Source organism: Apus apus, chromosome 3 (assembly GCF_020740795.1).
Source record: "Apus apus isolate bApuApu2 chromosome 3, bApuApu2.pri.cur, whole genome shotgun sequence".
In the NCBI taxonomy this organism is placed as follows: Eukaryota; Metazoa; Chordata; class Aves; order Apodiformes; family Apodidae; genus Apus; species Apus apus.
In genome coordinates this window covers 102,151,033-102,222,583 of record NC_067284.1, presented here as the reverse complement: position 1 = coordinate 102,222,583, position 71,551 = coordinate 102,151,033, and the positions used below count along the sequence as shown (strand labels likewise).

The 71,551-nt window shown below is 43.2% G+C and overlaps 2 protein-coding genes across 2 annotated transcripts; both read right to left on the bottom strand.

Moving 5' to 3' along the window:
• Positions 1–13,673: 13,673 nt before the first annotated feature.
• TXLNB (taxilin beta) lies at positions 13,674–42,387 on the bottom strand. The gene is made up of 10 exons (XM_051616148.1): positions 42,253–42,387; positions 39,276–39,692; positions 37,240–37,331; positions 33,314–33,484; positions 28,333–28,527; positions 26,548–26,667; positions 22,029–22,103; positions 17,496–17,588; positions 15,652–15,747; positions 13,674–14,574 (listed from the first exon to the last, which is right to left on the bottom strand). Exons 2-10 carry the CDS (start codon positions 39,676–39,678, stop codon positions 13,750–13,752), a joined length of 2,070 nt encoding a protein of 689 aa, XP_051472108.1. The 5' UTR covers positions 39,679–39,692; positions 42,253–42,387; the 3' UTR covers positions 13,674–13,749.
• Positions 42,388–57,372: 14,985 nt separating this feature from the next.
• Positions 57,373–60,366, bottom strand: CITED2 (Cbp/p300 interacting transactivator with Glu/Asp rich carboxy-terminal domain 2). Its single transcript, XM_051615534.1, has 2 exons — positions 60,063–60,366; positions 57,373–59,441 (listed from the first exon to the last, which is right to left on the bottom strand). The coding sequence occupies exon 2, from the start codon at positions 59,432–59,434 to the stop codon at positions 58,712–58,714; it is 723 nt and encodes a 240-aa protein (XP_051471494.1). The 5' UTR covers positions 59,435–59,441; positions 60,063–60,366; the 3' UTR covers positions 57,373–58,711.
• Positions 60,367–71,551: the final 11,185 nt, after the last annotated feature.

The window sequence follows — 71,551 nt, the reverse complement described above, 5'->3', positions numbered from 1 at the left end:
TGCTGGACCGTATTGAGCTTCTTATCAACCAACATCAATAAACATATTCATATGTTTAGGAAGTATTATTCTGTTGGCACAAGACACAAATAGTAGTTGAGGATACTCGGCAGCTCTGAATCGAACTCTTCCTTTCCCTTGTCTTCTATAAGATCTGGAGGAAGGTAGCACCTCAGAGATCTGTGACAAGAGGAACATCAAGAAACTGAGTCAGAATCAAAGATCAACATCTTAGTAACAAAGGAGTATTTTCTTTAAAGCTTCATTTAAATGATTGCTATGGTTACAAGCTCTGTAACCAGGATACTCCAGTTTCACAAATAGTAGTTGAGTTCAGCCTGCTTTTTAATCTCAATTTTCTGCCAAAAAATATATTGAACTGTGTGGGAGTCTTTCATCACCATGGGTCAGCCTTTCTGTTTGGTGCAGGCAGCACTAGATTTGCTGACTGGGCTGACAGTGGAGAGGGAACAGGCTGTGGACATTGGCATACAGCTGAGGAGGACATGGAAACCCAATGGTCAGTAGTAAAATACTGTGTAAGCTGTAGGTCACTGCTGAAGGTGGTGTGGGAGCCAGGTTGTTTGAAGTCAAGTGCAGAGTAAGGGGCGTTTCCTATCAAAAGATTTATGGTGGTTTTTCCTAATGTTTTGATAAGTAGTCCTCACTTAAAAATGGGCAGTGTACCTTGTTGAATTTAACTTCTTGCAGCTCTGGCTGGAAGAGTCCTTGTTCCCCTTCACCTCCTCTCCCACCCATGCTGGGGCTGAAGGGATGCTCAAAGCTGGGTGTTGTGGACTTGGTGGGGTCACAGTGTTACTGCCATGGTGTGACTGTGACTGCCTAGGGCAAGGCATCACACCTGTGGAGGTGGAGCACCTGTGTGGCAGGTGAAGCAGAATTACCCAGCCATCTTTCTGCTCTTTGGGAAGATCCCAATAAAGTAGCTTTCAGAAGCTGCCTGTCTGTGGCTGAAACACATGAGAAAGGAGTAGCTTGCAGCAGACCTGGGAGGCCAAGCCAGGATTTTGGCAACATAGCTGCCCTCTGTCTCCTGGTGCTCATGGAAGTGGTGGTGTGCCTGTTTATGCCTGGAGAGGATTCATAGTAGTGCTTCAGTTTGTTAATTGCTGGGCATCAGAAATTCAGAGTACAAGTATTGCCAGGAATAAGCACTGTATGAATTAGTTTAGTCATGTGTTTAGCGGATCTGTCATTAACAAAGAATTATTAATAAGAATTATAATATTCTTATTACTGAGGAATTACCCTCTAAATCCCTTTCACAGGAAGAAAATAATCAGAAATCTGACTCAAGGTAAGGACATTTGGCTGAAGACATGAAGGAGATAATGGGAGAATTAACATTTAACTTCCCTTCTGGAGAATGTACAGCATAGCACATTTGGAGGGAGGAGTGTCCTGACACAACAGGAAGGTGGAGTTGCATCTTGGTGAAGACAGGGAGAGCTTCGATCAAGGTGTTTGATGACTAGTTTAGTTTGTTTGCAATATAAAATTTGTCTTGACAGAAACTGTTGTCAAGTACAAAGGACTTACTTTGGTCTCTTTTTCTTGTCATTACCACTGATAGAGCCAATAGGAGTTAATACCTGTAGCAGTGGGCAGGGCCCAGTGCAAGAACACCTTGAGAGGGGAGTCTGTGGGTTGCACTTGGCTTTGCTGAGGATCACATCTACGTGCTGGTGCTCCCCTCCACGGAGCTGGCAGTGGTGTTGTGGCTTCACTGGCAGTTTGCTATTTGTGTGGATTTTGGCATGGTCCAAGTCTGACCTTCACTGATGAAAATGTTCTGGCAGAAGAGGAGTGGAGAGCTGAGCCCTGTTCAGCTCCTGAGCTGAGAGCATGGCTGCCCTGTTGTCCCTTCGCTGCTCAGCTGCCACCTCTGTGCTGACACAGACCTGCACCTAAAGCAGCTGGACTTGCCAGGGCAGAGTATTATTGAATCTTACCTCCCCCCTGTGCTCAGCTGCTGATTATCAGAAACAAATTTTGAAAGCTAAGGCAGAGAGAGTGGGCCAAATTGTAAAGTGGGTGTGTATAACCTCCAGAAAAAATATTGTGTAACTGTGAACTTTCATTTTGTTCTGATCGTTTTGATGGAGGTCGAGGAATGATAAATGTGCATGCAAGAACTTGGCTGGCTTAACTGCATCAATGTGAAAATCGACAGGCATGAACAGGATCCAGACATGTCTGTATTGTACTTTTGAAAACCTGTAGGACCCCAAAGAGGCCTGACTTTCATCCATAGTACCGTTGCTCCCTCTGACTGCCATGCATACTCACTGCATCAGCACAGCAGAAGGTGATTCAGAAGGGCTTCTTACTCCTGGAGTTGATAGTGCAAGGGCATAAACCATGTGAACTTCATCACTGTGCCTGAACCTTGCCCCTGGCTTTTGGGTTATAGTAGTAGACAACTCAAAAGCCTTAGTAGTTAGGTAGCTGATCATCAGCTGTGACTGTGACTCTTAGCTAAATTGTTTGAGGAGAAGATTTTAAAACAAAAATACACATCCAACCCACTTCAAAATGGTCATTGAACATTTGTCGTTCAGACTTTGATCATTGTAATACCCCTGTAATACCATGTAGAGTAGGCTTCTTAGAGCAGCTTCAGGGTGGTAGGCTGATATGACAAGACAAAATGTCTTTATAAGACTGACTTAAGCTTCTTACCCTTTAAGGATTAGAAAACACTTTTGCTTGTTTTGTTTTCTCTGGCTGAATGTAACATGCATGGGTGTGCTTAACCAGGTTCTCTTGGTGCTGCATTTTTCTTCTTACTAATCCTTGTGACATTTTGCCTGGCAAGTTGAAACAGAAAGTTCATGCACCTGTGTAAATGTTGTTGTTAACAATTACTGCTCTGCTGAGGACTTGGAAAGATTTGCCAAAGCCTCAGGAAAAGAACTTTATCAAGTGTAGAAACCTGAGCTTATGGGAGGTAGGGCCTAACTGGCTGATGCTGTGTTGATCCTATTGGAGCTGCAGTTGCAGGGAGTTAGGATTTTTGCCTTCCCAGCAGACTTGGACAAACCCACCCATTTGCCAGTGGTTGCTCTTCTGCTCTGCTGGCACAGCTGCCTATGGAGTCATTCCCTGAGCAAAGACTGTTCAAAATTATTTTCCTAACTAAGTCTAAAGCCACCTGATGCATTTTCACCTGACAGGGTTATTAAATATTCACAAAAGCTCACACGTTGGCAAAATTGGTGAAGAGTTAAGCTGTAGTGGAGTTCATGATGAGATATGGGTAAGACTGTGTGTTTGTAGTGTTTTTTTGCCGGGTTTGTTGGTTTTTTTTGGTGTGTTGTTTGTTTGTTTTTTTATGGTTGGATGTGGTGATCTCAGAGGTCCTTTCCCACCATACTATTCTGTGATTCTGTGAAGTGGTGGCTGCTTCACTTGGTTGACAGCAGCTAGAGCAGAAGATGAAAACTCATTTCTATAGTTAAGCATATTCATGGGTTCTTTTGTCATGACATAAGAGCATCCCCATGTCTTCTCAACAGAAGTATTGTTCAGCCTGGAGAAGGCTTGGGGGAAATGAACCACTGTTGTCAGCTAATGGTGATAAGTGATGGAGAAGACAGCGGTGCACAGTGACAAGATGAAAGGCCAAGGGTACAGGTTGCTCCAAGGAGGATCACATAGAAGGAATAATATTGCACTGTGAAGGTATTTGAACATGGGAACAAGTACCCAGAGATGTGCAATCTCTATTGTTGGAAATACTCAAAACTGACAGGACCTGAGCAACCTGATGTAACATCAGAATTGGTCTTGCTTTCCTTAAGGAAGGGGAGGTCACCTCTAGAGGTCTCCACCAACATAAAATATTCTATTCTTATATTTTGTATGATAAGTTAGGTTAGATGGAAGTAATTAATTTTACCACAAATTAAATGTTTATATGCAAGTTTGCACTCTGCTTGCAACAAAGTTCACTACCACAATTTTACATTCAGGAAACTGAGGCAGAAAGATCATTCATTTTCCTGAGACAGTGGATTCCAAGAGCAGGGATTATAATGCAAAGATTGCAGAGGTTTCAAATGTACAACTTGGTGTCTGCTTTGTATCTCTCCTTCTACCATCTTCCAGTGCTGATGGGATTCTCCTGGGTGCAGTGAAGATCCCAGCTCCTTACTGGTGGAGAAGGGCACCAAGTGGAGCAGAGATGTTGCAGTGTGTCCCTGAAGCTGTGGTGTTACAAAGCTTACACCATTCAAATGTCTTCCTACAGCTCTACAGGCCTATGTGCTTTATAGTTATAATAGAACATGCTATGTCATATGATATATTACATTAATAAATGATAAAGATGTTAATGTGGTATGTGCTAATTCACCAGTAACTGTGGGTGAAGCTGTGTTCCATCAAGAACTCAGTGATCTTAAAGGTCTATTCCAACCAAAACAATTCTGTGATTCTGTTCTAAGAATCTCTATTGCTATGTATATCACAGAAACATAGAAATAGGTAATAGCAGACATCATAAACTGAAGATGTGAAAAACCTGGGAGGGTTAATAACAGCCACTGTTCTGCACACATAAAGTAAATGTGATCTTTTATATCAGGACAAATTCATTCTCCTGGCTGGGGAGCCAGCTGTACAATCATGCTGTTGTGTACCACCCTTGTAAATTGCCTTAATTTTAATCTGTATTTTATAGTGGTGTGAGTGTTATTTAATGATGCAGAAAATGACCGGTGAAGAGAAGTGGGTTGACCGAGGCAGGTGCAGAGAACTGGGGCTAAGACATCTCTTGTGGTGGCAAGTCCATCTCTTCCTGACCGTATGTCAAGCTGCTATTTCTGTTACCAAGACTTTTCTGAACAGACTTTCTAGCTGCATAGAATAGCACCAGTGGAATGTGGTTTTGTACAATGTTCTGGCAGTCTAGAAATGGTCTAGAAGCACAAACTTTAAACCAAAACTGTCTTCAGCTGATGTAATTCAGATGTGACCCTGAATTTCAGGAGGTAACACTGCGTTACCAACCCACAAAAAAGGGCTACTTCTTGCAAAAATTATATGGATCATGCTGTTTTTTTTTTCCTTTATTCAAAACAAATGCCTCATTTCCTTTACATTACAGTCAGCTTTGGGTGAAACAGAAAGATGAGTCTTTTGTGTTCTGGGATGCTGATGTCTACAGATACTGATTTAATAACATTTTGTAGTACAATAAGCAAAGCAAGAAGGAAACTCAGTACATTCGTATTTATGTGGGAATTTGCCAGTTAGGATCTACCAGAATGACTAGGAGCACAGAAATGGTCCTTGCAGTGTGAACAAACCCCTTACTGCTGGCACTTGACCTGTCCTTGTGTGTGAGAACCCAAGGTGTCCACACAGAAGTGGGAGAACCTTCGTTTTCTTTGTGAGCTGAAGATGTAATGCATAGTTCCAAGCCCTGGAGCTGGTCATCATCGTCATGGGTTGGATATTGTGTCTTCCCTGTCTTTTGTGTAGAGGGCCAGATTGAGATTTAAAATACAATTTTTCAAATTCTCTTTTCAGTCCAGGGGATGTCTGCTAGTTTAGCAATGGAAAGGCTACCGTTAACTCTGAGAACAGTATTATTCTCCAGAGTTGAATTCCAAATAAAATGAATGGCTTCTCATCCACCAGCTGCGTGTATTTGTCTGTCTGCTGTATGGATTTCTTACTGAGCAAAGGATGAGTGAAGTTCAATTAGCAGTTATTGTGACCAGAATTCAGGTCATAGTTTCATGAGATACTGTCACAAAAAACCACAACTGGATCACTGCAATGATCTGAGCTAAAATTAGCTCGTCTTGGTGGTGGTGCTGGGGAATATTTTTAATCTGGATTGTTTGAGTGACCCAGTTCAAGTGCAGCAGCACACAGGTGAGGGCAATGGGTGCAGTGTGTGGGTGGGAGCAATGCCTCGAGCAAGAGAACAAGGAAAGAAGCTCCAAGTTCTGTTACTGCTAGAGCCAGCATTTTATTTTTAATTCTCTAGAGACTGGTGGAAACACCCAGGGAGAAACAGGTGCGTAACATGATGACTAGGACAACCTGACTCTCCCTTTGGGACTTGCTTAAGGTTTTTTTCTGTGTACAGTTGCTGTGACACTGGAGATGTTCAGCTTGAGACTTTGTTTTTCAGAAAATGAACCAGGTGGCAGTTTGTAGGCTGAAGCTTTTGGGTGTTAGCTGTAGGGCCCTTGGATCACCTAAACTGAGAAAACAGAAATTCCAGAAAACTGACGAACCTCACAAAGGCTGAATTTTTAAAAGCCATTGCTTTTGATGTTACTTGTAATACTGTCCAGAGGGGTGGATTCAAAAGGGGACTGAGCATCCCAGTGCCCAACTTTAACACTGCTGACACCTGGCAAACCATGAAACAATAAAGCTTGGAGGGACCTTGAAAGATTCTCTGTCTGGATGAAGTCTGCCATGGTCTGTGTGCCCAGGTCTCTCCAGACTGCTCTTCCAGCCCTGTTATCACTTTGGTAAGGTGCCCAGCCCTGTGTCCACAGCACACCTGGCTCTGCTGGCGTGTGCTGTTGGGATCTTAAAGGCCCCTCCAGGCTCACAGTGCCTAGACCATAAACCTTTCTTTAAAGGGTCCATGGTGGTGTGTAGAACACCTTTTCCCTCTGGGCTACAAAGGCAGATGCTGCCACAGCCTGCCATTTGAGGTAGATTTTTGGCCTATAAAACTGCCCAGCTTTGCAAAGTGGAAGTGCTGTGAAATAAGAGTAATTTGCCAGATGCACTCTTCATGGACTTAGTGTTACTGATGTGTGGGGGCACATGGATGCTCAAAACCCCTTGGTTCCTCTCAGCATTGCCTGAGTGAAGCATTTTCACCCCAAACCCATAGTAAGCCAGTTGAGGGTGGCTACAGCACTAAAAGAAATTGGTTTTCTGCCAGGTTAAACCCCAAACTAGCCCACAGCCAGGTCAGAGGGGTGCCAGCCCCCAAATAAGAGTAGGCTGTGGTACCCAGCAGAGTGAGGGGAGGAGGCCTCCTTCGGCTTATCTTTAAGAACTTTAAAAATATCTGCTGCTAACACCAGTCGTCCATCTGGTCCTGTATTCTGTCTCCAGCTGTGGCAGTAGGAAGATCCCACTTTAGGTAGTCTTGTGATTAAGTGGGCAGGATTTCAGTTCACCTGAGCTGACCTAGTAACTTGTTGCTGCCAGAAGGACTATTCCCACTTTATCAGTGCTCTAACATGCTGTAAAAGAATCCATTTTCCCTTAGTTGGATTAATTTTCTGTGTGTTATATCAGTTCCTCAGAGAGCCTGACCAGTGACAGCGGGGGTCAGAGGAGGGTCTGCAGAGCCCTAAGCTGGTGAGATGAGCAGGATGTCCTTTGTGGAGACAGATAGCTGTTGCAGCAGCTCAAATAGAATCGTCAGCCCTGACCTAAATCTTGTGTGAAATGAAACCTGAATCTAATAATATTTTGCTCTATTTTTAACAAGGTCTATCTAGCAAGCTGCAGCAAGCAGAATAGGTTTAGACCTGTCATGGGGTGGGAGAAGCGTGGGAAAGAGTGAAGAGCTACAGAAGTGGGTGAAGTGGTTGAAGAAATTGTGCTCTGTCTTTCATCTTTCTGAGGAGAGGATGTGAGCTGGAGCACTGCAGCACTTTGTGTTTGGATGAGCTGCAAAGCAGAGGCTGTGACCACTTGTGATCAACAAAGACTTTTTTTGGCACTTTTCCTTAAAGTAGCTTCATTAAATGCAATGTGTTGGCCAAATTCTAATTGAGTAAATTCATTTTGTTCTCTCTCAGGGCCCATGAAGTATCAGTTGGGTAAAATGTTTGCTTCATAGGAGCAGAGGGCTTGTGAATGGCACAGCAGTTCAGCCCCTTGGACAGGATTCTCACTGGATTTCAATTGTTCAACTGGCTCCAAAGGAGCTTCTCTGATTTACAACTACAAAGATCTGGACCTTTATTTTCTGCTGAGGGCAGGGCCAGAATTATTAGGACAAGGTGAAAAAACCAGACAATTAGGGAAAAAATGACTATATGAATATAAATAATAACAATAGCTAATAATAATAATATATTAGTAATAATGAAAAATAATATTCTATTCTGAAGATCTATACCTAGTGAGAGCCTCTGCCCTAACTTTCTGTGTTTCTGCAGTGTATTGCTCCAGTGTTACAACCCAGACGAGGTGTCCCTCAGCCCAAAGTGAAGTAATTCCTTAACATTTTTAACTTGAAAAGCATTTTGGGATCCTCTGAAGGCACCCTTTATTGTGTATTTTGGTAACTGGTGTATCAAACGATTGATGCAGTTTTGGTCTGGTGTTTCACTTGCACTTCAAAGCTGGATCCTACTGACTTTGGCAGAGATAGTCCTGTACTTAAGCCTCTCCCTTTTTTTTCTTTTAAGCATAGAAGTATTTTCAATGGGATAAACAGACAAAGTAACCTCAAATCAGAGGTGTATGAAGAAGAAAAAAGGAAAAGCTAGGATCCAAACACAAGGAAATGGAAAGATTTTTCCCAGTCTTGCAGTCAGGGCCACATGCAGGTATTACAGGGAGGGAGGATGATATGGCTATTCTCTCCTTACTTGACATCCTTATGGGACACAGAGCACATGCCTCATTAGGCAGCATGAATGGGTGTATGTGAATGCCTTCATTGCATCCGCAGAGTAAATCTGGAGCTGCCCTAGTCAGGATGCATGACTTCAGTTGCTGTGTCTGGGCATGCTTACATTATGTGTTTCCCTAGAGTGGGGGCAAAGAGCATTCCCTTTTGACCCTTGACAAAACACGTGTGATGTAAATATTGTAAAATACCCTATTTTGGGCTTATTTCTGAACCATTGCCTCTTTTGGTTCTTCACATGCCCTTTCTTTCAGATCATCTCTCAATATAAGGAGTGTGGAAGCTACTTTGCTGATGTAGAACATTGCTCACAAATGGCATACACCCTGGCATCTTTCTCTGCCACCCCTCTCCCATGGTTGAGGCCAGATCCTCCACCAGTCCTCACTGTGCCTGTGAAGGGGGAGCTGGCCCATGGTTTGTTCAGCCATCTGTTGGCCACAAGCAATTACCACTTAACAGGCTTTCATAGATCAAGTGTGATGAGGGGTTGAGGCTGCAGAGCAACCTGAGCTGTCAGCCATGGGAAGCTGTGAGCCAGTGGGGACTGTGGATGTTGATGTTTCTGGGTTTCCCTGGGTTTGCACGCTGCCTCAACACTGTTCTGCCACAGCCACATCCATCATCTCCTGCATCTTTGAAAGGGATGTGCTAAATCTTTTCTAAGTAGACAAAAATCAGCATTGTACAGTGGTGAGCCACATTAGTGCAAAAAATTCAGAGGACAGGGAGCCCACCAGTGCAACAAACACTCATTTTCTGTGTCTGCCCTTCTCTGTCCTCCTGACTCCCTCATCCTGTGTTGCAATGCCTCAGCCTGGCAGGGTTATCTCCATTCCTTGTGCTTGCCCCTTGGCTAAGCAAAGATCCTGGTTGAAAGTTAGTATGACTGGCAATGGTATAGTGTGTGGACACAGGAGAGGAATGAGTCGTGCTGCCATTTCCTAATGAAGTAAAAAGAAAAGTTTCAATTCAATATGGATGAGTGCAATGACGTTTATTGCAAGGAGAGAGGGGTGGTGAGAATCCAGCGACTGCTGTGTGTGTGGTTGATTGCAGTCTGATTGACAAAGTGAATTTAAAGATGACATGAGTAGCGAAGCTTATATAAAAGCTGCACTGTATTTTATGTCCCTGTTTTGGGTCGCTTGCACAATTGCTGGAGCTCTGTCATCTGGATTGTATATTCCATGCCTGCGTCTACGTGTGTTCAGCTTTGTGGGAAAAGTTAAGCTGAAACAGGTCGGCTGTTTCTTACTAATCTCTCATCAACAAGATTTATCATTACTGTGGTCTGCCAGAAATCAGAAATTAGGTGAAAGGGTCATGTTAGCATCACGTGGTGTGTTTTTGGCTGTCATCATGAAAATCTCCTCACATTTGGATAAACTCTGGGTTATTGAAAAATGCTGATTTACATGTTCAGCAGAGGAGCTGTTAAGTTTTTGAGGTGACAAAGGTCAGAAGCAGAAAAGGGAAATATTTTTGTGTTTCCTTGCAACTTTTGCAAATTAAGGCTGTTTTTTATTTGGAAACAGTGCAGCAATGGGTTGTAGCAAGGAGGATACAGCTACTGCTACTGCCTTTCCTGCCCCCAGATCCATACCTGGTGGTATGGGAATAACTGTGAAATAAAAGCAAGACTGAAGGAGGCAACCACAGTACACACCAGGATTGGTAAAACTGGCAGTGTCAGTAAGAGAATGATGATAAGCATGAACAGCAGGGAAGACACGTCTCACTGCTACTTACTGCCTCTGAACGATCACAGGAGTGTGCTGGGTTTCTGTGTCTTGAGTGTGGAGGTACCTGAGGGAAGTGCAGCAGAGCTGACGTACAGACTGCAATCCCAAAGGCTTTTCATGAGGACACTGCTGCTGTGCAGAGGCAGCTCTTGTTCTGGGTACCAGTGCAAGAAGAGAGCAAGAAGAGGCCGAAAATTAATTTTGAAGAAGAATGAGAGAGAGTAGGTTACCACACAGAAATCTGTGAAGGTGATGGTGGTTTAAACTGCCAGTCTAGTGCAGTGGATGATTAAGAGGTTCATGGTTAAATTTTATAGATTTTTCTGCCTCTACTGGGAGTGCTCCAGGCTCCCACAGCTCTACAGACCATGAGATTACACATAAACCATCTCCACACTGTGACTATAAATGCTCTATCCAGCCAGGATTTTCCGTACAGTTTTTTCTCCCATGTCTTGCAAACGCATGAGGCCAAATCCTGGAACTAAAAGCAGGGAGGGTCACTCTCCTGTGCTTTCAATGTTAAATGTATGCACTGAGAATGAAGAGGAAACTGCTGGGATAAAATGCAGTTGGTAGATAGTATGAAAGACAGGAAGCAACAGGTATGTTGGTAGAAACTCACAGAGTAATAGGAGTTGCAAGTATGTGAGTGCAGTTTTAGATATAAGAACTAAAAGGGTGAAAATGAGGAAGGCGGAATAGAGTGGGAGTGATTTTCCCAGAAGGCTGTGTAATTATTCATGTGGAATGCTGCTGTAAAAATCAATCATGACTATGTAGGAAGTTTTTATCTGTAGGATTCTTGTCTCCTTGCTTGCTGAAATTGGGAGGTATGGGGAAACAGTTATATAATTAAGGATGCGACCATAATGATTATGCAAAATGGAACCAAGTAAAAGTTACAAGGCCATGTTGATCATTATTATTATGTAATTGAATATTTGAATGTATAAGAAAACTTCAACAATTAAAGGCATTCTAAGGGCCTACTTGAAGAAAAAGAAGTTGGTTACATGCAGGCAATTACTAAAATGGCAACAGAATTAAGCAAGACCAAGAAAGGAAAAAAAAATACCAAGTGGGTAAATAAATTATGTTAATTTTATGTCACCCTAACAACAAACAGAACTTGTAATGGAAAATAGATTTCTACAGACTCAAGTAAATGGAAACTAAAAAAAGTAAAGCAGGTGAGTTTAACTTTTTATCATAGGATAAGGATTTGTTATGTTAACATTTTCACAGGCACATAAATGGCTTGCTTTCAGAGATGACCATTTGTTTAGGGCTTTGAATCTAAATGTTTGATGGGATTTGTCTTGTCTAATTTAGCTACCCAATAACAGACGTTAAATTTAAGCTGGTTCTAGAATCAGTGAAGAGAAACAGTATCTTCAGAGAAAAAGTAATTTCTTCTGCCTTGGATGCCAGTCTTACCATGAGATGACTTGTCCTTGAAATATGCCGTTTCTTCTCCACTGGTTATTAAAGAAGCTTAAGGTAACTAAGGCTTGAATTATCTACTTTCATATGATTAAAGACATGAAATAAATTCCATTGGTCTTCATATCTAACGTAAGGCATCTGCATTTGAAAACTGTAGACATACTAGCTACTTGTAAGGCCAAGGTTTGTACTCCCAACAGTGAGCTCTCAAAAAGACTGGACCAAGCAGTGCAGACACAGACATTTACAACAAGGGTGTGGGCCACATTGGCAGCGAGCAAGGAGGCAAACCCTACTTTTGGAGGGTGACATGCTGGAAGGCTTCTGTGACCACAGCCTCCCACCGTCTGCCGAAGATGGCATCCTTTCTCATGGTTCACCTGTATTTCAACTTGGGCTTCAATGAGTCACTTTGTCTTCAGGGACTTCTTGGGATTTGCCTATAAATATGGGTTGGTTTGACTGTAACATTTCTAGCCTCTGAACATCTTGTTTAATTGCCCTTTTCAAAATCTTAAAAGCTCGGACTCCAAAGGCTAGGACTGAATTCAGAGGAAGGGGATGAGAAACAGGAAATGTGCCCACGGGATTTTTTTTTAACCTTCCAAAAAGCTTTCTTACTCTTCTTGCTCAAGACTATACAGCTGTCTGAGTAGGTACCCTCTCTTGCCCCTGTCCTTCTTCATCTTTGTTCTTGATGTCAGAATCAACCAGTTTCTGACAAGGTGGCTGCATTATGAAGCAGTGATACTTTGGCAGGCAAACAGGAAGAGCTGGTTAAACAAGAGAGGAGAGGAGAGAATTGCCGGTCCCCGAAGGTGTCTGTGAGAGGGATTCCTGCTTTCCTGGTACCTCGTTCCTTCTGGGATATTTACTTGTGCTCCACTCCAATGAGCAGGGTGACAGGTAAGCGTGCTTGCCCTTCTGGGAGCATCAGCGCATGCAGCAGGGCCAAGAGGAAGCTGTGGTGAGGAGGTTCATATGGCTGCAAGAGATGGCACCATCCTGAAGCATGACCTGGGGGTATCTTCTGGAATACATCCCAGTACCTTCTTTTGTGGGCTGGAAACATCCATGAGCCCCTCTGTTGGGCTCATGATCCCAAATGGTATGACAAACTAGTGAGTTTCTATTGGATGGAGAAGAAAGGTTGTGACCCCTACCTCAGGAATTGCCATTAGTTTGGAAATTGCTCTTGTTTTCAGTCATTTTATAATGAATCTAGATAAGATCTTTTCCCCTCCCTGTAGTTCTGTTAAAAACAAAACCTTTTTTAGAGCACTAAGCAGAAAAGACAAAATCCGGGTAAGGCTGTTCAGTGGCTGTTCGGTCCACATAGTGCTAATGATAGCTTAGTTGCCCAAAAATTCACCTTCTGTTATTGCACCTCTCCATGGATATGGCTGACCACATTGAGCATTTCACTATTTTACTTTGTAATTACAGATTCCTTTCACCTCATTCATTAAAATAACTATGTGTCCAAGTAGGGCATCTGTTATGCAATGTCATAACAAATAGATACAATTAATAATGAGACTTTATATGTATGTATGTGAATTGCAGTGATTTTTGAAACATGAAACTTAAACACTTTGAAATTATTTTGCTTAATGAGATGACTCATTGTGCCTGGGAAAAAAAAGATCCTGTAATTTTCTTGTATTTTCCTGTCATTAAGAAAATATTACGCTTCAAGCAGATGAAGGACAGCAAAATTTGCAGACCCATTATTACTGGGTAGTGGTAGCAAAGAGAAGTGCATTACATTTGCCTACAGATATGTGAGTATTTTTTAGCACCCACTTTTTTTTTTTTTTTCTTAAAAAAAAAAAGTTATCAATGTGGGGGACAAATTAGAGCTGAGATTTGTAGAAGACAAGCCTGGACACACTAGTGTCTTCAATCCACTGCTTCCATGTCTGTGTCCCTGGTTTGCTCTGCAGACTGACCTTGGACGGACTGCTCCACTGGGTCATCCACGTGTTCTGCAGCTTTCTGTGCACTTTTCGTGGGTACTGGCATATTCCCAAGGGGAGTGGGCATGTTTTGTGTGGGTGTTGGCACGTTTTCAGGGGTTGCTGGCATGCTTTCCATGGGTTTTGGCATATTCCCAGTGGGTACTGGCACACCCTCAGGAGGTACTGGCGCACTTTCTGTGGGTGTTGGCACCCTTTCTGGGAGTGCAGGCATGCTTTTAGTGGGCTTTGGCATGTTCTCAGTGGGCGTTGTCCTGTTTTCAGTGGGCACTGGCATGCTCCCAGTGGGTGCTGGCATGTCTCCAGTGGGTGCCAGCATGCTTGTGCTGGGCTGCTCACAGCAATTCCCGGCCTCTGACCATGGGGTGAGAGAAGAGGGGAGCTCTGGCTCCAGGATGGCACTACATGTTTCAGCATCACAGGTCTCTGGATTGCTGCTGTTGCTTGGGAGGGAACCCTCTGCCTTGTGGGACACCTGGAAAGCTTCAGCCAGCTCTTCCAGCATGCTCTTGTCAGTGGCATGCAGCTCAATGTTTGCCTGCTCAGAGGAGGAAGGGCTTGTATCAGCATTGTCGTCTTCTTCTTCTTCTTCTTCTAAGATGCCATTTCCATTCACTTCTTCAGGGAACTGTGCTTGCTTTATTTTTCTGTACAATTCATTCCTCTCTTCCTGCAGAGCCCGGCAAAGGTTCTCTAGTCTCTGGATTTTCAGCACAAAGCACTCGTATTCCTTGGATCTCATGGCTTTCTGTGGGGAAAGACAGCAAAGACACGGACTGAGTTTGGGTGTATGCAATTTATTGGTGGCACTGGCAATTAGGAAACAATTTGAGATCTAGGTAGCCCTCACAGGACTCTGCCAGGTAGCTGGCTTCCACCAGCTGCTCTACAGTAACTGGTCAATTCATCTGTGTTACTGCAGTGTGTTAGCATTCCCCACACAGATGCTGATCAATGTCACTAAGAAGTATTTGCAGAAATACCTGCTGATGATCTGTAGAGATGGAAAAACACAGTGTATGTTCATTCAGCTAAGCACCAAAAGCCTACCTGGATTTGTGGTGTGTGTGGTTGTGAATTTTGAGGAAAACAAGCTGTATGATACTGTTTCTTTATTTTGCTTCTAGGTTCTGTGAGAACAGCCTCAACTGGCACATTTTCTTGCTTCTACACCCATTGAAGAATGAAGAGATACAGAAACCCACTGAAATAGTAATAGCACAGAGCTACAAAGCTAACCAGAAAGATATGGTCCAAATTCAGTTTAAGTTTGGGGTGAAACTTCAGGCAGCCTCTTATCTTATTTGAATGGGTTCCAACACACTTAAGAATTTCCTCTGCAATGCGTCTGTGACTGCATGTTTAAACTGATGGTGAGCCACAGTACTTGCTTTCAGCTCTTAGAGTTTGCCCACACAGGAAGTTAACAAAAGACAAGAACTTCAAGTTCATTAGCTAGTGCATGTTAATTCCTTGGGCGGATGCTCTTACGCAGGAGGAAAACAGTATAAAGTGAACTAATGCTAGTTTGCTTCTATATGGGAGCATTAACAATCACACATTTTTAGAGCACTTAAAATTCACAGTTACATAATTCAATTTCTCATGGCCATAATGAGTTTCTCTGCACAAAGTAAAAGCTCCAGAAGCTGGGATTTACTTTATATTTTATAAGGACATCTAGTTTTCTAGGTGGATTAAGAAAAGACCCTTAGAGTCAAGAATAATTTTTAATTTACTTTTGGCAGTTGCAGGTCATCTCATCTCCTAGTTTAGGCATTATGTGGGGGAAGAGGTGCATCCTGAGAAGAAAAAGACCACTCACCTCTTCAATCATGTCCAGTAATGCTCTGTTACAGTTCTCAAACCTGGATTTCCATGTAGCAGTATCCTTTTCCAACTTCTTCATTTTCTTTGTCATCTATAGAAGCAGGAGGAAAAGCTGAATCACAACAGGAATTCCTTGCTGCAGATTAAACGAGGGCAGCCCTTTTATTTAGGTTTTTGGCTGCACTTATAATGCTACTCCCACCAGTTGTATCACAAATCACAGAATCTTCGGGGTTGGAAGGGACCTCGAAAGATCATCTAGTCCAACCCCCCTGCCAGAGCAGGATCACCCAGAGCACATCACACAGGAACGTGTCTAGGTGGGTTTCGAACGTCTCCAGCGAAGGAGACTCCATAACCTCTCTGGGCAGCCTGTTCCAGTGCTCTGTCACTCTCACAGTAAGGAAGTTTTTTCTGATGTTTATGTGGAACCTCCTATGTTCCAGTTTGCACCCATTGCCCCTTGTCCTATGACTGGACATCACTGAAAAAAGCCTGGCTCCATCCTCCTGACACTCACCCTTAACATATTTGTGAACAGCGATGAGGTCACCCCTCAGTTTCCTCTTCTCCAAGCTAAAGAGGCCCAGCTCCCTCAGCCTTTCCTCATAAGGGAGATGTTCCACTCCCTTCATCATCTTTGTGGCTCTGTGCTGGACTCTCTCAAGCAGTTTCCTGTCCTTCTTGAACTGAGGGGCCCAGAACTGGGCACAGTATTCCAGATGCAGTCTCACCTCTCTTGACCTACTAACCACACCCTTTCTAATACACCCCAGGATGCCATTGGCCTTCTTAGCCACAAGGGCACATTGCTGGCTCATGGTCATCCTCCTGTCCACCAGGACCCCCAGGTCCCTTTCTCCTACACTGCTCTCCAGCAGGTCAGTCCCCAGCCTGTACTGGTACATGGGGTTGTCCCTCCCCAGATACAAGACTCTACACTTGGCCTTGTTGTACAGCTGTAGTGGCTGTACTAAGTAATAATTTATGTTAAGGGCTGGATTTAGTAGCTGTCATATAATGTTCAGCCTTCAGTCTATAGTCCTAAAGTAGGACTTGTATAGTCGTAAAGTAAGATGTGTATAGAAGTATAGCAAACTCCCAGACTGCAAACTGTCACAAAAAGGAAAGGCAAAGAAAAGATGGCATTAGTTTGTTTGTCTCTTTACAAAGACCACAGTGGATTTTTTTGCTGGGAAGTTAAAGAATGGCCTGTATCTTTTGAGCCACACATTCAAGGAAGTTCTCTCTGGATTAGTCACATCTGTACTACAGCCAACACACACTGGTAGCTGTATAGCACAATCTTTCCCTTTGGCTTTTTGACAGCTGAACTTTGTGAAGATCATTAGATGCTACCTGGATCAGAGCACCAGGATTTTGGGCCCTGGTGGCAGGGCAGAACATTGTTTATTCCAAAAGTGTGTGTGTTTTGCTTTTGTTTTCCATTCATTACAGGAAATAAGTACACCAGCTGCAAGGAAACAGTCACGTGAGCTCAATGGTGGGAAGGTGTTGGTGGGTTTCAGCTGTGCCCACACACTCTGGTGGGAAGATGTACCAGTGTGAGTCACCTGGAAGGCTCTGGGCCCTCCTAGAGACATGGGCTGACAAATGCAGCTCCAGACACCCCCTTTGGGGTCTGTACCCAACTACCGCAATAGTTTTCAGGTAAACTGTTTATTCTTCCAAGCAGTTTCAGTTTTAGCTGGAAGGGAGAGTGAAATGCCAGTTTGCAGTGCTGAATTCTAAGCTGCTGTCACTGTTGTTGCAGTGAGAAATACCAGAATCTAAAATGAGAGTCTCAAGCACAGAATTCAGGTGTGAGCTGCTACTCACTTTCTCCATCTCCTGTTTGAATGTGGCAAACACTTCATTGCTCTTGGTCAATGTTTTCTGAAATTCTTCAAACCTTTCAGAGTAGAGTGTGATCTGCATCAACAGGGAAAAAAGTAACCACAGTCATTTCAGTTTCCAGGATAGTAAACTTCTACTTTGGTAGAAGATAGTAAGTATTATGTTTGGACATAGAAATTAGCTTCTGTTTGGAGACCATGAAGCACAAATATCAGGGAACTGAAAGTCTCTGCATCTTTTTTAAGGCTGCAAACTATAATGATTCTTACGTTGCAGAAAGGTAAACTGAGGAAGAATAGAAATACCAAGGCTAGTGATTTTAAAAACACCTGGGGATTATGGATGCTCTGTTCTCCTGGATGTTGCAGCTATAGTGTCTGTACACGCGGTGCCCGGAAGAAAAAGAATTCCCTAAAATGGATATTTCTGAAAACATTTCACTACGTAACTGTGGAGACTTCAAAAGAACAACGTTAAAGTCCGCAAAGATTTCCAGTCCTTGCCTTCCCTCACAACCCCTGTATACCTATTTTCTCTGTACAGTTGTGGCTGACATCTACAGGAAGGGAATCTTAGGATGACTTACAGAATAGAAAACAATAATATGATGCTTGGGCTATCTCTGTGGGCAGGGTCCAGTCCAATCACTGATGCTGTGCAGGACCAGGCCATGGGATTAACTCAAGGTGGGAGCCAGTGTCATCAGAGCTGTGCCTGAGCTCTAAGTCTTTCTGTCTTGCTTTGCCATGCAGGCATCACTAAATTCCAACTTTAATCTGAGACCATACACTCTGGCAGACTTTAGTGGAGGAGCTCAGTATAGCCTGGCTGCCCGTTTGCTTACCTGCCTTCTTGGTTACCCTGCAACCCAGGGTAGGAGCTGAGTGCTACCCCAGCTGTGCTGCTTCTGACATCCAAGCGAGCTGGGGGAGAGGCTTCCCCACATCATGCTGCAGCCACAGTTTCTCCTCTTCCATCTTTCCAGTCCCCACTCAGTGGCTCAGGCTGTGGCCAGGAGCTGCACCAGGCAGCACCAAAAAGGAGTGTTGCTGCTCCCTTCCTCTGTTATTTGGTAGGGGGAGTAGCCCCACCACTGAGCAAAGCCCACCCTTTACTTCACACTGCCATGATCCTGCACTGGATGCCTTCAAGCTGCATCCCTGCTTGAGTGAGCAGAGAGGGCACCTTGTCAGCTCTGCTTTGTGGTCTGCGTGTGGATTGCAGCTGCTGGCAAGGCCAGCAAAGGCAGGGAACATAATCCCTGCAAGCCTCTTCTGCCAGCTTCACTTCACTTCTTGTAGCAGAGTAGAAGAATGATTTGTTGCAATGTGCCCACATTTAAGATTAGAGCTCCATATTTACTATCAGTTTACACCTGGTAGCTACATGGAAGTTCATCTGTGGCTGTATTTTGTTAGTAAAACGTGTTTTTATATGAGGATGTTTCTGAAAAACATTTTTCTAAAGATCTGAATTTTTCTGTAAGATTCCCTTGGTTTCTACTTCTTGTGTTTTTCTGAGTGGGAAAAGCACTTCCAAAGTTCCAAAATCATGCAGGATGCTATATAAATAAAGCAGAGTTTTCTGCTCTTTAGAGAAGACCAGCTCCAACTCAACCACTTCCTTCTGGTGCCAGAGCACCCCCAGCAGGGGGTGACTGGACATCTCCTCTGTCCATCCTGAGAGGTTGTGTTAGAAAAACAGTGACTGGGGTAACACACAGGGGCTGAGGTAGGGTGGGTGCAGAGCAATGGGAGGTTCAAGAGCAGCCTGCAGGATTCAGGTGTCTGGCTGAAGGCTGGCTTCCCTCTCCACACTAGTGTGGAGCTGACCAGATGGTTAGCTAGGAGCTTTTCTTTTGTGTGGTGCCAGCCAACATACACCCTCCCTGACACTGCTCTTCAGTTACTGAGGAAAAGAGGATTTTGAAAATGAGACAATTTTATACAGTTATAATAGAGTAACATGAACGTTTTGGATTGACATTTAAAGGTCATCTACTGCAACGCCCCTGCAATGAGCAGGGACATCTTCAACTAGATCAGGTTGCTCCGAGCCCTGTCCAACCTGGCCTGGAATGTTTGCAGGAATGGGGGATCTACCACCTCTATGGGAAACCCTGGCCAGTGTCTCACCACCCTCATTGTAAACAATTCCTGCACGTTCATTCTGGTTAGTTGTTATGATGCCCCTTAGAAAATGTCATGGCCATAGTTGCAGTGTGCTGTGGTTGTGCCTGAGCTCGGTTTAGGTTAAGTAGTTTAGGGTCTTAGTGGCTGTGAATGCAGCACTGGCTGCAGCCCTTCCTCACCAAGCTGGGTGAAGGCATGGGAGGCAGATCTGTGCAGAGGTCCTTGGTGCCCATATGGGAGGTAGCTGACATCAAGCTTGCGTGTGTGTTTGTACTAGTCAGTAGTCAGAGCTGTGACCGATGCACAGACAGAAATGCAGAGGGATTTGTTTTAGCAGCCTGAGTGCCACAGCATAAGTGGGACACTGATACCAAATGAGAGTTTGGAATAGATGTCAAGGCTCTGAGGAGAAATGCCTGAGCATCCCAAACCAAGTGAGGGAGCAGGAGCTGGAGCCCACAAACCGGGGCTCTCTGCCCAGAGCCGTTTTCTTATAAACATTCATCTAAATTCTCTGTCTTTGCAATTCCCTCTCACATTTTGCCTATTGTTTAATTAGATTAAAAACCTTTGACATTTGAGCAGGGCAAGCTCTGATCTCCTTGGTTGCCGTAGCCCAGTGGTTGCACTACACCAGCTACTGAAAATTAAAGGCCTCAGGTGACTTTTATCTTCTTGCTTTGTTTCAAAGTATGAACCTAAAAAAGTCTGCCTAAGCAATGTGCCTGGGGAGGGTGTGTAGCATCTTGGCAAGCACCACCATGGTTTGGGTGTATTCCCTGAGTTGGTGCCAGACCCCTGTCACCGTTTGGAGGGCTGGATTTGGCTGTTTTGGGCATGCTGTGCTGCCTGGAGACAAGCAGGCATGAAGCTGATGTCCCCTGCCTGGTTCCTTCCAGCTCAAGGAAGTGGTGGGTGTTTCATGATCTCCTCTAAAATGTAAAGATATGTCACTCACTATAGCAGGCAGTAAGGGCTATATTATGGCTTCCTATCTCGTTGATCAATGTCTTCTCATGATTTCTATGCTTTCTGTTAATATCTATTTGGTGTTCTGTGCTGTCTACATCAAGTAGCTCTTTATGGTCTTTCTGTTATGGTCTTGCACCGCACCTTGCACAATGCATCTGGTCCATAAGGGAAACCTTTCACTACTACTGTACTGGAAATACTACTCCTACTACTGAATTATGTGTCCAGTAATTCCAAATGGAGGCTTCCGTGGAAGTGGCAGAACTCTCACTCTTAAACATGACACGTAACTTCATGTATATTTCATCAAGAGAATCATTTAAGTTTCATCTACTCAAGCCTGCAAGAGGCACATGTATTATCAATGCCTTTGCACGCTTGTTTGATTGGATTTTTCTAAAAAAACAATTTTACCATTTCAAATGTATGTTTAATATATTCTACCTTTTATCAATACCTTCATTTTCATTAACCTGGCTACAGAGGTCTGCCTGCATGCAAAACTCTTTCTGATTGAACATAGAAGTTTAATTAAAACCATGCTGAGAAAATTTGGAGCAGGTTTGCAGTCAGGACTGACTCAGCTGGAGGCCTTTGAGGTTTGATTGCAGAACCTGTCAAACTGGTGTCAGCAGCAGTTTGACTACCAGCTCACCTTAACCTTTGAAAAAGCACTTAAAGGCCCAAACCCCTCTTAGCATGTTTACATGTTTACTCTTAGCATGTTTAGCATGTTTAACACTAGCTTTTCTTGACTGCTCAACAGGTAGGAATTAGATCATCTACACGGGGAGAAATGAAACAGCTTACAAGGCTAGGAGAGGGCTTCCTGATGAGTGAGGAGATGGGCAGTTGCAGAGGGGCTGAAGGACTGACACCCCCCCCCTCCAAAGCTCTGCTGAGGGGGACATTTCTCACAGACAGGTCAAAGAAGATAAACTTGGCCTTGAACACTTCCAGGGTTGGGGCATCCACAATCTCCCTGCACAACCTGCCACAGTGTCTCACCAGCCTCATTGTATGTAAGTTCTTCCTTATATCCATTATAAATCTATCATCTTTTCATTTAAAACTGTTTCCCTTTGTCATATCACTGCAGGCCCTGGTAAGAAGTCTTTCTCCATTTTTATTATAAGCCCCCTTTAAATACTGAAGGGCCATAATAAGGTCTCCCCAGAGCCTTCTCTTCTCTAGGCTGAAAAACCCATATACCACAATGTGATTTGCAGTATGGGCACTAACTTACAGTTGGCTTGAAATTAACCTGTTTCCTTTGCAATAGTCTATGGGATGTAGGATGAGGCTAGAAGGAACATACAGAAAGTAGTCGGGATACTTTACCTGGAATGTGCCTTATGGGTTAAAAACGGGGAAACAAAGGCACACCATGCAATCACCTCTCCTACATCACCTGTGCCTGCAGGACAGTCTCTTGTTCCTTTAACATTTTGGCCTGGAGCTTCCATTCTGCAGCTTGGTTCAGAAGCTGTGTTTTGGACGATAGAAAGAAAATGGTTAGAAGTCTAGTTTGTCAGCTGGAAATCCTCATCCACCAGCTACCTCTGCCACTGCTACCTGATAAAGAGTAACTTTCTAACTAAAAATCAAACTTTCAGGCAAATGTAATTAGAGGAGTTAGGCAAGACAGAGTATATCATGCTCTCCTGAGATGTGGGACAGGGCATTTGGTTTGAAAAGTCATATTTGAATAGGAGTCCAAAACCTACTTGGAATTAAGTGTGTAATACTAAAAAGTGTGGTAATTAAGGGTATCTTCACCAGACTTCTACAGAGTGGTTATGGTACTTTCTGACACTTTCATTTCAGCACAGCTCTGGCCAAGTTCCTGCCCTCTAGTGAATGGCAAACTCCATTTTGCATTAATGACCAAGATCTAGCATGCAAGTATGATCAGTCAGCTGTGCCTTCAAAAAATCTTTCAGCTTTTAGAAAGGGAATGCACAGTAAATTCCATTTATTGGTGGCCATTATCTTAGGGTTCCATTTAGATTGAGGTGTCACCAGCAGAGAATCCCACCTCAGGGTGATAAATGCCTCAATTAAATGAAGGAGGCAGCCCAGAAAGAGCTTTGCTGCAGTTTCGTCCCTGGCTGCTCCTGCAAAGATCTCATTCTCTACTTCAAGGCATTTGGCAAAATGCCATTCTGACACGCAGGCTGCAGATGGGAGGGTCGGTTGAGGCTGAATGAATGGTAGGAACGAGGTGTACAGAGGCTTTTCCAGGCTGCAGTTCTGAGTCAGCACTTCCAAAGTGTGTAGTAATACTCTAATAATTGGTTTATTCTGAAAGCAGGAAACATTTAATGAAGTGTTAAAGAAATGTGCCTATCACCTACTAAGCATTTATAAAGAGTTCTCATGGTTAGACCATATGTATTTTAGAAAGAGGATCCTAATGATAGCTTGAGAAATGAGTATAAACAAGTTAGTTTACCACAGGACTTTCTTCTGTTGGATTAAATTGTACTGTTCAAAATAGCACAACTGGGCTCTGAAACTATATTGAAAATAGAAGTACTGTGTAAGTCAATAGATCCTCCTCTCATATTGAAAGTGAAAGGTGAGTAGAACCCGTGCAGAAAGTTTATCTGACCCCTAGTAAAAAATTTTATTCTAACCATTTTTGTTGGAAGTAACACATGTAAACTGCTCGAATACCACCTGGCAAAAGAGCTGAGCTGACAAATACTGACTGAACAGGATAATGAACTCCCTCCCTGTCTTTAGCTATTTGTGGCACAGATATTATCTGAATTAGACTTGTTGCCCATATATATGTGTATATATTATCTCTAGAAAAATATTTCTTCCATCAATTTGGCCTTTTGATTGTAACCCACTGAATTTTTACTATCTACAGTTTCCTAGACAAAACTGTTTTACTGGTCAAGTATGCATTGTATGAAGAAATACCACATTCTGTTTGTTTTATACCTCCCTCTTAAAATTTATTTTGAGAATTTCATTTGATGTTGGTTCAATGGAGATAAGTAAAATTCTTGAGCTTAGAACTTGTTGACTAAAAATTCAAATAGGTTGGGTCATAGCCAGTAAAAAGAGATGGTTTGTAACAGGTGTGGGTTAAATGAGCCTCAGTTCATGCATTTGTTTTCCTGGGAGAGGGTATGTTTTATATTCACAAAAATAAGAATTACATTTTTTTTTAAGTTTGCCTACGACCTGGATGTTGAAGTTTCACATTTCTTTGTTGACTACTTGTTTGGGTTTGTTTGGTGGGATTTTATAGGAATTATAAGGTGTCTGGTTTTAATTATTTAATCAAAAGTGCTTTGAAAACTTCCAGAACTACCCAGCCTCTAGGCCAGTCTTTACTTCCAAGAACTGGGTTTTTTTCTGCATTACTTAAATATCAGTTAGATTTACCTCCGTACCCAGCGTGCCTGGAATAATGAAAAGGTCCCCCCTCCCATGCTGTATCTTCTGCCACAGCACAAGAGATGAACAAAGAAGGTGAAGAAAAGTTGTTTTTTTGCCTGTTAATGAAATCCTTCTCTCTTACTGACCCACATCGCTTTTGCAGCCAGTAAAAATCCAAGAGTTAAAATCTTCTGTAATGGAAGCAAGCCTCAGAGAGGCTTGCTCAAATTAGCATGCACTCTTACGTAGCCTGAGGTATTCAGCAAACACCAAGCTAGGAGTAAATGAATCAGGAGAACTGATACATTTATTAATAGGCTATGAAGTGGTAACAAGGCTGAAGTATAAATAAATGAATAAATATTGCATGTGGTGTTTACAAAGCAGCACTTCAGTGAAGTGTGGTGATGTTACATTATATTATTAGAGGTATGATAGCTGCTGGAGGCTCAAGCAGTCACATCATGCTCAGGACTAAAAGACCCCGTCCTCAAGAAGATATATTCCCATTTAATGACATGGATGTAGGTATTGGATTAAAGGAAATTAAGCTTCCCTTTTTGCTACCAGGTTCTGCAAATTCCAATTATGTAGAAATCTGATCAATACCTTCCAGCCATATACTTGAAAGCCATGGGGGCTTTAAACTGCAATTAATTGTGCATCAAAGTTTGTATTACAAGTGCTAAAAATGTACAGTATGGTCCAAGTAGCACTGACCAGTTATGGGATGATAATAAAATTGCATCCTTAGGTCAGGTTGACCCTTTGGGTGGGCCACACAGTATGAACTATTGCTCCTTATATGGGGAATTGAATTATTTGTTGCACATGCAGAGTGAATTATGCAAGCAATGAGATGACCTGCCTATTGAGATGTGATGTAGAGACATTGCAGGAGGGGATGTCTCTCCTTGTCTGAGATAAAGTTTTATATAGGGGCAAAGATTCCTATGTGGAAGAACTGCCTAGGAAGACATCAAAGTGAACCTTCAAGGACTAATCAAATAGATAAAAGAACACTAAAATTTTCATTTAAAGGTATTTGAAAACTCCTGCAGCAAAACTCACGCACAAGGGTGTAAAAATGGTATTGGAGAGAATTGCTATTTAGTTCTGAAAGCTGTTCTCTCACATGACAGGATCCTGAAATGCAGGAAGGCTCTGACTTTGCACATTATTGAGAAATAGCTAAATGAGAGGACTCCATCAAAAACACCTTGATTTCATACATACATATATATACATATATTACTCCCACACTCTCTCGCACAATAGCTGGGTGGGTGGGATGAAGAGCTCAGGATTGAGGTGGGAGACAAGTGTAGGCCAACTCTCTGGGTGCTGGGCTACCTGTGGTGAATCATGACACATTAATTGTGCCTTGGCTCATTGCATGGTTTTTGGCCAGGCACTTAACTTACTCAGCTAAATCTACCTTGCTCTTAGGTGATGTTAGCCATTCATCACCAGCTTACATGAGAGGCAGAGTTTATAAGCATTAGTTTGAAGAGTGTAAAGAATATTCTTTGTACGTGATGCATATTATTATACACCCACTGCTTTGTAGATTGTTTTTGAATCTGTTATTTCACAGGTGCTAGTCATACATACAGCAAAGCCACAAAGAAAATCTCCCACTCCAAAATGCAGAGAATGATGACTTCTACTGCTTTAAAAGAAATGAAAATACCCAAACTGTGCATATCAGTTCTGAATAAAATACACAAAGAAGGTTTGGCAAGAAACAGATCCAGTCACAGGCAACAAGCAGCCCCAAAATTCATATTCTGTGAGGCACAGCAAGAAAAGTCATTGATACAAGGCTGTATATGTCAGTTTTCCACAGAGCCAATGCCCTCCCTGTCCTTTACATCTTCTGTTTTTTTTGTTTTTGTTTGGTTTTGGTGGGGTTTTTTGGTGACATTTTTTGGTTTTGGTTGTTTTGTGGTTGTTTTTTTTTCCCAGTATCTGAAATCTGTACTCAGCAGCGAAGCTCACAATGACAGCAGTAAGGTAAGCCCCAATTTGCTTTGTCACTGTAAGGGATTTATTGGAAATGTTTCCTGGGGTTTGAATCTGCCAGGAACCAATGGTCACGAATGAAGTTTTTGGGTTTGGCTTCACACAGGCATCACAGTGAAAGTCTCAGCCTTTAGCTTGGAGTGAAGCTGAGTAGGAGTGGGTGTTCCAGCCACAAGATCAGTGCAGAGAAAGAGGATAAATGCTCTTCTGGGCAACTTTTGGTAAGAGGTGTTTGCTGTGTTTCCCTTGTCCTCTAGCCACTGGACTCAGATCCCCACATTTCATCCATATTTTATGATACTTTGGCCAGGCTGGTGCTAACGTATCTGTTTCGAGATACTGGGAGGGTATAAATATATGCTCTTCAGAGCTCACTCATGCTGCTCCTGAGTTAGCTGGCATATCCTAGCTCAGCCCTGAAGAACCAATATATTAGTGAAATAGCATGCAGGGCTTGTTTTGGCCTAAAGTTAGATAAAAGGCAGACAGAGCAGAAGGATATGTACGTATTCCTTTTCTTTCTGATGTCGCTCCTCGGCTTCCTTCATCATTTCCTGAGACTGCTCCAACTTGGCATCCACCAGTTTCTGCTGAAGTTCTCGGTGCTTAAATATTTTATCAAGGTGCTGTAAGAAAACAAATTCTGCTGAATTCACAGGTTTAATTGTGTACACAGACCTTCATGCTTGTGCATGTACAGCTATCTACTGGAACACTCATAAGACAAAAATATTGCAAACAAGAAAGACTCCCAACCTATTGCAGTTACTAAAAAAATACAGTGCTGATAAGAATAAACTGTGCCAGAATTTGTATGAGAAGGGAAACCTGTTTCAGTTATTTATTTTGATTTATGATAGAAAATATATTGTTTTAAAAAGTACCTTAGCATCTTTGCCAGTTCTATGGTCTACGTGTGAAGCCATCGGTATAATCCAATATAAAAGAAGACCAAATAATTCTCATCAATAACAAATATGCAGGGGGCACACCTTTTTTTGAGTTATCAAGTGGCCAGCAGATCTAAGCCACTGTGTGGATAAAAGTGTAAAGAGGCATGGCACCTGCAGCACCTGGGAGTATGTGCACAGCTCATGCCATCCTGTCTGTGACTACAAGCCCTGGGCATCCCAGTTGCTCTGGCTACACGTGCACAACTTGGGCTTGGAGAGCCTGGGTTAAAGTACATGAATGGGCATGTGAAGGAGATCAGACCAGATGAACCAGAGGCCTCCTCTGGCCTGTAAAACATCTGGCTCCACGGTGACCTTCAGAAGGTAAATGTTGCTGATAGCCCTCTCCATTCTTGCTTCATTTAGATAAATTTCACAGGAGCAAATACACTTGAGCACATACTTCTGTTTTACATTTTCTTTTCATAGAAATCACAAGGGAGGAACATACATTTCTTTCATTCAGCGTAAGACTTCATACATGATGCAACATATCTGGAAATGCATGTATTGAATTGGGCATTCCAGATTGTAAGGACAGATTACTTATGTTTTATTCAGTATGATAATTATGGCAGTGGTTGCACTGAGGTTCATAATAAATGTATTTAGGAAAAATAAAAAGACTCACTGTGGTATTTGTTAATATTTGTCATAAAATAAAATAAAAAAATATATATGGCATTTTACTCTAGAGGGCTTTTTGTGTCAAAATTTTCTGACCAACTCTAATGTTTACAGAAAGAATAGTTTCCCATCTGCTTGATCTTACGGTGAGCATTGTGCCTGGGAAAGAAGAATCTGTTCCAATGCAAAGGGCCTTCTTTCTGCTTCTGGGTAAGGGTCAAAGCATGTACATCAGAGCCCTTCTCAGCAACCTTTCCCTCGAGGGAAAATATGTCTGTTTGATGTCACCAGCAGAGCAGGTTGTCCAAGAAGATGGGAGCTGGGAGGTGCTTGGTGGGGACTTGGAGGGGGAAGCAAGGGTGCTGGGGGGCTCCCCAGGGATTTGGGAGAGCTGTGGGGGGACCAGGGGGCAGTTCAGCAGCCCTTGCTTGGCCCCTGTCCCTACAGCACCAGGCTGTGGTGGGTGCTGCAGGCAGGGTGCTGGCCTGCACAGCTCCTCACCTGCAGGGTTTGCCAGGTGGAGCCTGACAGGTGTCCTGCAAGCACAGTCCTGCTCAGATGGTGAAGTGTGGTGGGGGCTGCCCTCATTACCTCCCAGAGACACCCAAACGATAGCCAGCAGGGAGAACAGGCTGGCAATGCTTTCTGCTTTACTCCAGGGAAGCCAGGTTTGCTCCTGCCCCCGCTGGCAGCCAAGGGTGCTGCTCTCACCTCTTCCCGCAGCTCGTACTGGTCAATGATGCTTTTCAGCTTCTCTGCCAGCTCTGTGTTCTCCTGGCAGAGCTTCATGTTCCTCTCGCTTTGCTGCTCAATCTGAGCCTGGATTTCACTCAACGTGCCCTGGAAATGATTAGTTATTTCTTTCCTCTTCTCATCTTCCTCCCGTGCCCGCTGAATTGTTTCCTCCTGTTGTTAAATGGGAGAGAACCCAGTCATGCCAGTAAGACTCTGAATAAGTGGTTCCAGAAAGATACTGTTTCAGAGTAGCATAAGGATCCATTTTGAAGGATAATACATGTTTGCATTCCTCTTTGGAGATTTTCTTGCTTTCATCTGCTCCAGCATTAGGCATGATTCTAAATTTACAGAGCAAATTACACAGTGGCCTCAAAAAAATTAGGGAACTAAGAGTTTGCATTTATAAAGATGGATGTAGAGTAGAGTCTCAGATCAAAGCAAGTCTGGAAAAGGGGACATACATCCATGTCTTGATTCATGATACTGCAGCACAGCTTTTGCTTTGGATTAAAGTATTTAGTGAAAGAAGTCAAAAGCTCTTTTATAAAAATTCTTTTGGATTGAATAAAAAAAATCACCCTTTAAAATGCCTCCTTTTAACTAGGAACCCTCATATCAAGTCTATGGTCTTTGGGATTTTAATTTTTAAGAGACACCTGTCACTTTCTGTAGAATCCCTCCCAATTGTTCAATTTTTCTTCCCTAACTTTTAAAGTGACACCAACATTTGCAGTAATTTATTAGGGGGTAGAATCAAGGAAAGCTTGTGAACTGCTTCTTACAGAATCAAACCAGAGAATCAGAATTTTGCCTGGATAAAGACTGATGGATATATATGTATTTTTAAACAGCTATTGAAATTCTGATATGGAATTGTTTCTATAAAAGACAATGCAGAACAAACCTGGATTCATTGCTTTGGATCCAGAAATATGGGCTTTTTTTTTTTTTAATTCCCTTCTCATTTCCTTCAGGGCTGGCTGCCTTTCTGGTGAATGTAATCCTAATATACTTTGGCTAGGACCATACCTGCAGTAGTTAAAATCATGCAGAAGCACATTAAGAACCCACTCCACAGCATGCAAATTGCATACTCTAATAAGGTTTCAACTGGCATAGTAATTTACATAAAAATCTCTGATAACACTGCATATGCATATTTTCTATAAATATACTTTATTAAAGCCTTAGCTGACTCTAATAAGATATAATTTATATAATAAATGTGACATAAAGGGTGTTGATTCAGGCCCTACTCTTAAAGTAAGACAAATACCAAACGACCCAATTTTTACTTAGCGTGCACAACACAAGCCTGATCTTGGACAACTGCTGTTCTAGGTAGGGGATGTTTGTCCTTTCACTGACCAGGGAGTGACAGAGATGTAACACCTTGGGTGACCAGAGGAAAGTATTGCAGCCATTAGTGCTAGTAATACTGTAGTGCACAGAAATCACTATGAAGTCTTGCTGTGCTCTGCAGTTTACACAAGAACCCATGTGTGTACTCACAAACTGAGTAAAACAGAGTGTGAGCCCAGAAGAACTCTCTCCCTTAAGGGGAAGAGAGAATTTCAGACAGAGCTGGGCAAGTTTACCTAGGGGGTTCCTGGTTCAGTACCTGGCTCGGAAACTGAAGACACAAAAAATTTGCAGCAAGATGGAAGAGAAGTTCTCTATTATTTTTATTTTAATCAGTGAGGATGATTTTGAGTTAGCCTGGAACATTTTGCTTGACCAGAAATGGAACAGTGTTCTGTTTGTAGTTACTTTTCGTTCAACTCTTTTTAGGACGATTTTGAAACAGAAACGCTGTTACAAAATAGAGTTAAAAATGCTACTCAGAGGGTGTTTTAAATAAACTGCTTTAGCATTCCCCAAATGAAATATTTAATTTCTTTTGAAAGGGGTATCCCAGTTACATATTAAGGGTGGGTGTGGGTGAGAGGAGCTGACTGGGCAGAAAGGCATCTGCTTGGCTATGGCACCATGCAGAGACCTGCAGGCACTGCCTCTTCCCTGCACCATGGAACAAGAGCCCTCCGTGTCCCAGTGCCCTGCCATGCTGTGGAGCTGGCTGCGGTACTGCCAGTGCCCAGCTGACTGCTTGTAGGCTGGTGCCCAGTCTCTAAGGTGTTGTGGGTTCAATCTCTAGGTACTACTGATAATACCATGGGAATTGTAAGGGATCTTTGGAGGTATCTGCTTCAAACCTGAGCCTTTACTCTCTGTAAAAGCCTATGACTGAGGCTGTACCTGCACTGGAGCCTCGATGCCCACAGTGCCACCAGCAAAGCTGTTGACTGCTGTGACATTTATATTTGAGTCATTGCTTGATGCCCAGTAGCAGGAAGGACAAGGGACCTGAGAGGTTCATGTCTCTACAAGACACTAAGTAGCCACCAAACTGTCAGATAACTGGCAGAACACGAACACCATGCAGAAAAGCGAATTGCTGTTTGTCTTAGCAGAGCTACTTTCTCTGGCAGTGGGAACACATTCTGCTAATTCACAAAACAATTATTCCACTTTTCTTGGAGGGATAGTTAAACATCTGTTTTCTGCTGGGAAGTGTCACTGCAAGAAAATAATCTGAATAGTTGGACTGTAAGTTAGTGAGGCCAGTATTCAATGCTAACCAGAAATTTTTAGTCTCTGATCTGCACTGTGGATTTTCAGTGTAGCTCTGCACTGCATATTCATCACCACTTGGCTGCCCCAGTCTCCAGTTAATGGGAATTCCACACACCAGATGAGTGAAGATGACATTTACATGATGTGATGTGCATATAATGTACCACATGGCAAGTCAGAGGAGATCCATGATCTGGACAGGCCAGGTTTCTCCTGTGCTATTGAAAAAGCACAGTCTCATACAGTTTTTCTTTTCCATGCTTTGGAACAGAATGAGAAGTGCTAAAAAATTATGAATCAGCTTCTCTGTCCTGCCAAAACCAAAATAAAAATGACTTAAGCAAGAGATTTTAAAAATAACATTTGGTGGATTCTCCTGTTTTGGCCCTCTTAGTACTGTCATAAGCGAAAGAAAATTTCACTCATTTAAATAAACTGATGAGTTCTGGAGATTCACAGATGTCCAGGAACCAAAGCTTAAAGGCAAATATTCCAAGAACTATGTTAAAATTCTCAAAGAGACAACACTGGACAAAGATATTGAATGCTTTCATTTATTAATTTAATCCTCATTCATTCTGCTACTGTACTTTTTTCTTACTGTCTTATTTAACTCTTATTTTTACATGGAAAACACAGGAACCAGAGGAAAGCCAGGGTTCTGGGTTTCTTAAAAGGCCTCTGAACTGTCGGAAAAATGGGGCCAAACTGAATACTTGCTGCTGCTACAAGATCAGCTCATGAACCTTTCCTGGCTCACTTGGCTTAGGTACAGAAAAAGAAAATCAGAACTGAGTCTGAAATGGATAGGTTTATTTAGGGGACCTAGTCTCAAAATAAAAGAGTTCTACAGGTAGAAAGATGTTGGAAAGAGATTTTCCTAAATGTAATGATGAACTGTGTAATGAAATATTTATATGCAAAGAGAAAGGAAAAATCATGGTGTCTGGAAGTGAGATTAATAAGTATATGATAGTTGGTAAATCATGTGAGGAATTCAACAGAACCTGTTCCAAATGTTTTCCAAATATAATTAGTTTTTCTCTACAGCCCAGTTTTCACTGATGATTTGTTTGTTTTAGAAATCTCTGTTAAGTCTATGCAAAGCTCTGTACTCTGAAATAACTTTTAAATTGGCTTGTATTTCTGTTGAAAGATTTTGCCCAAAGACCATCTGGTAAAGCCACGTGGAGCAATACCAAGGTGTGGCTTAGGTCTGGTACAAATGACAGACACAAATTTAATTGGCACTACCAGTTTTCTGCTACTATGTCTGAGCGGAGATTTGCTTCCAGTTTTCCTAACTATCTGTTAAGCTGCTTTTGTACTGCTAGTGCACAGTTTGAGTGCATTTATGGCCATTCCCCCTCCCAGTTCTGTTCTTACCAATGTGCAGTGAAAGTCAGAGCTAGACCCTGAAGCTCCTGAGCTGGTGGAAATGAATGAAAATCTGTTACAGTTAATAGACATTAAATCAGGTGAAATTCTTGCTGCTGAGAATTCATGTGTGTAATTCTGTATGTAACTGTAGCTCCATAAAGAAGGACTTCGCATAGATCAAAGCAGGCTTTTTGTATAATAATACCACCACCATCACTAACATGTACTCCGGAAAAAGGAAGATCACAAGAGAAATATAGTTCTTGAACCTAAAATTTTCAAGAAGTATAATCATATTACAGATTTCACATTTAAATGGCATGATGCACCAAGCAATAGGCAGATGTGGCATATGGAACCAGCCTTTTGACGTTCCTGAAAATTTCAGTTTTGAACTAAAGCTCCTGTTCTAAATGACTTCCACACTGTTGGCATCCTTCCTGTCTTGAAGCTTGACATCTTGAGGCAAATATCCTGATTGACTAACCCACAGATCATTTGAAAATGCCCAAGTGCTCAAGTTACATGGAAACACCCACCAGCCTTCTGTGAGTCTCCTGCAGCAAAACTGGTGTCCCTATTATTCTGTCCATGCTCATGCATTCACATCTGCAGTGTCAGGAACCTGGTCTGTTAGCAGACTGTGTGCTGAGCTTCCTGATAATGTGAGATGGGCTTATAGATGAGGTGGGCAAACTCAAAGTCCAAGAGTGCTTGGATATTTCCAAACATGGAATAAAGGGGGTTTGGTGTAAATGGACCTCAAGATTAGAACATATATATTATATAGATATGATTATATAGACAATATCTGATACTGTAATCATATATTGCACATACAGATGAAAATGTCCCTTTGATTTGGTCCTATAGCAAGATGGGAAGGCATTGGCATCTTCTTCCCCATTACTGTCAGGTCCCTTGTTAAGGCTCCACTCACCTTGAGGTTTTTGTTGTGCCTCTGGAGCTCCCGGCACAGGCTCTCAAGCTTGCTGCGGGCAAGGATTGCTCTGCTGTGCTCACTCTGCAACTGGTCCTTCTCCTTGCTGATCTGGGCCTGCCTCTTCTGCAGGTACTTGAGCTTTTTCTGCTCAGCGCGATGTTCTTCAAGCTGTGTGGGGAACAGGGTTTAATACAAGATTAAGAGGAAAAGGAAAGAAAAGAAAACCAGCTCTTTTGCTTTGGGGAAAGTATTCACACCTTTACCTCTTCTGTGTTTATGTTCTGTGTTTATCAGTGCTAATGGAAGAGGAGCAAGTGACCTGGAGGGAGTCCCAACCCTGCGCTCTGCAACGGTCCCAAGTGTGCTGTAGTGTGGGTGAGAGAACATAGTTTTTAATACTCTTGTCACACCATCTCAGCCCTTCCCCCTTTGGTTTTAATTTCTTTGAAGGGCAGCTTCAAGGTTTTCTCTTTGTTTCAACTGTTAGGAGCTGGAGCAGCCGTTAGCACTTTATGTGGTGAGATTTCTCCAGATCATGGGATAATACAGCAATTGCTCATTCAGTTTTGTGGCTTCCTAAAATAGAAGAGGCTTCCTAGATACACAGGCACCTGCTGGAAATATCAACAGCAAAAGAGGTCCTGCAGGCCAGGGATGCAGTCTGTGTGGGAAAATGGAGGAGAATGCTCTTCAGGAAAGAGTTCCCCAAAACAATCTGTGGGCACCTTCTCTTGTCAGGCTCTTCTTGCTCATGGGACCATCTGTCATTTGTAGTTTTGGAGGTCCTGTCATCAACAGGATGGGTTGCAAGGAACTAAACCTGTTTTGGGTCATCCAGATCCATGTAATTACTGAAAAAATGTGGGCACTCCCTGATGTTCACTTGGGAACCTGCTGATCCCATGGATGCATGGCTCTTGTCTTCCCTAGAGGGCTGGTGGGGAGGAGGGCATATTTGGAGTGGGGATGAGGGGCAGCAACAGAATTGCTAATAGCAGTCCCTGCCCAGAATACTCATTTCTTCTGACATGTGCCTATTATTGGCTGTTTTGGAAAAACTTACTGCACTGCAAATTAACACCACAACAGACATGCCAAGGAAGCATTTCACCTCTGAATCTTCTAAAGAATTCTTCTTCCATTCCAATGCACAGCAGCCCTCCTTGCTGTATTACAGGCATGAATATATCGTGAGACATTTCTGAAGTCCAGATGTTTTCCAGTTGAAAAACAGCAGCACATGAGCTGCAATGTGCAAACCTTAATAACAATAGCTGCTATTAAGAGTACATTATCTAATAATATGGTACCACTAATATTAATCATTAATGTATGACTGGGAAAGTTTGTGAGTTCAGGAGAATGATGTACAGCTCAAATACAACAGTCAACAGGCATTGTATTTTACACTTTCTCCACCTGAGGATCTGTTTTCTGCAGATGTTCTGTAATTTATGCTTACAGTACAGAGCTCTGTGTATTATCAATCAAATCACAGCTAGGCCTACCACAAATCAAGGCAATCACCAGCCTGAAGTACATTTACAGTTTATGCTCAGCTTTCTGCATGCGTATTGTGTGTTTTCACCCCAGTAGATCAGAGTAAGGGCTTTTGCATCTAATCAAGCTGCACTAGTTGAAATAATATTTCTAGTACTGTAGGAAAAATATAGCCCCTTTGTAATTAAGGCTGGGATTTGTTTTCCTTTACAAGCTTGATTTTGGCCCCTTCCCTTTTAAAAACACAAAAAGGGTTCTTTTGGTTCACATTTTGCATGCACAGTCTGTGATCAGCAGATAACGATTTATCCAAATTTTACGATTCACTCAAGCTGTGCTTGAGATAGGGGGCTTAGAATCAAATAGGTATTAACTGTGATATGAGAACTCTTCCAAGCTTTTTTTTTTAAAAATATTTTTTTCCTCTAAAAAGAGCTTGCACTAGAAATGTGTATTTCAAGTTCTCAGGAATGTCTAAGACATGGTGTTACTTTTGCCCTGGAAAAGGGAATTCACTGTTCAATAGGAATGACTTACGGGCTTCCAATGCTATATTTCTAAGAATAATGATCAAAAGATTAGCTAAAATTAACTAGAAATAGAAGGAATTCTCATTTTTGAAGGCTGACTTAGAGAGATAAATCTTCGGTTTAGGAAAAATGTTTTATCTTGACCCCACTGCAGACAATGACAATACTCTATTTATTAGTGGACTGTTTTTGCACGCAGCACTTGCAAGACCCTCAGGACCTTTGAAAATAAACTGGTCACAAGCAATTCTGCAACAGCCACTTGTAGGCAAAAGCTTAAATCCAGCATTGTCTGTTTTACTAACCCCAGCCAATCTTCCTGCACTAGTATTAGTGAATAAAACGTTCTCTGTTGGTGAGCAGCATGGCATGACTTGTACCCAAATGGCTACACTGCCTTCCTGCCCTGTGCCTGCAGGCACAGTTTCCTTCACACCAGCCCATGCTCTTTCCTGATGTCTTCCATTTTCTGGTGTACCCATTGCCACAGACTGTCAGGGCATGTGCCAGAAGTTAAACAGTATATAGCTGGGTGGCTGTGGGGATGCTCTGGTGCTGCTTAGGGTCCCTGAGTACAGGCAGCAGCAGTACTATCAGTGCAGCTGAAGCCAGTGCCAGCATCCAGCTCAGCCTGGCACACTGCTGCACCATCCCCTGAGCTGTGCTGCAATAAGTGCTTCTGTCACCACATTGTTCACCCAACCAAGGAGCTGAACTGGCTGGAAAACAACTCAGCAAAAGTAAAAAGTGACCTGAAGTGTATGATAGGGATGTACAAGAGGGAGCAGAGAGAGTGGTAACTACTACAGCTAACTGCTGACAAGCTGTTAATCACACTACACCCGTCAGACATGCTGAGTAAGCAGTGCAAGGCTTTCTCCAACATTCTTTTATTTGTATTAAATTATTTATTTTAGTGACATTGCACAGGATATAAAAAATTAATGCTCAGTATTTTTGGTTTAGCACCTTCTCCTGGAAGAGTTAATGGCAATACAGCCCCTGTTTTATACAGTGCTCCAACAATGCTTGAATGCACTGGAGAATACATTATAGAGGAAGAAGTCCTATTTCAAATAATCTGTGTGTATGAAGTTCCTTTAAGCACAAGCTAAACCATAACCTGCCTGAGTCAAATTTATTAAATCAGAGGAATTAACATGGAAGAAGGGAAAGCTGAACTTCACATTATGATGAGACATGGACACATCTGTGCATAAAACCAATTATAAAGTCAATGTTCTGCTTGGCACATTTTTCAGTACTCCACAAACCGTAAAATGCTGCATTTTCATATGCAAGATTTCCACAGCTTATGGCCATAGAGCCCTTTAACTACTTAGAACAAAATACTTGATCTGAAAATAACCTATCTTAAGTGTCAAAAGAACAGGGTCAGGAAGCTGGCATTGTTATAGGGGTGACACTATCGAGACAAGGGCTTTGGCTCCTAATTTCACCATGTTGTGTTTTCTCTATTGAATAGTCTCAAATAGTCTCAAATACTCTCAGTTGTCTATTTTCTGATTTTTCTGCTTCCTAACATTTTATACTAAGCTCTGTATTATTTTCATTTTGATTAAATCACTGATATGTAATTTAAAGCAACACTTGCACTTGGCTAGACATGAGTCTCCAGCATGTGTCAGTTTGGTAGATTTAAGTACAAATATTCCTCCTCATTAACTTTTTAACCCAAAGGCCAACTTGTTTTCTTCATGTTTTACTCTCTTCTTGCTTCTCACCCATAACTGATGGTTTAACCCTGACAATTATTTTGATATTCACTTAACAGGACAGATGCTACTACTACACGTGTTTTGACCATGCTGATGGACTTTACACCTTCCCGTAGAGACAGTTTGCGCAGAAGAGAACCAATGCTGTACTAACCAGCTCAGCATATTTCTTAAATAACAGGTCCAGCTTCTCCTCTGGAGTACTCAGCTTGTTCAAGCTTTGCATCAGTAGGGTGGCTTCCTTTCCTTCAAAAAAAAAACAACAAAGAAGCAGAGATTTGATGGTAGAGGTAGTTTGTAGCTGATAAACTGTTATGAAATTGGATGTTGCATGTATCTGTAAAAACTCAGGAAGAAATGAGGCATTTTGGAAGGAAAGGAATATTTTTTTCATATGAATTCCTGTTGTTTTTTTCTCCCACAAGAACAAACATACTTGAATTTTCTTCCATTTCTTCCCTCAGTAATGTGCTGTTTTCTAGCAAAAGTACTGGCTGTGAAATGCCTTTGTGCTGTATAACCTGATTTTCATTTAACGTTTTTGCAACATGGCTGGGTCACATATATGGCATATTTGGCTGAAATAGGACAGAAAGGACCTGGACCCTGAAGGCTCAGAAACCAGATCTCTTTGCATCCAAAAACTGATCAAAGCTGGTGTACTCAGCTCCTGTGCTGCTTAACTTGTACAAGACACAAGGAAGACTAAGTCAGGTATGGAGACCATGGCATGGATGGAAACAGAGAGCAGTGGGTACTGCCAGCCAGGTCTGGGCTACATGATAGTGATGTAAATCAGTTCCCTGACTTGGTGAAGAGAGAAGGGGTATCAGAGACAGTCTAATAACTATCTGGGCCTGCATAGCTAAATCACTGCTTAGCCACTGATGTATTGCTTCTTTTCTCATACTTCTTGGTATTCATTTTAGCCCTGACTAAGAATGGAGCTTGAACTCCCCTTGTTCATCAAAGACAAAATCCCTGGAGATAAGGATGACTGTGGTACCAGGGGCTGGGCCAGGTTTTTCTAAATGCTCTTCCTTCCCAAGACTGTGAGAGCAAATTTGCTTTCTGCCTTAGGCAGGACTTTTTCTACTTCAAGTCAAGTGCAGTCCAGGAGTAACTCTAGCCTGTGGAAAAAATCCACTATTTCACACCAAATTCCCTCTACATCACCAGTGTAAGTAAGTTGAAGAAAGCTAAACTAAAATCCTGGAGTGAAAACTGCTGGAAGTGCAGCTGGGGAACTGTGCTTTGGTAGTATTTACACTGATCTTGGAGAGCTATCAATAACTACCCTAAAGCCAAGGCAATAGAAACTGAGTAACTTTATATCTCCTGGACATTCAAGGAATCTGCAGTAAAATTCCCTGCTCTGTCCTATGCTCAGTTCCTTGTTTGTAAGAATGTCCCGCAGTGATTTTTCTATAGGCTTAGTCTACGGCTGTGTTTGTGTTCTCATACAAGGGTGAGGCTTGAAGATTGGCAGGCGATAAATGTAGGAATAGAAGTAAACTACGTTTGCTAGATTGGGATGTAACTACATTGCTCTCTAGTGGCTGCCCAGAAGAAAGGACGTACTTCACAAAACTCGCTTCTCTCAGGCTCAGCTGAAAGCCCGAGGTGCTCTCTAAGAACTGTGCTTAGGGAGAAGAAGCATATTGACTTATATAGTCAGTCCATCATGAGTCCAGAAGTTTGTAGGTGAAAAATAAGCTGGGCATGATCGGGAATTTGTTCTGCAGATTCCCATTCCACATAGTAGCACCATCAGCACCATTATGACTGGTAAGAAGTCATACCCGAGGAAGCAGGGGAAGAAAAAACGTGCTGAGGTGCAAACAAAGGGCCAGGTTTTCCTTTGTTTAAGAAGCAAATTAATGCAGTGTGTCATCAGACTCACAGCTTTGGCTAGCTAGTTTGGACTACCCGACAGTACTTCAGAATTGTGTGATATAATCCTAAGCTTTTGTCTTTTTAAAAGGACTAATATCTGGGACAACCTACATGTATCTGTAAAGTAATTGCTGAAAATAATTATCATTAGAGAAACATAACAGTCACTGTCATTTTCAGTGGTAACCAGAGGGCCCTGTCATCCATGGCAGAGGCTAAACATGGGAAAGCACAAGGACCAGGGAGTTTTTACTTCTGTTTGCAGAAGAGCTGTGTAAGTGTACAGATACTTGCCTAGTCCTTTCAGGATTTTCTTCTCTAGCTTTTGCTCCTTGCTGCCACTGGCCTCCTTGGCTTTGGAAGCATCCCCAGGAGCCAGCTTCTCTTTCTCACTCTCCTCATTTGCATCTTCATACTCCACATCCTCCACACTGCCTGGCTCTCCCTTCTCAGGCCTGTCAGTTTCTGTAGCAGCACTTTCCTTCTCCATCAGGCTTGCAGCAGACCCATAGGTTTTAATAATGTCCTCCAGCTGCCGGCTCAGCTCTTCTGAGATGTCACACATGGCTGTTTCGGGTGGGGAGCTCAGCTGCTCCGTGCAGGGTGGAGCCAGGGGCTGCGAGCCAGGGGCAGGTTTGTCTCCAATCTGCCCCTGAATGTCCTGCCCTGGTGAGGTGGGAAACTGGTCATTCTCCATGCTTGGTGCAGGACCTGACAGCAAATAAATGGAGGGTTAATTTAAAAGCACATGGAATTAGTAACCTAACTATTTCCAAAGCACAGCCAGCACATGAGTGGTTTTGTGTGGAATTTAGGATGGCAGCTCATCCATTGGCTCTAGCTTGATAAATACGTCACACTTAAAAAAGCAACCAAGGTGATTTTCTTTCAGGGAGAAAATCAAATTATATACTTTCCAGGAGGAAAAGCCTGCCTAAACCTAATACTTAAAAATAAACCCCTCTTATTCCCATTGCCAGCAATAACACATGACATGACACCTAAGTAATTTATACCATTTCCCTCCCTGGACATACTATTTGCCACTTGTTCACTTTTCTGGATCTGTTTACCTGCAACACTGGCTAATGATGTGGGCAGCTTTAATTTAAAGCGGCATCAGTTTCCTATTTCTCTCCTGTTGTGACATCTTAAGTCAATAATAATGAAAAAGGAATATTTTAAATGAAACTGGTGCACCGAAAATTGCACTGTGCTCTTGAAGAGCTCAGTGTGGTGCTTGATCTACAAGAGGCTTGGTTTGGTAATATCACAATAACAGCAGAATAAGACAAACAGCTATAAACCACTCTTCTCTTGTAGTTGCTGCATGCTGCTGATAGCTTGTTTGACAAAGTAAAAAATACAGAATAAATCACAGCTAAGTAAACTTGACTGGGCATAACATGGATTAGTAGTCCGTGGTGTTTTCTGGGGAAAATTTCAACTAATTTGTTCCCAGTTTCCAAAGGGGAGCTTTTGTTTTCCCATGCCTTTGAGCAGCTGCACTCAGCCAGGATAATCCAGAGCTCCCAATGTGTCCATTTTCTTCTGGAGGCTGCTCTGGCTTACCCAGCACCTGCTGATGAGGGTGTCAGCAAGAGCATCTCAGCCACCTGGTCCCAGCTCCTGGAAGGTATTGGCCAGTAGAAACAGCATCTCTGACTGCTTGCAGCTGTAAAACTCAGTGTAGAGAAAGCTGCTTCCTTCTCAGGGTGCCATCAGAGCTGCTGTCACCACTGCATTGCCCTCAATTGGTAGTTCCACTTAGATTCCCAGCATGTTTAAAACTCCAAGTCTGTCCCTGTCACCAGCAACATTAGAGTGAAACAGGATGGAGTCCGTGTGGTGCTGGAATAGCAAGTCGCTGCCTAGAGGTGGTTTGGGTGCTACTAGTACTAGAGCCTGAGCTCTTAGCTGCCCCAGCCTGGACAAGATCCAGGGCCTGGCTCCAGAGATGGTCCTCCCTTCCTTCCTGAGAGCCAGAGACTGCTCCTGCCTCCCCACTGTGGAAGAGCCCTTTTGTCATTCTCCCCTCTCCTCTGTCAAATACAGAAAAAGGTGTGCTGCTAAGTTCAGTCTGGTAACACACCAAGTTTGTTTGTCTCTGACCATATCCCTTAACATTTCACATTTATGGAATGATTTGCTTTGAAATCAGACGGTGCTTTCAACACAAAAGGTCAGCTGGCCAGAGCCAGCACCTGCCCTAGCAGACCTGCAGCAGCCACCCCTTTGCCTCCCTCTCCCACCACTGCAGCAGCTGCCTCTGAGGCACCATCCAAAGAAAAACGTCCTCTTCTTAACTTCTCTTGCAGACTGTGTTGCACACTGTCACAGAGTTTTGTTTATCTTTTTTAAACATAGAGCTTCCCCTTCCTTCTCACGGGAATTGCTTCCTCCTTCCCTTCTCGCAGCTTGAACTTCTAGAGGGTTTACAAACTGGTCTATATTTAGCTCTTGCCTCCCCGTGTATCCAGCAGAAGGACACATGGCACCTGCTCTGCAGCCAGGAGTTATTTTAAGCACTTCTAAAACGGGTAATGGTATTTAGCACTTTATACTCAAAATTCACATACACACGCACAAATTCTCTAAGACACAGTGTTCCTCTAATTGCACCAGCCAGTATATGCTGATAAAATCTGAATTTTTACCTCAACAAAACACCAGACTGAACTACTGTAACAGTAAAAGCAGCAAATATTAAAGTCTGGAATGGTCTATACTACTGTAGCTCCAATCACCCTCCAGCAAAATACAAGTGCCTAAATACTGCCCTGTGTATTACTTCAGAAAGTGGTGATAAAACCAGCTTTATCAACTACATGCTACACTTGAACTGCTTTATGATTTATGCACAATTATCTGGTACAAAACTGAACAAAAAATGGGAGGCTTTGTGGCAGGCTTCCATGTAGGCATGGAAAAAAACCAGACTCAGAGACTTTCTGAAGTCCCCTGCCTCACCTTTCATGCAGCACCCAAGTCTTGGTCAGTTATTGTTGTAGCACACCAGCCATGGCCCTAGTCTCACTTAAGGCAAGCTCTACCAAAACCGGTTTAAAAATTTTGGATCACTCTTTAGAGGAGCTTTTCTTACTTTCACCAGCAGCCTTAGATACTTGCCTGTTTTCCTCAAATGTCACACCTTGCCCAGGCTTTTAAGGCTATTCCTAGAAAACATGGGCTGACAATCCCAAAGGGGAACACTTAGATTAAAGCCCTTGTGCCATGCCACCAAGCAGTGACAGCAAGGAATCAGACTTACCCGAGCAAAGAGAAGAGCTGAGCAGAGGAAAAAAGTCAGGTAGAAAGCTCAGACAAGGGCACGCCAGCAACAAGACACTAGTACTGCAATCCTGCCACCAAGGGAAGGGGGATGGAAAGAACCAAACGAGGGGGAAGGACAGAATGACACAGCAGGAACAAACACGGCGGAGACTGAGTGTGGGGCCAGCTCTGATAGGCGAGGAGGGAGGCTGCCTGCTCCCTGGCAGCCCCAGCTATGTTGGCTATTCCCTGCTCTGACAGAGATAGCACAAGATAATAGAGACTCAGGCCCTCAGAAAGAGAAAAATAAGGTGAGGGAGGATTCATACACAGCTGCTACCCTTCAAAAATTAAGTTTAAGTCTTAATTCTTCAAAGACTTGATGTGTTGTGCTGTGTGAAATTTGTCTGTATTGACTACAGATTAGTCAAATTTGGTCCAATTTTTCTGTCTGTAACAGAAAGACAGGGATGGCTTTCCATAATGTGAACAACTAGCTGTGACTGCCCTCTGCAACCTGGGATTTGGGCAGGATTTGTTAAAAAACAGACTGAATCTAAATCATAGACTCACTGACCTGGAAGAGACCACAGGAGGCCTTTAGTTCAGCCCCTTCCTCAAAGCAAGCCCAGCTGTGATCTTAGGCCAGGTCTCTCAGGGCTTTATATTAGTCTTAAAAACCTCCAAGGATGGAGACTGCATGACCTCTCTGGGAAACTTGTTCTCCTGCCTGACTCTTCTCATGGTGAAAAAGTTTCTCTTTATACCCAGCCTGAAATTCTCGTGTTTCAGCTTGTGCCCATTGGCTCTTGTCCTCCTACCTTACACCTCTGTTAAAAACCTGTCTCTGTCTTCTTGATAATCTCCTTGTAGGTACTCTGGGGCTGCAGTTAGGGCCCCCCAAATCTGTTTCTTCTCTAGGCTGAACATCCTACTTCCTCCAACCTCTCCTCGTGAGACAAGTGCTTGAGCCCCAGCCATCGTGGTGCCCCTCCAGTGAATTCACCAGCTTCTCCCAGGGGGGACACAATGCTAATGGAAATGGCTGGTGTAGCTGTTCTCCTGATCGAAGTAGTTCCCGAACAAATGCTCTTGTTGCTGCCAAGGTAACCTTCCTGACCCAGTTTCTCCATGTTACCATGCCAGCTCACATTGGCCTAAAGTTGTTTATACAAACAAGCAGAGCACTTCCCAGAGAGCTCAGCTGCACACTGTTTATCCAGTGCTCAGCATCTCCTGCTGCTGTGACCCACAAGCCACTCAGGCAGCATCCTGAGATGCCAGATGGCCTAAGGACCATCTGCTGCCCATTCCCTAGAGAGAGATGTAGGTCAGTTTAATGCACAAATATGCAAACAATTGAGATACAATAAGCTGGTACTGGGAGTGGCAGCCAGTGGTGTGAAAAGAGAAATAGGACTTCAGCTCCAGTGAAAAAAGGCTCAGAACAACAATAGGTGGAAAAACACATGAATGCTACAATGATTTGGAGTAAGCCTTCCAATCAAACTGTTGTTGCATGGCACTAGAAGATCCAGAAATTTTTTACACCTAATTTATAAGGGATATGAGATAAAATAATACTGAGGAGATCACTATCAAGAAGTGCTGGCTCAGAAATAGTCCATATGTTAGCAGCATAATCAGACTTCCACTGGAGATAGTGTCTGTGGGGCAGAAATAATATACTTGGGACAGTTTCTCATTAGTCTTATTTATCTACTTGGAAAAGGCAGCTCATATTATCTGGGGATGCATGGACATTGTGTCTTAAGGAAAAATCAGTTCTTCAAATCTTCTTCAGACACTGGAAGTGATTCAGTACTGGTCTAAGGAGGTCACAGATTTAAGGATAATGAATGGGAGTTTGAAAGGTTGGGGGCTTCTGCTGGAATGGGTTGGAAACAGACTGGATGTGCTTTGAGAGAAGATAAAGCTCTGAGGTTGTTTGTGACAGGGCAGTGGAACTGAGCAGAATACCAGTGAAGAAAAGGGTGTTTGTGCAGGCTGGGATGGCTACATCTGGTGATCTGAGAAGAGAACTGGCTGAAAACCCTCTCTGTGAAACCTGGGCTGCTTCTGTCTCTGTTCAGGGAAAGAGAAAGAAATCTTTCTCAAACCCATGAGAAAGAGGAGAAATGTACCTTTCCCATATGAAAGCTAGACCAGTCCTTGAGAATTTGCTGCAACAAAGCTGAATTTCTTTTTCAGTCGTGCTCAGGTGTGAGCTGGATTGCACAACCATAATCCTGTGCTCTCCTTGGTGCACAGTTGCATTTCCACTGATGTCATTGGTAATATCACATAGAAATTGCTTCTCTTGCAGCCTGTTTCTGTATTAAACACAAGCCACAGCAGCATAAACCAACTGAAGAAACAGGCTTCCCAAGGAAAGCAAGGCTAATAATTTCTACCTGTATTTATCATTTACCCTATATGATATCCAGTGCATTCAGCCTTAACAAATGGAAGGACAAATTAATAATTAAGTCAATGCTATTGAAGCTTCTGAGTTTTCTTCCTATCTATTCTTGACACATTTTTTCTTTTCTTTCCCCAGGCCATTTTTTTCTAATGCAACATTGAGCTCTCACCTGCTGATGTTCTCAACCTGCCCTCTGGTGTTAGTATCATTGGCATTGAAGCAGTTACTTTTGGGGGTTTTATGTATTCTTTTTGTGTGTCATGGGAAGGTTTAGGCGAAAGGACAACTGGGAAGGTTTCGAGTCTCCCTTCCAAATGCTAAAGGGCTTTAAAGAATGCAGACTCTGTCTAAAGCCAATACTGTGTTGGTTAAATCACTTTAAACAATTTTTAGGGTTTCTTTTTCTCCATAAGCAATGGCAAACTTTTATTTCCTCTTCCACCTAAATGAAAGCTTAATCTCTTCAGAAGCCCTAATATCTCCCAGAAGCCACACAGACTGATTTGGCTTGCAGGGTAGTCTCTGGACAGAAGGTGAAGCAGTTGGGGAGGGTCTCCTGCCTTCTACACTGGCCAGAAAAGAGGTTTCTGAACTCCTTTTCAAATTGTGGCTGCTCTGATCCATGAGACCACACTTGCCAGCAGCACAAGAAAATCTGGAGACAACCATTCCTGGTGACATCATACATGGGGATGCAAACTGCAGTGGACTGCTATCTCAGTGCCAGTTCTGTACAGTGAGAGCATTATTTTTGGATTCTAGCAAGAAAACCCTGCTAGAAACCTGAAGGGGTTCTTCACAGCTTTCCTGCTGGACATTTTTTTGTTTCTTTTTGGAAAGATGCAAGTCTTTCAAAGTATATCGTACCTGGGCAAAACCAATTCCTGTAATACTGCTACTTCAGTCAATTATATTGGAAAGAAAATTGGCCCATTTTGTTTAAATATGTACCACAATATACTCATGCCATTCCATAATTATAAAATGTAGCATGATAATATATACTTATAAAGCACGTAAGATATATAATGAAGGTTTAGTGTGTATGAAGAACTTAGAAATGCCTATAATGTAAAATGTGTGATCAGAAGTTAGAAAGACTCCTCATACAGATCTTGTGACACAGAAGCACAGTGATGTGTGAATAGTGGTCTAGGGGTCAGCAGCTTGCTGTGTCTGGCAGCATTTCCCTGCTGTGGGCAGCTACAACTGAGCCAGTGTTGGGAAAATCCTAGGGGTTCCCAATGCAAAGTCTGTCAAGACTGATCTCCACTGCGTTTAAATTACTTCTATAGAAATGTTGTAAACATTTGGGCAAATCAGCCATTTTGCATGGTGATCTCCTGGAATAGTTTCTCTCTTGCTTAGTCCTGTGTCAATGAAAAGGAAAAAAAAAAAGGGGGGGGGGGGAAAGAACATATTTCCATTTATTTGCATATACAAAGCAGGTGTTCCACACTGCATCAATTTTCTACAGATTTCCTAGTTCCAAATCAATCTCAAAAGGGTTGGGAGGTTATGATTTGCCTTCTAATAAGATTTTATGGCCTGAAGGCTTTGTCGTATACCTAAGGTTTGTCAGGTTTTTTTCTTCTGCTCTAAAAGACCCTGGCTACCAATGGCAGTTACTAACACAGCCAAATTAGCTGGCACAGAAAATCCCAGTAGGCAATAGACTTAACTATTTTAAGCAAATAATTTAATTCTTAATCTACATCAGTAAGAATATAATTTCTGAAATTTAGCAAGGCAACTTCTCTAAGAATCTGAAGGAATTCCCCATGGTTTGCTGCTGAACAGTTTTTGACTTATTCTTGGAAAGATTCAAGTCTTTTGAAACCTTAAGAGCAAGCAAAATCAATTATCAGGGTTTCCATTTCCTTCAGGCAATTTCCACTGCTTCAGCTTGCCCAAGAGATAGACTCTCGATAAATATATTATGCTATGTGCTATTTGAAGAATTTGGCAAAGTGGAGAATAGCTTCACTTGAAACTTCACACATAAGGTAGAAGAATCCCTCAGGTGAGGCATGCAGTCACGTCTGAATGCATCTCTGCAGTTTATGCAGGTAATTTATTAGAAAGAAGAGCAGTATTAGCTGTTTCCAGTTATTCTGGTACTGCAGTGAAGTTACTGCTGATTTACACCACTATAAGCTATCATGAAATCTAGTATGGAACTTCAAAAAGATACTGAATCCTGAAATTGTCTAATTTTTTAATAGAATTTAGTTTTAAAATTGTGACTCTCTGGCTAGAACTGACCTTCTATCAGGAAACTGTGGGAACAGATTTGGGCCAAATCAACCATCAACCTTGGACATTTTGTAAACCTGCCAGGGGAAATCTCTGGGCCAAATTCAGATGTAATCATGCTGTAAATCACATATCAGGCAGAATTTGGAAGTCCTTTAAATGCCAAGGGTACACTGGTCAAGGGTGAAGCTGTAGAGGAGAAATTATCTATTCCAGTAAGATAATTTTATTATTATTTTTTTTAAAGATTGCTGCTGGAGCTGGCTTGTAGAAATTAGAAATAAAAAAGACTTATTAAAGGCTCAGTCCTGCAGCTGCTCCTTATGTAGAATTGCCATTGACTGCCCAAGCAGCACCTGCTGGGAGCAGCATAGAGAATAAAGCAAATGAGACACTGAAGGGGAGCTCTCTCAGCTGTATGGGCAGTAATTGGAGCCAAACATCTTTCTCTGGAAAGGACAAGATCCCAGGTTTGTTGACAATCATAAGGAAGCTGAGAGGGTGGGGGCCTGAGGAACACTATGACTAACCTGTCTAAGACTATGGAAGGGAAGAGTAGGGACTGACACAATGGGAACAATGCAGATTGAGATAACACTTAAACAACACTTGGAAATAAGGAGGACATTTGTGCTTAAATATAAAGATATGGAGAAAGAAGGGGGAAAAGAACAGAGACAGTAATGGTGAAATAAATTCTAATGAGGACTTTATTTCATAGGATAATGACATGGTGGTTGATGAACTATTCGTTCAGAAGGAACCACGTGGTGATCTGAAGAGCTGGCAGCACTACTGCGTGATGTCTAAAGCTGCTGCTGGTGTAAACACCAATGACCCAATTTAAGACAAGAGTGGGATGAGAATCACTACATGGAAAACAAAAGGGTGCAAAAGGTACATTGGCATTAAGAGATCAAAACTGAGAAATGGTGTTAATTGGATTTTTTATGTGGGTTTTCTAGCTGTCTAGGTAGAATCACCTTATTAAACATAACAACATTTGCAGGGGGAAATGAGTAAGGAAGAAAAAAAATCACAAGAGATTAAAGGATGGATAAAGAAAAACAGCAGATGAGAGTGATTTCCATATTTTACTGAGCTTAAAGACATATACCAGAGATGACACCAATGCCAGCAAATGTTTAGAATATAGTAAAACTTAATTTTGTGTACACAAAAAGATTATGAAAGTCATAACTGTTGGGAAAGGCAAGTTGCTCTCTAACTTAGATCCTGGACTTTAATGGGAGTATACAGATGGATATATGCATTATACTTAGTCTTAGACATCTTTGGGTGTGTCTCCAAAACTCCTTCTACTACTATGAATTTTAAAAAGTGTTTTTCCTCTAATGGCACTCTAAGATAAAGGATGGGTTAGATTTCAGTGCTTCTCAGTAGCCTCAGAGCCGTTATGCAGTTTGGATTCTCCCAATCCAGTTGGAGTATGAAAAAATGTGAAACAGGGAAAAATCAACTATTCAGCAACCCCCTTGGAATCAGAAAGAACAATATGAGTTCACTCAGATACTCTGAAATCATCATCAGCCCATCTCTAATATTGTCTGTGTTCTTATAGCATTGAGAGGCACATCACTAGTTGCTGTTTATATTTTTTTTTCCTTTGGCCATTAGTTATGTTTTCTGAGTCCAAAATATATTTTAATACAAATAATTATTATCTGGCATTAAAATACTTACATCAAACTTTTAGAATTAAAGATGTAGGAAGCAACTTCTGTAGCAGTGGTTTCAAGTTGTGTACTTCATGTACATCCACTTTCTGCCAAGAGATTCCATTGGTAGTGGAAGTCATAGGATCTGTCTAGTCAGCTTGAATAAAGACTAAAAAAAAAACCTGCACTGCTTTGCACAAGGGAGGGCTAAGCTGGGTAAATTATGGAACTGGAGGGCCTAAATATTAGCCAATATAAAGTAATCCTCCCTACACAAAGGAATCTTGCTTCATATGACCACAGAAATTTGAAATTCTGATTTTCATTAAATTCATAAGACAACCCCCCACAGAGTAATGTAAATAAAATCCTGGGGCTGTCACATTGTCATTCTAATGAGTAATAAATACTATCTGTTCTCAGTTTGTTGTATTTTTCTCTCATCATTTGGTCTTCCACCTGCCTTCCCTGTCTTACAAGACAGCCAGTGGGTAAGCTCCCCAAGGGCACCTTTCAGTTGCATGCTTGTACCGTCCTTGCACAGAAGGCTCCTCCTCTCTGCTTGCACCTCCAGGTTCTTCTTCCTTCTTTACCTTCTGTACAGTAATCTTTCCTCACTAGATCATCTAGCAGAACAGGCAGGAAGGATAGTCACTATTTGTAAGATAGTGCAATGTTTCACCAACCAGATAATGGAAAAAATAAAATCTGTCTTTAGTCCTATTCCTCTTTCTCATTTACCTGCTAAACAATCACAAACAACAAAAAAAGCTAGTGGAGGGCACACTGGGCAGTTAGTTCACCAAAAACCTCCTATGTGCCAGCCAACTGCAAACAAAAAGGTGCACTTCCTTTAAACCTGGCTTGCTCTGTCTGCTCGTTCCTTTTATATCACCAACATTTCACTAGGTGGGTCCTTCTGATGCTTTATCAATTTCAAAGTCCTATTCAGTCATTCTACACTGTCAAGTGTGGAAGATATCCACAGATCACCAGTATTGCAGGTAACCCTGATGAAAGAGTGGAAGAATAGAGCAATGCAGCATTTCTGCATGATCATCCATCTCAGGCAACAAGCACTGAGGAATCATGAACCCTGTAACTGCTGGCACAAGCAGGTAGAAGCTGACAACTATGAAAAACCCCTAACAACAGTGGATGCTTTACTGGCAACCTGAATTGGTTGGGACATTAAATACTATATTCATCTATTTCTTCCCTGTTTTAGGAGAACAACTAGAAAGAGAAAAGTGTCTATACCCCTAAGATGTGACATACATGGGAGTCTAGAACTCAGCATGCGTGTACTTAGGTTTCCTTAAAAAGGAACCTTCAATTTCCTCACAATGAAGGAGGTTGGCAAAAGCCACTAACCAAAACCAGTTTGGAACTCTTCCTTTTTGTGGGGTAGGAAAAAAAATGAGGAAAATGTTAGTCAACCAGATTTAGCAGAAAACATCTAACTCAGCTTTCCATCTACCTTCCTTCCTTTTTCCAGTAGTTAAAGACCACACAGTCATGAAAATAATCCCTCCAAACCAAGAAAGAAGACATTTTCATGTTATTTCACCTTATGCTAAGGAAAAAAAGTCATCAGAAAATTCTATTCAATCTTCATTAGAATTATTATAACAGTAACAAGAAGCTAACGTCAGAGGAAAACATGGATCTAAAAATACCTTAATCCATTCCTGGCCTAAACACCATTTTAAGAATATATGTAAATATGTGATACTATATTTGAATTAAGTTAGTAAGGACCTCAGTTAGGCTCCCGGTCATCATAGTGATTGTGGATTCACACAATCATTGACTCAATCCAAGTTGACATTATCATCGTAATGCCACGTGTTAGAGTCACAGAGGATGGTCCATGTCTGCACTGACAGTGCTAGGCTCATGCAATAATTTAACTTGCTCAAGCGGGGACTCTGGCACCACCACTTTATAGTTTCAAGAAGAGCTTACAAGACCTGAGACTGATTTACACCACTATGGTGTATCCAGGACAAGCAATGTATAGTCCTCCTAAAATGAAAAATGTGTTCAGAGCACTTTTAGGCCCACTGACACTAGTGGGGTGACTTAGGGGAAACTGAAATGTGGTGTTAGATTTAGAATATGCAATGCAATTTTGGAATAAAGTACTGCTTGCACTCCAAAAGGTACCCCAAGGGTATGGCTGTACCGGGTAAGCCATCAATCAAGCCCTGACTTTTGACTTGGACACCACTGGCCAAGCAATTAGCTAGGTCAGAACCAGACCCAGAGTATTACTGATCTAGGTTTTGGTGATGAAGATAATCTGGGAAAATCAGGTTTATAATAATCTTAACTCCTGTTAATCTTCATAATTAATAAATCAAGACCACTGTCTGTTGAAAACTAACCATAAAGAAACCCAACCAAATGGAGAACAGAGCTCCTGAACTTGGCTTATGCACCAGGTCTTTTCTTGTTTTGCCTTATCTTCAATCAAGGTTATGAGGATATCATTCAGGGAAAAGCTGTCATGTACCGAAAGAACTAGAGAGATCTGAAGGAGAAGCAAGGAAACAAAGTATTCTTCCTTTCTTCCTTGGGCCAAAATACTGAGAATTCAGCTTTTTGAACTAACAAGTGCTTTGCTTCACTGGTTTCTGTGGACCCAACCTCCTCTTTTAAAAACAAGCCTTGGTTATAGAGCCTGGGCGAAAAACACACAATCAAACCCAGGTCCTCTAATAGAGGACTTCACTGCTTCTGATATTTACATGTGAAAAGAACCATGTCAAAAAGGCTCCTGAACTAGAAGGCATGCACTAGAGGAACCAGACTAGGGTCCCTGTGACTATTAACCCAATTTTTGTGATGGCATTTTGTAATTTTTGTATTAGGTAAAGACTCCATACCATAAACATCCATCACTATTCACTTAGCTAAAAAGCATACGATAAATCAAATTTAAAGGCTGCTCTTATAAAGACTTTAAACATTAAGAAACGCAGGGCTTCAGCTACCCCTAGTGGACAAGCGCCGAGTAGTGCAGCCTTTCTGCAGCCTTTCTGCAGCCTTTCTGCAGCCACTCTGGTGACCGGGTTTTATCTGTCGTGTTAAATGACTCCTACTCTGTTCCAACATCCAAACTGTGACTTGAAACTAAACCCCTCCAAGTAAGCATCGACAATTTAAACAGCTCCTTTCAAAACCCTGTGTGATTATCTGGGCACTGCTGTCGCTAATGTAAAGGGCCTGATTAAATGGTTGGGCAAGAGGACACTGTCCCAGAAGGCAAGAGCTAAGACATAGAAAGAGAAGCCACGGGATGGGAGGGCAGGCTGCCTGCAGCAGCTCCCTATCTGCAAAGCTGGGGACGGGGCGAGAAGCTCGTCAGAGGTTGCTCTTGGCCTTATAGGGTAAAGTCACACACAAGGTGACTTCTGCAGACCAGCTGTCGCCCTCCCCTACCATCCTGGGGCACGGCTGCAATGAACCCCCGCACCGGCTGACCGCGCATCCCAAAGCAAACACGCTACTGCCTCAGACACTTCCAGCGGCTTATTTTTGTCCTCATCAAACTGATGATGCTTCCTGGCCACTGACAGAGAATCCCAACAGATGAAGCTGAGATACTAGATTACAGGGGGGTTAAAAAGAGAGAGGGTGATTTTTAGAAGCAGGACTGAGCACAGGCTTCAAGTCCAGGTTTTGGCTACAACAGTTTCCAGCATGGTGGCTGACCGGGAATGGGACTGCTCCCTGCTCCTCTTCCAGGAGCAAGGACACGGATCCTTTGTCTGTCCTCAAGAGCAGAGCGGCCAGCACGCAGGGCTGCAGGCTTCATCAGCTCCATCTGACGGCAGCTTTGCTCATTTACATCCACCAAAGCAAATTCAGGTTTATGTTGAAATAATGCTCTGTGAAGGTTAACACTTCAAGTTTTCTTGAACTCTCCACTTCTGTGGTGTACAACATTGTGTCCCATCAGACACGACAAGCAAAACCAAGCTATTCCCATCACTCCACAGACAGGCACCCATTTATAACTTGTGGGTTAAGGCTGAATAGTTTTCAGACCTATCCCATAAAGATTTTGAGTAAGAAGCCTTTAAATGCTTATCCTGGCAGAGAGTGAAATCTGAAATTCTTTATGTTACTTCTGTTTCAATTGTAGCAGAGAAGACCTTTTATATACTTTTAGAAACTTCACCCTCTCCTGCACCATGTACCAGTGCCAGCCAAGCAGGCTGCAGGAGGAAACTTTCAGTACAACTGTTAGAAGGGTTTTGGTCAAAACTGCATATAAGCAGGTGTGCCTTCAGCAACTTATGAGGATGAGTGCCTGCTAAATATTTAGCTTTTCAGCTTAAGAAATGCTGTGTACTTACACTAGTAATGTCAGCTACTGTTTTAAGAGCTTGACAGTTCTGAAGGTTTCTTTTGTTTTAGTTCACTGCTGATAAAATAGGGAAATTATTGCCAAACAAACAAGCCAAAAGATGGCCCAATGAAATAAAAAGGTGAGAAAAGTGGTCAGCATTTTATGAAGACTGATAAGCTGAAGGTCTTTTGCTTGTTTTTAACATGGTAAATATTTGTCTCTCAAAATCTGTTTCAGGCTTGTGATCAAATTGCCCCCCTGTCAATTTTTAAGAGGGAGAAGGGCACAGCAGATGGAGAAGAACTGCAATACCTGATCCATCTTTATTAAAAACCTGGTGTTGCAAATTTCTTTCTAAAATGAGGCAAAGAGTGTAACAGAGAGCCTACCATAACAGTGGCTCATCTGTTCAGTCATTTGATGTATCTCGTTATTGTTGCAGTTACTGAGACTCAGCTTTATTTTGTGCAACAGCACAATAGTGGCACCATATTGAAATGTGTACATATATTTTCAGAAACTATGTAAAACACCTCCTCTGTACTGACAAAATGATGCACTTAGAATACATGAAACCCTGAGAAAATGCTGCTGCCTTCAGTTCCAAATTCCTTTGATTCCTCATCTTAGTTTTATTGCACATGCAGTGTTATCTGACAAATAGTTTTGCTTGACTATTAAAAAAATACTTTTTCTTATCATTTAAACAGCTCCTGTCAATGTTACTTAGTCCTTGCTCATACTGCTATTCCTGTGAGTGATAATTCAGAAATAGATCAGGTTAAGGCTGGTGTGTGTAGCCCAGATCTGTAACACTGACATTTCTTATTCCTGTCTCCAGTAGCCCCTGTGAGTATTTTGGAGGAAATGAAGGCTTCAAATAGGATATCTGTAGGGTCAAGGATAAGAACTGTTTTTTCTGACTGAATTTCCCTCCTCTTCATGCTCAGGCCCACCCTGATTTGCTGAGGTGTCTAATACAAGGTGGTATAGGCCCTCTGGGTACCAGCTCATGCATTAAGCCCTGCTGTGCTGCAGAGCCAATAAGAAGTGGAGGCAGAGGGCAAGAGGAGAAGGATAGGAACAGGATGGTTCCTATAGGAAGATGTTGATGCAGATGCTACCCATGTCCTGCAGGAGTATTACAATGTCGCTCTACAGACACATGCCACAGCCCTTGGCCAAACACCAACGATCCATGGGGCTTCATGGGCAAACACCAACGATCCATGGGGCTTTATAGCCAACCTCTTCAGCAGATCTGGAGCTTGGAAAACATTTCCTGATGGGGGGGCGGAAAAAAAAAAAAAAAAAAAAAGCAAATTAGAAGAACTGTGCAAATCCAGATGTTGGAATTTTCCAATCCCCTAGCAAGACAACAAAAACAGGGGATAATCCTCGTTTATGTAACTTTTTTTTTTTTTTTTTTTTTTTTTTTTTACATAAAACCTGAGACCGGCAGGCACGTTGTTATCACAGGCTTTGTTTGCTACTTCTCTAAATCCACGCCGCGAGATTTCGAGAGACCCCGCGCCCCTCGGGCCGCCCTGCCGGGGCTGCCGCCCATTGCCGCCGGCTGCCAGCCCCGCCCCACAGCCGGCCCGCCGGGCAAGCCCGCAGGGGCACACGCCCGGCTCCCCTCGCTGTGGGCCGTGCCCTTCCTCTCCGTCCCGCATGCCCTGCGCTGCCACTACAGCCCAACAGGGCCGAGCTCGGTGGCTCCCGCCCGGTTGCTCCTGCCGCCGCCAGTGCCTTCGCCCACCGCGTCCGGAGGCGGCTGCACGGAGCCCGGCAGCGCCCACGGGCGGGCAGCGGCAGGCAGGACAGCAGGCAGGGCAGCAGGCAGGCAGGGCAGGGCAGCAGGCAGGGCAGCAGGCAGGCAGGGCAGAGGCAGGCAGGGCAGAGGCAGGCAGGGCAGCAGGCAGGCAGGGCAGGGCAGCAGGCAGGGCAGAGGCAGGCAGGGCGGCAGGCAGGCAGGGCAGCAGGCAGGCAGGGCGGCAGGCAGGCAGGGCAGAGGCAGGCAGGGCGGCAGGCAGGGCGGCCGCCCGCACGGGGGCGCCATGGCGCCACCGACCGTCCCGCGCAGGTGGCTGCGGCAGTCGCGCCGGGACCTGCGCAGGGGCGGGCCGAGCCGGGCCGAGCCGGCCGAGCCGGGCCTCCCGCAGCGCCTCCAGCCCTCGCATGCAGCGGCGGAGCCTCGTCGGTGAGGTGACAGATGCCCCCCCTTAGACTGCCCGCCCCGGCACTCGTCCGTGAATTCTTAATTCCCGGGGTAAAAGGCAGAGGAGTGCGTTAATCGGCACCTAATTTTCCACTGAGCGCATCTTGCGTGGCAGGGCGGCTTAGGGCTGATCTCCCTTCCAAATAAAGCATCGCATCTATTTATGGCAGTGGCTTAAAGAGGAGCAGATCTCATGTACCATGGTGGAAGTTCTTGAAAAGCAGCCAAAGTACAGAGGTCAAGTTTCCTGTACCAAGAGCAACTTAACGGGACACAAGATGGGAATGTCCTTTGCGAGGATCTGGCGGTAGCTGGAAAACTGGGTCACTCTGCATTTTTCACTAATGGCTGGGTTAAAATAATAAATTACTTCAGTGTATTTCTAAACAGTGTGAAGACTAGAGAGGATCCACTTGAAGGCCTGTTACTGCCTCAACAGTGGAAGCCAGTGGGAGCATTGCCAAGGGGTTCATGTAGGGAAGATGAGGGTCAGGCCCCTTAATATAACTTGGTGAATGATATTATGAATAAGAAAGTATGTAGCTGTACTGTCCACTGGGATCTGACTCTTCATTAGAAATTAAGGGACAAGGTAGGCAATATGATTGTTTTGCAAATTTCCCCAGGGTCTGCTTTTAAGTAATCGTAAAAATCCTTGACGATGCCTTGCCCAAAGCCAGCGCTGCTTTCAGTAGCTACTGTTGTTTAGAGGCAGCAGCTCTCAGGAGTTTTACAAGGAGTTGTACGGTAATAGAGTCTACCAGCGTGCCCATGAAACTGCCTATTCTTGGAAGAGCTTATATGGGAGGATTTAATGTTGACAGTCTTAAGTAGTGATGTCTCAACTGTGAAGAATCTGTTGTTTAACCAACTTTATGAAGCAAAAGTGCTGATCGTTAAAAGCAAGAGTATTCCCTTTTGTTTCAGGAGACTGTGCACATAATTTGATAGTCTCTTTTATAATAAGCTGATTAGAATGAGAAATATTACCCTCTCAAACTCCAGCAGAAGAGGGCAATGCAACGTGTGAAGATCAAATAGCCTTAAAATGGATACAGGATTTATATAGTGGCAATTTGGGCAATGGCTCTTAAAACTGCAGCTACAGTCTTCTAAACACTTTTACATTATTGGTGAGTTGATAAGTTATGATTCACTGCCATTTGATGTTAAATTTACTGTCAAAAAACGTGAGCGATCACTTGGCTGAATCCAGAGGGTTGTTTTTTTTTAAATTCTTGGGTGCTGAGAGTTGTCTAAGACCAGGCTGTTACCGCCTGCAGGGAGCATTTCATTGTCAGGTTTACCCAAAAGTGTACACTTTTTCCCCCAGCTTTGTTGATACTTTAATACAAGCGTTATTTATTTTTCATTCATAAAACATACTAGCTGCATCATGTCTGCAAGGCAAAGAAGGCCAAGTATCACTTTTCTCACCAGCTGGGACAATTTTAGCAATAGTAATCAGTTTAATTTCCCAGCTTGATTCAAACCCCTGCTATTTACATTCCCATGGTGTGGTGATATCCTCCCCTGTTTATGCTTCCAGGTTTAAAATTTAACTACATCCACCATGCTCTTTTTCTTCCTAACAAATTCAGAAGGCTGGAAAGGGAAGCAAAAAGCATGGTGGTATCGTTCTATATTGAACTTGGGACGTATGTGTAAGGAGGATTACGTTTAGTATTAGGGTCCTGAGCTGGCAGTCCTCACTGTAGTAGTAACTTAAGCAGGAGCTTTGCCAAAGGCTGAGTGGGGGCAGAAGGCTGCAACAGTTGGCACTGAAGGAGCAAGATGTCAATTGCCTTGTAACAATGGGCAGGTTTTTTTCCAAATATGTGAAGTAGATCTGTATGGATTTGCTTCAGTGGCTTTAGCCCATAGCAGTTTCTGGGAAAGGGGGTCAGAGATGTCCCATGATGGAATATTTTTGGGATATATGCCCCTTCTCCTAAGGCACTAGAAGTGAAACATACGCAGTTTGGAGCAATGCAGACTTGCATCAATATAGCAATCTCCTGTGTTATCCATGTGAGGTGAGAGGGACAGGACACCCACCACCACCCTCCCTTCCCAAATTACAAATACTTGCATGTTAAGCGCTTGGTCTTTTCACATAAAACTTCCAGGTGAGATAATAAATATACAAAAGAACAAAGTCTACTATGTAAATGAAAGCAGATTTATAAAATTACAAGTTTAATAGATAAATATAATAAATACTTTATGCATCATAACTCTGGACAACTACATTTAAAGCAAGTATGTTGGCAAGTCACAAAAAAGTTGCGCCTCGGCAACTTTATTTTTCATAAAACCACACTGACAGGCATATTACAATGTTACGTATGAGGCTTTACGCTGCAAGTATGTTCAAATCCTGCTCACCTACTGAGTTCACCATGACATAGATATGGGTGTAGTGTACTTTCTATTTTGGAATGTCTTTTTTGCACACCAACACGGTTGTACAGATAGATGTTCCACTTACCAGGGACAGCTGGGGAAGAGTTTTGAAGAAAAATACTGGTAAATGACTTCTAGAAAAACTAAAGCATTTCTTAACTTTTTATTGACATTGGCAAATTAAAATAGAATAAATTAACAATATTTTCTCAAAAAAATGTTTTGTACAAAAATACTGTCAAAATTTCCTGAAAAGCTTTCAACACAGTAGTATCTTTTCATGTACTGAATAAACTATATTAGCACAGTGTCAAAATGCTGAAGACAGAAACAAAATAATAATAATAATATTAAAAAAAAAAAAAAGCAACTGTGAAATGGTTGCCACTAGTCAACATTCCATCCACACCATATTATTGTCTGTACATATGGGGGAGGGGGAATGGGTAGCAGACTTTTAAGTAACAGTATTACATTTCCTGATCTGGAAAGGTTTGGCCCATATCTATTAAGCTTCCAGTTTAGCGTCTTTAAGAAAAAAAAAGAAAAGAAAAAGAAAAAAATTAGGCTGCACTGCAATGCATAGTTAAAAATTAAGCAAGATGGCAGCATCTGTGCAGTAGTATCTGCCCTTCAAAGTTCACGCAACCAACTAATGCATTTTTTTCCCCGTTCACTCAGAATTTGAATGCAGTTCAAGTAATTGGAAATCATCGCTTACAAAATCCACAAGATTAAGCAATTTGCCAAGATTAATATCTAACAGTTCAGCACTGTGGGAATTATGGGCACGTTACTGCGAGGAAATTAAGAGTGTGAGGAGGGGATGGGGGTTACCAACATAAAAAGGCAGAGTTGCCTAGAAATTATTACTACGGGAGGGGACGTGAATGTCGAAGCTACTAAAAAAAAAAAAAAAAAAGAAAAAAAAGTGGCAGCGGTTTAAGGAGGGGACAAAAAAAAAAAAAAGAAAAAAATTATTTATACAAGCGCATAGTTGACTCTGCTTTCCAGATTCTCACCTTTTCAAGCCCTGAAAAGTGAGACACCGTGTCTAGGGGAATGTTTTCATTCGCACCGATAGAAAGTCCTTTGTTTGTTTTAAATGAATCAGCAGCTCACCCTGCTGGGCTGCTGTTTGCAAACGAAGTCTGTCATGAAGTCAAACTCGTTCTGTCCCAACCACAGCTCGGGAAGCTCCTTGATGCGATCCAGCCCCATTTCGATGACTAAGGACATGAGGACCTCCTCGTCGATGAAGTCAGTGTCTATGACATTGGGCGGCAGCATTGCCGCGGGGACGTGAGGGACAGCGGGCGGCAAGCCGCTGCCGCCGCCGCCGTGCTTGGGGTTGCAGTCCCTGAAATGCTGCTGCTGGCTGCTGCCGTTCAGCTGGTGGCTGCCGGGGTGCAAGTCCGGCATGTAGTGGCTGTGGGGGTAGGGGTGGTGGCTGAAGTACTGGTTGTTCAGCTTCTGGAGCTGCATGCTGGCGCTCAGCTGCCCTCCCGGGCTGGCGACGGGGGGGGCCAGGAACTGGGAGCCGCTGAAGCGGGCGGGGGGCGGCATGCTGCCTGCCGGGTGCCCTCCGCTCACGCTGCCCGGCCCCATGGCGTGCCTCACCCCGCTGCTCGCGTTCATATTCCCAGCTCCGTAATGTATATGGTCGCCCATCAGGGCGCTGAAGGCGTGCTGCTGCGGCGGCTGCTGCTGCTGGTGGTGGTGATGGGGAGTGGGAAACTGCCCCATGCCCATCCGATGCGCGGGGTGGTGGTGAAGCCCGCCGGATCCGTCGGGGAATCGCCCGTGGTTCATGGCCATCATGTGGTCTGCCATTGCCCACCTGGAAAGTTAGCGTGGGAACACATTAGGAAAATACACCCTCGGACATCCAGCCACCCTCTCCCGGACCGGCTGCATCTGCCCGGCCCTGGGAGAAACGACTTCGCTGGTCCCGCCGTCCTCTCTTTCTCGGGGGAAAAAAAATTTAAAAAAATCTCCCACCGCGGCTCCACCGCGGAGTACAAAAGAAAAAATAAAAAGAGGAGCCTGCGGTACGAAAATCCCCGTCCCCTCCGCTAATCCGGCGAGCAACACGCCTTCCCACTCCAACTTGTGCATACCTATCAGCGGAAAGTGTTGCATACGGCAACAGCCGCCTCCTCCCCGCACGTTCAAAAGGCTCCCGAGCCCCCCGGCTTCGCCAGGGAAGGCAGCGGATTTCCACGGTGCTCTCGCTAACTTGCGGGGACCGAGCAAAGAACTGGGAAGTCCCTCCTAGCCGCTGTCAGCAACTTTTGGAATTAAGTCCTAATTATTTTGGTAAAAATACAGTAATGCACAGTTAAGGAGGTAAAGCCAGGCAGCTGTGAAACACCTTTCCTCGCGTGTTTAAACAGTCCCATTTTTCCTGTTGCACACAAAAGGGACACCCAGCACCAGCTACGAGAACCGCCGCACTCACCTCCCGGTTTCTTTCTTCTTTTGCTTCAAAGGTGGCGGCGAAATCAGTCAGTAAAAGTCACCAAGCATAGAGAGGGCTTCCCCGGCTCGCTCCGCGCCGCTTACGTGACGGTTCTGTGATCGCTGCCGCAGCCCCAGAGCTGTTTTTCACTCCTCTGTGAGGCTCATCGGCACTTGCCAACAATGAGCTGTGTTTCTTCCCCAGCTTTGGCCACAGCTAATATAGGATTTCAGAAGGGAGGAGCAAAACCCTTACAGGCAACCAGAAGTAAAACCTGGAGCAAGCGAGGGGAAGGAAAAAAAAAAAAAAAAAGCCACGAAAGAAAAAAAAAAAAAAAGAAAACAACAACCCACCCCGGCAGCCGCCGCGCAAACGCGCACAGGCGCGCACAGGCGCAGGGCACAGGCGGGCAGGGGCGGAGGCGCAGGAAGGGCCAGGCGGGTCTGGAGGGCGCCCAGGCACCACCCCTCCCCCCCCCCGCCCTCCCGCGCCCCTGTTGGGCCACACGGCGCCCCCGAATCGCTGCGCTCCGCGCCTCCCCCCGCGGAACAAAGCGGGGAAGGGCGCAGGCAGCGCAGCCCCGCGCACCCCGCCGCACATCACCCGCCTCCGGCGCGGCCACGGCGGAGGGCGCTGCCGGCCCGCCCCGCGCTCGGGCACCGCCGGGTTCCCTTCTTGCCCCGTCCGCTGTGGGGCCGCGGGCACGCGTGGGTCTGGGCTCCCTGGCGGTGCTGCCCGGGCAGAGCGAGGGCCGCCCGTCCGGCCCCGCCGCGGTGCAGGTGCTCGGCCCCACCGGCCTGTGTCCCCCGGACTTGCGTGGGCGCCCGTGGGGTCTGCCCCTTGCCCGCAGGTGAGGGCCGAGATCCACCTTTTCCACAGACACGGTGTGTGGGGGTGCTGGCACGTTATCCACCCCACCTCCTTCCGTCCCTCGTGTTTACCCCACAACCACCAGGTGTGTGCAGGGTGAGTGCCCACCCACGCTTGCCCTTTCCCGGGTTGGTGGGGTTTATTAGAATTATTTATTACTGTTTTTCTTGGAATGGCAAGGACGAACAGAACATGCGGAGTGCGAGTGGGTAGGTGCTTTGCGAAGGTGATGGCCCTGGCTGGGCAGGTCCCCTATCGCTGCCCTGTGTCCAGCAGTGCCCTGCCTTGCAGCACCATGCGTGTGCAACCCCCCGGAGACCAGCACTCTCGCCTCCTGTTCCAGATCCACCAGCTCCTCTCATGGCGACGGCTGTGCTGAAGTACCAGGGAAGCACCAGGGACACCTGGGGGAGGCCTGCCGCGAAGCACTGGCTGGTGGCCTATTTTCAACAGTGCCTTCTCCTGGCTTTGTGCACCCCATCTTTGCTTTCTCCCTTTCAGCTGCCCACAGACATGCCAAGGAGGCAGCAGTCGGAAAGACCCCCTCCCAGGACACAAGGAATTGTGTGCTTCTCTTTTGATGTCAAAGCTGCCATCATGTAGGCTGAGCTGGGGTTTCTGCTCCTCTACGCACTCCCCAAGGACATAGATGTGCAGGAGGTCCTCCTTGGGGAGGCACAGGCAAGGGCAAATGGAATGCTTCAAGATGCTATTCATGTGCCAGCCCTCTTGCCCCCTTTTGGGTGGGCTAGGCCCTTAGCTGGCCACAGGGAACTATGAAGATGAAACCAAAAAGAGGTTTAGCTCCACCTCACCTCCTGCTGACATGGAGGCAGAGCTGGGTTCCCAGATACAGTGAGGTGTGGGGGATGAGAGGAGAAGGGTAATTCCCTATGTGGCTGGTGCAATCCGTAGCAAAGCCATGTGGGCAGGCAGAAATGGCTGGGCATATACAAGGCACCAGAAAAACACCCTGCTGACTCGCAGCTGTGAAAGACAGCAGGGGTGGAATTGAAGCCTTGGGAGGACAGGAAGCTTTTACAAATGTCAGAGCTACCACAAGGAAGTGACCTCATCCTGCAGCTCCCTTTCCTGCAGTGATTAAGTAGGGTGCCCACCACAGTTTCATGTCTTGGTCTTCAAATGTGTGAGTAGGTGGATGTCTGGGAGTTGTTGATCCAGGACCTCCAGTCTGGCTGGGGATGGTCAGAAAAGTGACAGTACTTTTCTGTATATTTTTCCTTTTCATGGTTGTGCAGGTTTTGCAGGGCAAAACAATTAATAATGAGCAGATCCTGTTCCATTTGGCAAGAATTCAGCTGTGTATCATGACAAGTGGTTTGTTTAATGTCTCATATCCATGGTGACACTGGTATACCTTTTTGCCCTGCACTGCCTTAAGTTTGAGATCCTTTTTAAAACCAAGCGCACATCGTATCGCTGCCCTGCAAATGCCCTTTCCTATTTTTGGCTCTCAAATGCTGGAAGCTGCCAGCTTGCCAAAGTGAGTTATGGAGAATTGGCATGAGACTGCCCAGAAGCAATAGCTGGGAAGTCACAGGCTCCATGACACTTCACTCATACAAAAACATATCTTCAGGTATTTACAGTCCACACGCGAAGAACTGGGCAGGATGGAGCCTTCTTCATCAGGGGTTGCAATGGGGTCCAGATAAGGCTTAGCAAAGTGGTGCCAGACAAGCAAAGTTTTTCATTGTTTATGGCCATAGCAAAATGGGAACACAATCAGTTGGTTGCTTTCCAGGAAATGGCTGGAAGACTGGTGACAGGCAGCTAAGGGAATGTAGGACAAAGCATAAACCCATCACCACAGAGCTAGCAGGAAGCCTCAAATCTCATCTATTTGCCTCTTCTGATCTAAGCCATGGTTATTTAAAGAAATCTTTTCACTCATATTCTTCAAAGTCTTCTGCATACCTGAGTTGTTCTTCAGTCAAACAGTGAGAAATCAGGGCATGCATATCTGGAGAATGCTGGAGATGGCCAGGGGTGGGAATAAAAGCAGCAGGGTTCACAGGGTCGCTCCTCAGCGAAGAATCCAAATAGAGTTGAAAGCAGAATGTGACTGCTATGCCCATCTAGGAAGAATCACTGGGAAATATAAAACATGACAGTGCAAAAGAAGGGAAAAGATGGATCCTCTCTTGGGTGTTAACATTGTGGATTGGAAGGTCAGGAAGATACTGAGGTTGGGTTGCAGATGCTGCCTCACTCACTCCTTCCAGACTGGAATGTCTGCAGAGTACGGTGAAAGGAAGGAAAGGAAAATCAAAAAGGAGAATCCCAGATGGTGTTATTTCAGGTATTTACTTGAAATGCTCAGACTGGCTGAATACTTCTCATTCTAAGGACGTATCACAAAAATGTGATACAAAGAGCAATAGATTTCAGGAGGACTTGGATCTCTAAATCCCTTTTTGCAACTCTGAAATTATAATCCCTAACTCTCTGTGACTTGTCTCTCCCAGATCACTCTGGAGGGGAGTTTCTATGTGTTCCCTCCCACGCTGACACAAAGGAGTCAGGAAAACTCAGTTCAGGACATCTGCTAGGGTTATCTGATAGGAAATTTTATATTAGAATGATATCCTGGAAGAAATGTCCTTTCTGTAGAAACGATTAAGCTCTTCTATTGAGAAGACAAGCAATGATTTTCTGGCTGCTCTTACTTCTGACCTTCTTACAGCTTCCTTCAATCCCACCCTTCCCGAGGCACCTGGTGCTTGGGAGGGAAGAGGGAACTGTGGCTGAGGAGGTCTCCAGCTCTTTGCTGGAGCACCGAGTTGCATGGCCACTGCTGGTTTCACTGCCCACCCTGAGGAAAAAAAATGAACAAGATAAGTTTGTTCTGGATGGGCACCCAGGAAGCAGAGGAATCTGTTTTGATCTTTCAGTGTGCATTTCCCCCCCTCCACCCCCCCCGGAATTACTTTTGTGAGAAGAACAGTGGTTTGTTTGCTTTTTTTTTTCCCTGTGGGGTGAAAACACAGGGGTTTTGGCTAGGACAGAGTTTAATTTTTTTACATGCTTTATTGAGAGACCTATTATTCTTACATGGTTTGGGGGATGAAAGAGTGGACACAAGATTAGCCATGGGTCTGGGCATGAGATGTTCTGAGTATCCAGGTTGGATGGAATTACCTTGGCAAATTCAGCTGTTTGAACAGCACCAAAGAGGCAGGAAACACAGGATTAACTCGGTTCAATTAGTTCAATACTAAGTACAAGTTTCCTGAAGCCGTCACAGCTCCCCTCTGCTGGTCCAGACACCAGCTGGACATTCCCCAGAGCTGAGCATCTGCCCACCCATTTCAACAGTCTTCACTCCTGGAGAAGGCCACTGTTGAGTGAGGCAGTGCATCAGACATACAGGTGGGCAGCCCGAGTGTGGAAGAGATGGCCCACTGGGGAGTTCTTTCAGGGGTGGTCCATGTTATATGGGGTTACTGGAGTGATGTCAAAGCAAATCTGTACTGCGGTCCTCACAGCTGGCTGGTGTGGGAGTGTGGGTGGAAATGCAGAGAGACAGAGCCTGTGCTACAGGACTTATTTTTTTTTTTCCAGGTTTCACAAGGTAATCCATCTCTTTTCTGATTCCAAGTGGTTACTCTGATGAGAACAAGGGCTACCAGTGTATTTGTTAGCATTAAGTCTTTATGAAAAGCAAAGAGTTACCCAGAGCAAGGAACCTCCTGTAGTATTTTTGGGGTAGGCTGGAGGGTTTAATGTGCTTACATCCCTTGTTGGTGAGCAGGGACCCAGTGATGTACACATCAAAATGCTGTTCTAAATTAAGGAACACAAGGGTATGCAAATTGTGGTACTTTCTCCCCACCCACCTTTTCCTTTTTGTTTAGATGGCTCAAGATAGTAACATGCTGGTATATTTTATTTCAGCAATAATGAATGTAGCTTTTCACTCTTCATTTGCATCGTCTTATTTGTGTGAGTATGCCATGGGAAGGGTGACAAGCTCCATTGTTTTACCATTACACCCTCTCAGCACAGTGCTTCAAGCCTTTTTGATCGCAACTGAGGTCCTTCCTGAAGTGTAATTTCACTGCAAGGTGTTTTGTTTGAAAAAGTGACTCTGTAAAAATGGGAATGCTTATTAAGAACATTATTTTTTGAAGAGGTTCAAGAGGACATGAACATACAAAATAAACACATGCATGGGGCCTACAAGAAAGCTGGGGAGGGACTTTTTACAAGGGCATATAGCCATCTGGCAAGGGGTAATAGCTTTAAACTGAAAGAGAGGAGATTTGGACATTAGGAAAGAAATCTTTAGTGTGAGGGTTGTAAGGCTGGCACAGGTTGCCCAGGGAGGCTATGAATGCCTCATCCCTGGAAGTGTTCAAGGCCAGGTTGGATGGGGCTTTGAGCAACCTGTTCTAGTGGGAGGCGTCCCTGCCCATGCAGGTGGGCTGGAACTAGATGATCTTTAAAGTCCCTTCCAACCAAAACCATTCCGTGATTCTATGATAAGTAAATAATTAATCAAGTATCACTCCATTTGTATTCTGTCACACAGAACCCCAACATGGACCTTTTTGCTACTCTTTACTTTTGGGTATCAGTGGGAACCAGAAATAATGAAAGGACAGGGTTCAGGTGCCTTTGAGAAAGTGGTAGTAGCTTCTGTAGTGAACCAAGTGACACCAGCTTCAAACAGAGCACAGAGATGGAAAGCAGTCACCAACTAGGCTGCATGAACAAAATTGTGTTCCTTTTGGGGACCGAGCCAAGTAATAATAATACTGTTTTGGATCAACAAAGACTTTGTAAAAAATTTCAGGTAGAATGAAATGTTTTATTTAATTAAAAATGATTAGAAAGCAGAGAACATAGTTCTAAGTATGTATTAGACCTGGATGATTACACCCAAAGTGTTCATTGCATATATTCTGTAATTAATTGAACTGGTAGTTGACAAGTAATTTATTTGAAGTTCGCCGAATAATTGAAACTTATTAATAGAATGAATTGGAATGCTCCAAAAAAGAAAGATTTATGATTACAAATACAGGCCCCAATCCAGGACATATTTATACACATGATTAACAGTCACCTCTTTTAGGCAGATCATTTCACACAGTACCCTCCTGCCTCGTGTCGCAAATGTTCTATTTTAAATTGGTGAGGCTGTGCAGGAAGTAAGATGCTTCTCAGCATGAGTGAGGTTGACAAAATCTCAACTTCTCAAACCACCAAACTGATCATATTGACAGAACTTAAATCCAACAACTGTCTGTACTTGGGATTGGATTTCCAGGTGGTCGCATCTTTACAGCACAACAGTCCACTTGAGACACTGCACCATGTGAGTGTCTGGCCTGGAATTTAATAATACTCAATCTAAAAGGTAATTATATTATTCCATTGATTAAGTCCACATTTTCCTTTTGCAGTTCCAATATTTCTGACATGAAAAAAATATTAGTAAAATTAATTTAATTATTATATTAGAGAAATATTCTGTTGTTGTACTGAACCTCAATTTAGATTTGGGTAGGCACATGCTTTGGACATGCTTTTTTGATCTAGTGGTATCATATCGAATCACAGAATCATGTAGGTTGGAAGAGACCTTTAAGATCATCAAGTCCAACTGTTAACCTAACACTATTGAAGTCCACCTCTAAGGCATGTCCCTAAGCACCACATTTACACATCTTTGAAATACCTCCAGGGATGGTGACTCAACCACTTCCCTAGGCAGCCTGTTCCAGTGCCTGAGAACCATTCAGGTAAAGAAATTTTCCTAATACCCAATGTAAACCTCCCCTGGTGCAACTGGAGGTCATTTCCTCTCATCCTATCAGTTCTTACTTGGGGAAAAGAGAGCGACCCCCACCTTGCTACAACCTCGTTTCAGGTAGTTGTAGAGAGTGAGAAGGTCTCTCCTCAGCCTCATTGCCGCAGAATATTTCTAAATGACATGAGAAATACTGACTTCCATGGGATTCTGCAAAGGTTCCACGTACAGCAAACAAGTGTGTGCTGAAACACTGTTGTACTATGTAGAAAAGTAATTCTTCAGTGTAATCACTGTGGTCATTAAGGCTTCTCCAGCATCCTTGACACTTTGAATTCTATTTAAATAAATGGGGAAGCAGTTTAATCGTCCTCATGATGATAAAGGGTTACAAGCAGCTGTGGTGTTGGTCACGTGTCACACATTGTCAGCAGACAGTTGCAGTTTCAGTTACATTTTCTCCTTTGATTTGATTATATTTTTCTCCTAAATTAAATAATTATAATGTGTGTGCTGTGTGGTAATGGCAGCAGCATTCATTTCAGGCTTTTATGAATATGCTGTGGGTTCAGGAGAATTTGTAAGCAAAAAACCATCTCATCTTGTTCAGCATTTTAGACAACTTATTTTGTATACACCTTCTCCAGTGTCGTTTCCTTTTACAAGTATGAAGGATCTGGGAATCATTCCAGTCTGACCTGTCTTTTCAGAGGATTTTCACTGCATTTCTTTAGTTGAGAACCTGTAAACCTTCTTATTGCAAAGCCCTATTTTGAGGCTTTATATTTCAAGTTGGGTCTCATCTCAATCCAGTACTTCACATTGTCGTTCTCTGGAACACTGATATGTTATCTTTGTTCTCTGTGGCAAGGGTTACTCTCTCTCAGACAGGCTGTTCTCAGTGTAGAAGATGCCTATCTGTCCTTCTGCCTACTAGAATGCTTGCTGCAGAGCAGGCTTGCTGCTATGCCTCTCAAGATTAGTTACACGCTTTCTATGTGGATTACTTCCTGTTTTCCCTCAGCCTTTCATTTTGGTTGGCACCAGCAAGTGTTGTTTCCACTTGTGTACATAGCTGTTTGGTCAGCCATAGGATTCAGAAGCAACTGACTTGATTTCAGTACTTTTCAAGTTCTGCTCTGAATATGTACAGTGAGTCAGTTGGATCCCTGAAAACTAATGCAACGTAAACAAAGTAAATGTAAATAGTTCAAAATAGTTTATATTTCTTAAAACTACTTAGAACTCAAGTTTTGTAGCCCCCTACTTGGAAACATAAAGATAAATCCTGTTTTCTTATCAGACATATCTTTGTGAGTGCTGCAAAATTATGATACACTGATTTTTTCAACTGATTAATTTTGGTTTAAATTGTTTTTAGGAAGGCACAGCAGATGTATGTGATTTTTCACACTTTGCTGTTCGTATGCGTCAGCCTGATGATATCATACTCAAGCACTAATAATACTACTACTTGGCTTTTACATAAATTAGCACTTTACAGCTTCAGAGCATAATACCAACATTACCTAATTACTCTAGAATTGAGCATGCACTCTTTTCCTTTTAAAGTAGAAGCTGATGGATGTAAATGGTGATATGTGATCAGAAAGGAAGACAAGTCCTTTAACAGGGTATGTAACAGTCTCAGCAACAGGACAGGAGCCAGGGTATTTTTTCTCCTCCCTCTTCTAGTTCCAGCAATGTAACGAAAATCAGACTTCAGCACCCAAATTCCTTTCTTTTTGTGAAAGTCCCATACAAACTTTAGTTTATCTTTCTATAAAATGGAAAAACTCATACCGTTCTCCTAGAAAATACCTAGCAGGGATCTTTTTGGCTAAATGCCTAAGTATCACTACTGTGGCCACAGATATTTGATGTCAAAAAGAGATTTTTAAGCTGTCCTAGTTTTCTGCTTTTATTTCAGATCGTGAGTGGAACCCTGGCCACCTTAATGTCAGTAGATACAGTCATTATCATCACTGACTTCAATGGAGGCAAGGTCCACCCTGGCACTTTTAATCTCATACAAAAGGTAACCCTTCCAGTAACCTCTTGGCAGCAGATCCTAGCAGCACTCACTTCCACCCAAACAGCAGGACAAGATGCTCTTCTCTGCCTTTCCTGTGTCCTAAATATTCCACTCCCTATGCCTCTTACCAATTACCTCTGCAAGACTCTTCCGAGGCTTCTGCTCCAGGATGAATTATCCCTGCAAACTTTCAATTCTCATTGCTCTTGTCCAGGAAGATCACTGCAATTTTCCTTCCAAATAGCCCATTTCCTGCAGCTACACGCAACACTCCCCACCAAATCTCTCACACGGTGAATGGCAGCAGTCCAACAAGATATTATCCATCACAGTGAAGTTATGTTCTTCAACAGGAACTTTGCATAACTATATCCACCACCTCTTTCTTCCCTCCAGAATCTGACACCTCAATAACCAATTTCCATTAATGCAGAGAATGTTAAATCCAACAACTTCCCTCACTGTGATGCCCACATACAATAAAACAAATACCCTGTAGTTTGCTCTGGTATGGAAGGTGTTCAGCAATAGAGACTCTCCAAGAGTTTGAGAAATATCCACTGCTCTGTATTTTCAGTTGCAGATTTAATAAAAGTCTGCAATGTTTTATGAACATTTCATTAATTGTCTTTTGTACATAAGTTCTCAAGGCTAGTTGATTGCTCAAGAATATTTATGTTGCTTGTAGAATAAAACAAACAGCTCTGTGACTAATGTTGGCTTAAATTCAGTGTATAGCTCTGATTAATGCTATTTTTAACTGTAATATAAGGTTCATTGCTGCTCATGTATTATGCCTAGCTATCCCTTGCTCAATATTTTTTTTTTAGCAGAGCACAAGGGAACTTGATTTCAGAAGGAACAAATAGCAAAAAAAAGATATCTGAAACTCAGTCACATGTATTTTGCCTGAAGATAGGTATTCATAGCACAGAAAAAGCTGCTGGTATACTAAGTTAAATATCTGCCCAAGAGCAGTGCCAACACTAACGTATTTTAAAGAACACATAATGCATCAGGCGTTCAACAACACTATACCTGGGGAAGGATTCCCTCATGGCTGTACAAATGGGAAGAAAAACCTCTAATATAAAACAACTTGCCAGTTATATCATCACTGATGGAGACATAAATCTGAGGGATTTCAATCTTAACCCCGCCGAGTCTTGAACTTCAGAAGTTGAAGGCTCTTGTTATTTTTATTTTCTGTACAACTGATGAAATGTACCCCCCTGGCTTGTATAATCAGTTCTACTGATTACGTCAGTTAATGGACTGACTTGATTTACATGAGCTGAAAGGCTGGTTTGCTTTTTTTTTTGGTGTGGTTTGTTTTGTTTGTTGGTTTGTTTGTTGTTTGTTGCTTTTTTTTTTTTTTTAATGTATGTTTAAGTCTCCTCTATTTTGGTGGTAAATGGAGCTATTTACCCTAGTAAGTTTATGACCAGTTTTCCACAGATTAGTTATACACTGCATTGGTAAGCTATGTCCTTCTGCAGGTTTCCTTATTATTGAACAAGGTACCTAAGAATGTCACATGCCATGTCTGGTCTGTCCTTCATTGCACACACATTCCTGCGCTCTTTCTTTAAAAGCCAGAATTCTGCTTAGTTTAGGTGCTGAGAGTCTAGGGATACACTGTAGTCAGTAACAGAGGAGATAACTTGGCACTTGGCAGGACTGACCTCTACAAGGTCATTCAGTTTATGCTGTGGGCAGGTTTCTCTTCTGCATCCCTCTAAGTCTGGCTAATGGAAACTTTCTATCCATGTTTTATATAATTGTATGACAATATTTTCTGTCATCCAATTTTTTTAATTACAGCTTATTTTCTGTGTTTGACCACTGCAGCACACTGAGCAGACTTCTTCATTAAGCTGTCCACACGGATGCCTCAATCTTTTTGTTGAAAGGTTACAATTAATTCAGAACCTATCTGTGTATATGAATAGTTTAAATTATGCCTTCGAAGGTGCATTACTCTGCACTTACCATACTGCATTCCCTCTGCCAGCACGTTACTCAGTTACTTAGTGTTGTTAAGGCTTACTGAGGTGCCTCATGATCCACCATCCTTGTCTTGCCTGCCACTCATACATACCCAGCCTTTCTGGTAGGTCCTTAATAAGTACATTAAACAATGCCACTGTTTGCATTGATCCTTGAGGCACCCCACTACTTAAATGCTGTGAAGAGAACTGAGCAATTATTCCTGCTCTGCCCGTGTGCTATCCCCTAACTGGATTTGCACCCATGACTGGCAGGATGTTATCACTTCTCCTCCTGGCAACTGACTGTATTTAGTAGACCTTTGTGAACTGTCTTTACTCAAAGCCTTTTGACTGTGTAAACAACTTCCTCTCCTTCCCCATTACCCTACATTTTGCTATTGCTTTGCAAAATTGCTCAAAATCCACAGATCTGACATCAAAGCCTTCTTTCTTTTCACTAACGTTTCTTTTTGTTTGTTTGTTTGGGTTTTTTTTTGACCCAGAAGTTTTTGTTGAGTGCTGTTACTTCAGTGTCCTGTACAGGCAGGTGAGTTTTCAGGCCTGTCCTACTGCAGTGCTGCTGCCACAGGGAGCTACTTTATAAACTGAATCCATCCAGTGGGCTGATGGCTTTTGTACAAGGAGCAATCTCTTCAGAAGCAATTCTCTCAGCCACTTGAGAGCTTAAAAATAAAATAAAATAGAGAAATCACACTTTCTCAGCAAGGATGCATACAAGTACCCACATCCCAGTTTGGGGCTAACTTTTAACCATGGGGTCCCATGCTTTGTGTGACTAAATTTGATACAGGGT

What these genes read in the sequence shown, in the direction of transcription:
- CITED2 (XM_051615534.1), bottom strand. Translation starts at nt 59,434, where the DNA reads ATGGCAGACCACATGATGGCCATGAACCACGGGCGATTCCCCGACGGA.
- TXLNB (XM_051616148.1), bottom strand. Translation starts at nt 39,678, where the DNA reads ATGGAGAATGACCAGTTTCCCACCTCACCAGGGCAGGACATTCAGGGG. An exon ending in GAAAATCCTGAAAGGACTAG is followed by an intron (nt 37,332 to 39,275) that starts GCAAGTATCTGT and finishes TTTTTTTTGAAG; the next exon opens with GAAAGGAAGCCACCCTACTG. An exon ending in GGCACAACAAAAACCTCAAG is followed by an intron (nt 28,528 to 33,313) that starts GTGAGTGGAGCC and finishes ATTTAACAACAG; the next exon opens with GAGGAAACAATTCAGCGGGC.